We start from the raw sequence: 71379 nt of genomic DNA, 5'->3' as shown, positions 1-71379 counted from the left end.
TATCTAGGATTCTATGATTAAGCACATATCCAAACTGACCGTAGGCTACCCTCGCTGTTAAAACTGTTAAAATATGCTGTTTTGCTGCCCTTTCCACTACAGGGCACATTGTTAGTGATCTGGTGAGGACCGCTTTGAGTAATACAACTGATCTAAGATTTACCTTTAATCTTTGAGCAGTCAATACATTTCTGTAACCATATGTTCAGCCACTGGAAACATGGCCAGGAGGATGATTTGCCACCTTCCTGGGCTGATCTTGTCTCAGCTATTTACCGATCTACATTTCCACTGCAGAAAGGACTCCTTAGGCCAGGGATCAGCAACCTTTGGCCCATGGCCTGCCAGGGTAAGCCCGTTGGTGGGGGGGCTGTTTACCTGTCACGTCCGCAGGTTCGGCCGATCGCGGCTCCCACTGGCCACAGTTCACTGCTCCAGGCCATGGCCAGCACATCCCATGCCGCTTCCCGCAGCCCCCATTGGTCTGGAGCAGCAAACCATGGCCAGTGGGAGCCACGACCGGCTGAACCTGTGGACACGGCAAGTAAACACACCGGCCCGCCAGGGGGCTTACCCTGGCAGGCAGTGAGCCAAAAGTTGCCGATCCCTGCCTTAGGTCTTCACACAGTTTAAAACAAACTTTTAAACAGAGTTTGATAGATTACTAGAGTGACTGAAAGAAAAACAAATCCTGGATCTGTAAGAGGAGAGATACAGGAGAGGGAGCAACAAGGGCACATAGTGTTTTTAATTGAGAGGGTCTGGCAGATGTCTAGACAGCTCAAGACCACTTCTCCAATCACAATCCCCTTTTTCTATACACTGTGTAGGTCTACTACTCCTCTCTTAATTCGATGAAGTGAGCTGTAGCTCACGAAAGTTTGTGCTCAAATAAATTTGTTAGTCTCTAAGGTGCCACAAGTCCTCCTGTTCTTTTTTCTCTTAATCTAGTTCCGTTTATGTGACACCTACATAATTGAAGATACTATGCTTTTTTTTGTTTTGTTACACCATATGAATTAGACAATATTCAGCTTTCATTTTAACATTATCTAACCCTTAACATTATCTAGGTTTGGGGCTATTGTATTGGGTGTTCCTCTCTTGAGATTCTGTTGGGAGCAAGATGTGGAGTAAATGTAAAGAAAGTAGAACACTCCTTCAAAACAAGTTTCTCACCTTGCAGCCTCCTCTTCCTCTTTCTTTTTTTCCCTTTTTCTTTCTTGCTCTAGCTCTTGCAGCTTTTGTCTTTCCAGCCTTCTCTTTTTGATGGCTCCTTTGCTGAAATGTTTGGTTGTATCAAAAGTCACCTGTTCCAGAAGAAACAGAATTAGAAGGCAGGATTGTTCATGAATGATGAAGAGACTAGGGCTGTCAAGCAATTAAAAAAATTATGATTAATCGCGCAATTAAAAATATTGTGATTAATCATGCGATTAATCGCACTGTTAAACAATAACAGAATACCATTTATTTAAATATTTTTGGGTGTTTTCTGCCTTTTCAAATATACTGATTTCAGTTATAACACAGAATACAAAGTGTACAGTGCTCACTTTATATTTGATTACAAGTATTTGCACTGTAAAAATACAAAAAAAATAGTATTTTTCAGTTCACCTAATACAAGTACTGTAGTGCAATCTCTTTATCATGAACTTGAACTTACAAATGTAGAATTATGTATTAAAAAAAAACTGCATTCAAAAGTAAAACAAAGTAAAATTTTAGAGCCTGCAAGTCCACTCAGTCCTACTTCTTGTTCAGTCAATCGCTCAGACAAACAAGTTTGTTTACATTTGCAGGAGATAATGCTGCCCGCTTCTTGTTTACGTCATCACCTGAAAGTGACACCAGGCATTCTCATGGCACTGTTGTAGCCGGTGTCACAAGATATTTACATTTCAGATTCGCTAAAGATTCATATGTCTCTTCATGCTTCAACCACCATTCCAGGGGACATGCGTCCATGCTGATGGGTTCTTCTCAGTGGTGCAAGTAAAATCCATGTCTTACCAGTACGGGGGGGGGGGGGGGGGGGGCCGGCGCACCAGCTAAGGGGAGCATGTTACCTCCCTCTGTGACTCCTCCCAGCCCAGGGCCCCCATGCTCTCCCCGTCCCCTCCCCACATCCATCCCATGGTACCTGGAGTGAAGGCTGGGGTGGGGGCTCTGTCCTCCTCCTGCTGCTGCGCCAGAGACAGGGCTGGGGGGGGAGGGGCAGTGTGACACTGGGGGTCAGCAGTAGAGCCACTGGAGGAGCTGCTGGCGTTATGCTCCTTTCCCCGCTGCTGCCCCTCCCAGCGGGGAAAGGAGCAGAGCCCCCAGCTCTCTCCTGCTGCTGTGTTTTTTGGGGTATGCTGTACTGGCTATAAATAGCTTGCCAGTATGGCGTACAGGAGCGTACCAGCCTACTTGCACTGCTGGTTCTGCTCAATAACAATCCAAAGCTCAGTGGTTTGAGCATTGGCCTGCTAAACCCAGGGTTGTGAGTTCAATCCTTGAGGGGGCCATTTAGGGATCGGGGCAAAAATCGGGGATTGGTCCTGCTTTGAGCAGGGGGTTGGACTAGATGACCTCCTGAGGTCCCTTCCAACCCTGATATTCTATGATACTGAAAAAAGCAATGCAACCAACGCATGTTCATTTTCATCATCTGAGTCAGATGCCACCAACAGAAGGTTGATTTTCTTTTTTGGTGGTTCGGGTTCTGTAGTTTCCGCATCGGAGTGTTGCTCTTTTAAGACTTCTGAAAGCATGCTCCACTCCTCATCCCTCTCAGATTTTGGAAGGCACTGAAGATTCTTAAACCTTGCATCAAGTGCTGTAGCTATCTTTAGAAATCTCACATTGGTACCTTCTTTACATTTTATCAAATCTGCAGTGAGAGCGTTCTTAAAATGAACAACATGTGCTGGGTCATCATCCGAGACTGCTGTAACATGAAATATATGGCAGAATGCGGGTAAAACAGCAGGGGGACTTACATTTCTCCCCCAAGGAGTTCAGTCACAAATTTAATTGACACATTTTTTTTGAACGAGCGTCATCAGCATGGAAGCATGTCTTCTGGAACGGAGGCCAACGCATGGAGGGGCATACGAATCTTTAGCATATCTGGCATGTAAATACCTTGCAAGGCCGGCTACTGAAATGCCATGCAAATGCCTGTCCTCATTTTCTGGTGACACTGTAAATAAGAAGAGGGCAGCACTATCTTCTGTAAATGAAAACAAACTTGCTTGTTTTAGCGATTGGCTGAACAAGAAGTAGGACTGAATGGACTTGTTGGCGCTAAAGTTTTACATTGTTTTGTTTTAGAGTGGTTATGTAACAAAAAAAAGTCAACACTTGTAAGTTGCACTTTCACGACAAAGAGATTGCACTGCACTACTTGTATGAGGTGAACTGAAAAATACTATTTCTTTTTATCATTTTTACAGTGCAAATATTTGTAATCAAAAATAATATACACTTTAATTTCAATTACAACATAGAATACAATATGAAAATGTAGAAAACATCAAAATATTTAATAAATTTCAATTGGTATTCTATTGTTTAACAGTGCGATTAAAACGGCGATTAATCGTGATTAATTTTTTTGAGTTAATCACATGAGTTAACTGCGATTAATCAACAGCCCTAAAAAAGACCACAAACCTGTCAATCTACTGGGTCACCTTATTTACACAAATAAAACACAAACAGCCTATACAACTTAGAAAGTCTCTAATCTATTTCTGCACAATTATATTTGAAACATGAGTGTTTCTTTCTGCCACTTTCTAGCTGAGGAGACTGGAATATGACCTGCAGAATTCACACGAATAGCTATGTCCTGTTCTCAAATGTTACCATAAGCATTACTCACAAATGTCGCCTTACCTTGTGCCATTAGAGGCTCAAAAACTGTGACAATACACCTTTGACAGCCTGTAAATGTTCAATTTTGGGGATTGGAGGCTGGGCATTTTCAGTGGAGAATTCCTGGCTGTTGCATTCCCTCTGTCTGACAGGCTGACTTATTTTAAGTGCACTGTGTTAGCCACATCTTCTTGGTCAAGCATTTGCCTGACTTTAAACCATCAGTGGATTACGGTGGGCTGGTTGGTACAGAAGGGGAGACTGTCTGTTGAGAACTGTTTAACTCAATGTGATGCTGTGGTGACATTAAAAGAAAACATCCACGCAAACAGCATTTTATCCAAGCTGGGAAACCAAGTCATTTGGAGCATGATTTCTAAACCACTGTGTAATGACTGCTACATATTCAAGAATCAGAGATAATTTAAATGCTTGTGCTGAGCAAAATTCTTGGAACCAGGCTTATCTCAATGACTAAATCTGACTTTTAGATGAACGCTGCTAAGCAGCTATGAGCTTTTGTGAGCATGCAGCTCTCCAATTTCCTTTCACAGCGTGACACAGGGTATGCCACAAACAAATCCATCCTCCAACATTATTCACTATATCCACCTTAATCAAAGCACAGTGCCAAGAGAAGCAAGGATACATCCTGCTAGTACAGGTTCAAAGTGACTGTGAACATTTTTTGTAAAAAGGCAGAAAGGAAGGCTATTGCTGACTCTGCTTGGGGTTTACCAATGCAGAAACCAATGTCTTCAGAACAACTCCTCCAAGTCTTGACTGCATTCCTTTCAGCTCCAGTGCTCATCTAATTGATTCATAAACTTGGTAACTTTTCACTTTTATTTTACCAGTGGAGAAAAAGGTTTCAGGAAATCAACAAGCAAATACTTTTTCCAGGTCACAGTCATACTAAAGGGTGAAAATCTTCACTAAAATCTGGATTGAGAGGTCAACAATACTCAACCAAGCAGCAAATCCATACAAACCAAAATCTTTATGCAAACAAACCAGAGTGAATGCTGCTTCTGAAGAGACATCCTTGTGGCTGGCTCATCTGTGAACCTTAACTCAGTGAGAATGGACCAGCAAAAAAGTCAGAGCTTTATTTGCTAGGTGGGGGACTATGAGCATGAATAGCTGTGAGAGCCATCCATCTATTCCCTCTCCCAAACAGCAGCGCTCCAGGTCTAAATTCCCACCTCAAGTATCCATCATTTAAATGTTTACACTGGCTAGCAAAAAGTTCCCAATTTGTCTTTTCTTTTTTTTTTAGATTTCAAATAGCAGTAATGACCTTCATGGCAGTCTCAGCAGATAAGTCTTGGTTGGGCCAGGGAATTTTACACTTTTCTGCTGTACCGTTTCTGATATTTGACTACTATGGAAGTCTTTATGGTACTGTATTTGGGCAAATATAGCATTGGCAGTATCAAAAGATATAGCCAGTGATGCTTACCTTCATGTTACATGCCAGAGCTTTTCCATCATCCCCTTTAAACATCAGCTTCATTCCCCTAAGTGACTCCATAGCTTTCACAAAAGCCGTATACTCTTGGTACTGGATAAAAGCTTCAAATGTCTGTAGACCTCCAAAAAGGAAGTTATTTAAATTTCCTCCCACCATTTCTTCTCTATAAGGGTCAAGCATAGGGATATCTATGTTCTTGATCTTTCCAAAGCTTTCGAACACCACTCTTAAAACATCTTCACTTGGCTTTTCATTATTTGAGCCCTTTAGTGCAAACCATTTGCATGGCAAACCTTCAAAATAGATGCAATCAGGAATATCAGCGGTTTGCTCAGTAAGGTCTTCATTCGTAATCTCTCTTTTATTCAGGTAAGATGCCCACTCTTGTGGAGTTGGAAAGTCAGTGTGTGCCTCGGTGGCCATCACTTGCAAGTCATCTTTGAAACCATTCAGTTTTATTACCTTTCCATGCAGTTTTTCCTTAAGTGTGAGGATCAACCTTTTAGTTTCTGCCTCTCCCTCAAATCGAATGAAATCCTTAGTGCTCTTTGAAACCCTAACAGTAGTAAATTGGTCTGGACAAATCATGTTCTTCAGCTTGTCCATCACTTCCCACTTAGAGAAAGATCGAGTAGATTCTGTGTGTTCTGGAAACACCACATTGATAGTCAGTTTTGCTACTGGTTTAAGATACAGATGCTGAGAAGCACAGAGCTCCATAGCTTCAGAGTTATCATACACTACAGTGATTGTCATTGTGTCCAATACCCTTTAGAAAAATAATTAAAACCATGTTAAGCTAGAAGACATGGAGTAAAAAGGGTAAAAATATCCTCTACTGCAAAATTTAAGTGACTATCTTTGGATATAATTTCATTTAACATTCAGAGGAAATTATTAAGAAAAATTATACTGTAAATTTACACTAGTCTATAATTTAAATTATAACGCAAATAAATTGTGTGAATAAACATACCTAGTAAGATGTATGATCAAAAGATTCTAACTCCAGCTTTTCTATCATCAAACTAATATAAAAACAAGAGTCAACATTCTACTGCAACATGCCTGTCAGAGCCTCAAGAGAGATCAGTAAGTCAAGGCAAAACCCCTGGAATACATTCTCCCACATCAGTGTACAAACAGCACAGGAAGGAGTTAAAAATAGTAACCAAACAAAAATGAACTTAAATACATTCCTAACAGCAATATTCTTTTCCAATTAAAATAAAAATGCAGTCATTACTTGAACTAGGTTAGATAAATTGCTAAATAATAATTTGCTCTATGTATTATGACCAGGAATAAATTAATCAAATCTAAGAGCAATCTGGCACAATTGCTGGATAGCCTGTTCTTAAATGGCCTTGTTTCTGATGGACAAGTTTTACCAGATTTGACTGAAATATGTCAGCAAGCACCTCGGCTAGGATTTTGCAATCTTTATTAGGGAAGTCAGGTGATCGTTCATCCATCATTCAGGGTCCTTTTTAAGCATCAGAATCAGTGAGATAAGATGAGTTCTTACACTCTGTGCTAATAAATTATCCTTCACTGCTGATTCATAAAGGTATAATAAACTGGTTATTAACTGTTCTTGTAACCTTCTGGAATTCCACCAAGATGCCATCAAGGCCGGGGTTCTGACAAGTTTGTACAGACTAGTTTGTCTTCAGTTCTTTCCTTATCTAACTGAATCTTCTCTTCTCACAAAGGGGAAAAAATAGGTTAATTTACTGCTGGTTGAACCAACCGCTAAATCAGACTAAAACTTTTTTTTAATCTATAATTTATCTTAAAAATAAAACTGGAAATGCTAATTATATCTTTACAACTATATATAAACATCCTGAAGCAGGAAGTGAAGAAAAGATATTGTTTCCCCAATGACATATTTCACAATGCTTTGTACTAACATACAAACCTTATACTGGCTAAGGAATAATACCACTGAAATGTGTGGCTGGTGAAGGACTGAGAAGAAACGTCTAAAACCTCTACCATTAAAGTAATACAATCTATTCACACAAGGGAAATCGGTCTCATATTGTCTAAATGCTTGCAATTTAGCTTGTATTAATATATAAAATCATCCATGTGGATGAATCCAGAAATCAATATGAACAGCACAAAATATGTTGTCCTAATTGAATTCATGAGAGTGTTCTGGAGACCGGACATTTATATGCAGATGGATTTTTATAGAATATTCCAAACTTCAAAGGAAATGTAATATTGCTAGAATCTATCTATGCCAAGAAAGAAATGCTGTTAGTCAAGCTCTAGATCTTAACCCAACCAAATTTACCAGATAAACCACACAATCTTAGCCAGTTGGGAAGATTAGGCTTGAAGCAATGCAAAAGCACCGTTTAACAACAAAACACTGCCTGGAGTGAAGAGATTGGTGTAGAAATCATTAATAAAGGTGGGCTCAAGACTGGGGCCACTATTGATAAAAAATTAACCCTGGATCTCAGAATGAGGTTAATACAAACAGGAAAGGCTGGATTGGACTCTGAGGAACGATGTTTTAAGACATGTCCATAAATTTAGCAAATATGAAGAAATCACACATGTTATGACAGTGGTATTCAGCGAATGATTTTTGGATATTCACCAGATTCAATGAGAAAATTAAATTAAGCCTAGATACAGACCTATTCAGGGATCCAATAGCAATGAAGGATCTTTAAATGGGATATCCAACTTTCACTTTTAAAATTCCTTCTAACAGAAGAACTGCATGGAGTTATTCTCCAGAAATGGAACTCTACTGCAGCTGGAAATATCAAACTGTTACAGCAATCTAAAATTTGCCAATTTGGAATGGTTGTCAACATGCAAATTGAAAGTTTCCAGTACTTGGTTAGCATTATTTTTAAAACTATAAAAACAAGATAAACTCAGGATCCCTTAGAAGGAGGATTCCATAGCATCATAATGAACAACACATATATAATTTGTCACCCAACCTTGAAAAACAGCTCCAGAGTAGTGGGAGAGCAGCTGCAGAGCGAGTGACTAAAGCAATGGACTGCGTGACTGCTGGACAGGATGTGGAGAAATAATTCCCTAGATGAGCTACGAGAAGGTGCCGCCAAGCGATGAATAGCAAGACCCTGTAAAAATTGTCCAGGGCCTCCATTTTTCTACACAGTAGGAAGTGTTCCTTCCCCAAGGCTCCCAAAACTGTCTTCCTGCTCTGTACTGGAATTTAACAAACTCTGACTTACTTATATTTTGTATGATTTCTTCTAAAATACCAAGCTTATGTGCAGTCTTTACACACAACACAGATACGTCAATCTTCTCAGGTTTTCATCAAGTATTTAAGTGGCTAGAAGCTTTCAGGGAAATCTTAGCCAACTGTCTCACTTCTGAGATTCCACAACCCACATTGCAAGGAAGGGGAAAAGAAAACAGGAAAGTAGGCAAAACCACCACCTGTGTCTCTATCCCTTACAACAAATGCCAGCACCTGATCATATAATCAGGTCCATAGGTCTTGCTGCAGTTGGAAAAAAAATTCTCAGCTATTATCTTATCAGAGATACAGCTCAAACCAAGAGAAAGATATACACAAAGAGGGGCTCAAGAAACTCAAGAGACTGTACAGTTTAAACAATATTCAAAAACCCCAAAGAGAATTGTAGCAGAGCACTTCCATGCAGCCATTATTCCTGGAATGCTTCTTTGCCTCCAGAGTGTGTATACTTTGAAGATGATGTAGACTTCAGTGCAAGAAACGGCCTAGTGAATCAGAGTACCAACAAAGAAGCAGGTCTTGCGTGCTCTCTTAGAGAAGTTAGCATGAGGGCCCGATCTTGCAGGTAAAAAGATCAGTATTCTCATGGAGCAGTATCTAGAACAGAGGCTGGAGCGCTGCACTGCTGTTATTGAGGAATTGTGCTAGATCAGAACCGAGCAAAGCTTTGTCAGGCAAAGCTGACTGTATTGGAATTCATCTCTGAAATTAAAAATGTGTATAGTTTTGGTACATTATACAGGTAAGGCTGAATCCCATTCTTGTTAGAGAGCCAAGGTATTTATTGCGTAAACCAAAACTACTGCAAAAAGCAAACACTGTTGATGTGTTCACAGCTATATTGGTCCAGTGTTCTTTGAGATAAACTACTATTTTCTAAAAAAAACTATTTTCTGTCGTTTTGCTACATCTTGCCTTGGCACAGAATGTAATTTTCCACAAGACTAAGGTGTGGGGTGCAGCAGGCCATATAATCCAGAACAGTCCAGTGCATAACCATGTGCCATTTTCCCACAAATTGCAACATTCTGGTCAATAAAACCTCAGAAAAGTAAGGCCATGTCTACACTAGAATCTTCTGACAGCATAGCAATGTCAATTAGAAGCGTTCCATGACATTTCTATACCAGCATAAAAGTGCTTTTGCAAGTACACCTTATTTCGTTCACTGAATTGCTATAAGCCAGTGATTCCCAAACTTGTTCCGCCGCTTGTGCAGGGAAAGCCCCTGGCGGGCCGGGCCGGTTTGTTTACCTGCCGCGTCCGCAGGTTCGGCTGTTCACGGCTCCCAGTGGCCGCGGTTTGCTGCTCCAGGCCAATGGGAGCTGCTGGAAGCGGCGTGGGCCGAGGGACTTACTGGCCGCCGCTTCCAGCAGCTCCCATTGGCCTGGAGCAGCAAACCGCGGCCACTGGGCGCTGCGAACAGCCGAACCTGCGGACGCGGCAGGTAAACAAACCGGCCCGGCCCGCCAGGGGCTTTCCCTGCACAAGCGGCAGAACAAGATTGGGAACCACTGCTGTAAGCCATACTATCAAAAGAACTTTTTTGATGGTATTAGCTTCATTTTCACTAGAAGGGTATACTGATATAGCTATACAAGCAAAACTTTTTAAGTTTAGAATAGGCCTAATTGGCCTATTTTACTGGGAGTTGAGTCCTCAGTACCTCTGTAAATCAGGTCTAATAGTATTTCTTTTAGGTAGTATAGAAAAACTATATAGTTTTTGGATAATCATCCAAATATAACAATGGACAAACAAACCTGGCTCTTCCATCAGGGTCCTAACCCGCACCAATACCAACTATAAAACACTACTGCAGGAAGATAGTGTGGCCCAGAGGCTAGAACACTAGACTGAGCCTCAGATGACCTGGGTTCTACTCCTAATTTTGCTGCAGGGTGGCCCTGGGTAAGGTGCTTCATCCATGGGTGGGGAATGGGGATAATGATACTTACTCAGCTTTGTGAGGTGCTTTGATGAAAAGTGCTAAGCAAGACCTGGTGGTATTATGTATGCCCTTTCTGACACTACACAAAATGAGGTTTTTATATATCTGGCTCCCACCTCTGAGCGGTATAACGACTGAGCTATGGGATATTCTGATGCTTGTTTGGCTTAAACAGTCATTGGGCAGAGTGAAAATGAACTTGCAGTCTGGTGGTTAGGGCATCCATCTGGGAGGTGGGAGACGCAAGATACATTTCCCCTGGCCTAGCCATGCTTTCATTATTTAACCACACTGGAATAGCTTCAACAGGAGAGCCCCCACATCAGAAAATCTCACAGCCCAGTGGATCAAGCATTCTTCTGAGAGGTGGGAGACCCTGTTCAAGTTCTTTCTCCCTCTCTGGTAATTAGGAGGGAATTGATCCTCAGTCTCCCATATCCTCAGTGAGTGCTCTAACTACTAGGCTCAAAGTTATAAGGTGGGTAGCAGTAGCACCACCTCCACTGAAGAGACACTGATTGGGATCTGGTTTAGTAGGAGGCCTCTGAGTACACCTACTGGACCAGGCCCTGCATGTGATTTAAGCATTTGGTCACCTATCTTCCCCTGGTTTGTGAATCACTGTGGGGTTTAGGCAGAAGACAGGAGTCTGGCTGCTTAGAGGGAGGCAGCAGAGCGGATGCCCAGAGGCAGAAACTTGGTGCCTTGGAAACTTTTACCTTGACAATTTCAGTGCTGAGTGAGTTTAGGCGCCTACAGGGTTTGGCAGAAATTTTGTGGGTCACAATGGAGCCAAAGCAGGGACTTAGGTGCCTATACCTGATACTTAAACACCTAAGTATCTTCATGGATCTTAAAGGACAAGAGGAAGAAGGCAGCTCTTGAGAGAGGGGAGAAGCTGCCTCACCCACAGGCTGCCCTTGCAACAAAGAGAGGAAGGATGCACAGCCTAGACATGTAAGCTATTACATATTTCACTGTAGCAGCACAAACTGTACCTAGAGAGCTTAATTCTTGCCTTGTACAGGGCTAGATGTGTTACATGTGCTGTCTCCTTGGTTTTAGTTTGATTTATCTCTGTATTCTGAGAGATTGAGATGTTTGAATTTCAGATTGTTGTGAGGCAAGGTCACTGTGATATGTCCATTCAGGAAAGAGCCTTCTGCCCCCTTGTGAGAGATGACTGGGGAAAAAGCAATACCTATTCTGGAGCACTCCATTGAGAAAGCTGCTAAAAAGTGTAATCCTTGAAGAGGAATGGGGAAAGCCAGTCGACCACAAGTAGTGGCAAAAATAGGGTCTCAAAGATTATGACCCCAACTTTCAATGTGTTTTTTTAGTATATACCTAAAGTGTTCCAGGTTGTTGCTGGTGCATATGGACTCCCAGGTGATGGGGTTGTTTTTAATAGTAAGTCATGTTTTTAGATATGGTTTAGATACTATGGAGATGGGTACTAAAAGAAAACTACATTTAGTAAGTGGCAGTCATGGCACACGTCAAAATAATTCCCTCCTCCAACAGCATAAGGAGTTCATCTAGGGCATTGGAGTTGCCAGGAGCATTCATTTGATGAATCGTTTTAGAAAAGAGGTCTCGATGGTGACAGAGTTTCAAGGGACAGGGACTGTCCATACAAGTTGCTCTAAGAAAAGTTAGATAATTGTAAATTGTACCTATGGTTAAAATTATTTCTATCCACGTGACTGATGAGTATTCCACTAAAGGCACTCAATGCTGGACATTTTGGGGTAGGGAAAAAATTAGGGCTCTCAATTAATCGTAGTTAACTCACAAGATTAACTCAAAAAATTAATCTTGATTAATCGCAGTTCTAATTGCACTGTTAAACGATAGAATACCAATTGACATTTATTAAATATTTTGATGTTTTTCTACATTTTCATATATGTTATATTCCGTGTTGTAATTGAAATCAGCGTATATTATTTATTACAAATATTTGCCCTGTAAAAATGATAAGAAATAGTATTTTTCAATTCACCTCATACAAGTACTGTAGTGCAATTTGTCTTTGTCATGAAAGTGCAACTTACAAATGTAGATTTTTTGTTGTTACATAACTGCACTCAAAAACAAAACAATATAAAACTTCAGAGCCTACAAGTCCACTCAGTCCTACTTCTTGTTCAGCCAATCGCTAAGACAAACAAGTTTGTTTACATTTACAGGAGATAATGCTGCCCTCTTCTTATTTACAATGTCACCAGAAAGTGAGAACAGGCAATTTACATGGCATTTTAAGAACACTTTCACTGCAGATTTGACAGAACGCAAACAAGGTACCAGTGTGAGATTTCTAAAGATAGCTACAGCACTGGACCCAAAGTTTAAGAATCTGAAGTGCTTTCCAAAATCTGAGAGGGACGAAGTGTGGAGCATGCTTTCAAAAGCCTTAAAAGAACAACACTCCGGTGCAGAAACTACAGAACCTGAACCACCAAAAAAGAAAATCAACCTTCTGCTGGTGGCATTTGACTCAGATAATGAAAATGAACATGTGTCAGTCCGCACTACTTTGCATCGTTATTGAACATAACCCTTCATCAGACTGAGTGGACCTGCAGGCTCTAAAGTTTTACATTGTTTTATTTTTGAATGCAGTTTTTTTGTGCATAATTCTACATTTGTAAGTTCAACTTTTATGATAAAGAGACTGCAGTACAGTAGTTGTATTTGGTGGACTGAAAAATACTATTTCTTTTGTTTTTTTACAGTGCAAATACTTGTAATCAAATATAAAGTGAGCACTGTACACTTTGTATTCTGTGTTGTAATTGAAATCAATATATTTGAAAATGTAGAAAACATCCACAAATATTTTTAAATGATATTCTATTATTGTTTAACTGTGTGATTAATCATGCAATTAATTTTTTAATCACAATTAATATTTTTATCCATTAACTGGAATTGTCACAGGATAATGACAATGCCTTGATCCAACAGGACACCTGTTCAAATCCAGCTCGGGTTACCAGGGAATAGAAGTCAGACTCCTGACCATTGGTAATATGTGAAATGAATTCAATTGTCACAGTTAGCAGCTATAAGACAAGTGTCCACAACAAATACCATAAACAGCACCCTATAGGCAGGCTCAGCAGAGAGTCAGAATGGGTCATGGATACTTAAGTCCCTTCTTCTCCCATAGGTGGTCCCTCCTGGTCAGGGTTGAGGCAGATTGGTGAAACAGCCAGCGCTATCATGCCAGGACATTTCACAAGCACTAAAATTCACTTAAAAAAAAAAAAAAAAAGATGCTAGGGCAAACAAGAATAAAAAGTTACCCATAAGAATAGCATCCGATGAAGTGAGCTGTAGCTCACGAAAGCTTATGCTCAAATACATTGGTTAGTCTCTAAGGTGCCACAAGTCCTCCTTTTCTTTTTGAGGATATAGGGAGTACCTCTGCTTTCACCACTACAGCTACCCTCGTCTTTCAGTTTCAGAGATCATCACCAGAGCAGACACTGAGCTAGTGGTCAAAGGGCAGGGAAGGGAGATTATTTGCTAGAGTCAAACTACCACTGGAAGTCCTGTAGCAAAGGGGATCATTTTCCAGCCATTTATGGGTCTATTATTACTCCACCTGAAGTCATGGGCAGGATTCTCACTGAGTCAGTGGGAGCAGGATCCAGCCCTGTATTCCTTGGAGTTTTTACCTGAAATCTTGTCTAAACAAGGGTCATTGCTGGCCCATTTCCCACCACTGCTAGCTTTGTTTTGGATGAACTGGTGCTAGCAGCCCTGGAAGGGTTTAGTCGCGATGGGTGGCTTGCCATGCTGCGGATCTCACCGAGCATGCCCGCACGGCATGGAGTAGAAAACGGTGTCTGCAGCCAGGGGCCTGTCCACGGGCGGGCTCCCCACCCACTTCCCCTCACCTGGGTGGGAAACGTGTCCCGCTCCAGACAGCCCAAAGCGCCCCTTTGACTCAGCAGCGCCTGTCCTTAACCCTCCCCGAGTTACCCCCCTTTTCTCCCTTGCCGGCTGAGGGGTGCGCCCCCCAACCACCCCCTCGTCTGCTGACAGCACCTGGCCCTGGCCCCCGGCAGCTCCCCGCTCCCCAGCCCAGCGCTTGCCACAGTTGGCGGCCCCGCCCCACCGGGCCCAACCGCGCCGCGCTGGGGTCGGGCGGGAAGCGGCGGCCCGGTGCCCCCGCGCGGCGGTCGCTCTTACCCCTCAGGCCGCCGCTCCGCCAGCCCCCGTCGGCCACATGCACTTCCGGGTTCGCCTCCCCTTTCTTCCCCCCCCCCCCCCGGGGCGGAGCCAGCCACCGAGCCGGGGCGCGGCCCGCTCCGGCCCCCGCATCCCGCCGCTACCCGGGAGGAGCCGCGGGCTGCCGCCAGGGAACTAAGGGGCCAGGGTGGTCAGAAGCAGCGGGAGCCATGGAGACCCCCCGGGCTCGGGCTCGGGCTCTGCACAGCCCCGGTAGCGAGGTTAAGCCACGGGGCCGTGCCCCGGGCGGAACTCTCCGGCCTGTGTTCCACCCGGGGTCAGACGAGAGCAGCTCATGGCCTGTCTGGCCTCCGAATGTGGGTCTGGGCCCAAGGCCCGGGTGGGACCTTGGGCAAGGAAGGGAAGGCCCGATTCATCTCTCCAGTGATGTCAGTGGCTCTGGCCCTTTATTGCCCAGGGGTCAAATTCTGGCCTGGTTTGTGTGTCCCAGAGGGATGCAAGTTAGGGTAAAAGTTGGAGCTGTGTGCCTTGATTTCCTTCTCTCTAAAAGATCATTCATGTTTCCTACCTCGCCCAGGCAGTGGGAGGCTAATTTCCTTTGCGTTTTTTCAAATGTGTTGAGCTCTTCAACCAGAAGGTGCTGTAGAAGTGGAAAGGAGCAGTATAATTGTTCTTATCCTTGTTAAATTGTTCAGAGGCTTACCCTACTGTAAAAATAGAAGGAAATAATTGATTTTTCAGGTCCAATCACATCCACCCATTAGTTGGTTGCTTTTCTCCTGCAATGTATATTGCAGCTAAACCCTACCCACCACCTCCTGTGTTCCTGTCCCATTCCTGCTCAGGTGATCTTACTTCATTTGTTCTTCACTCTATGAATATCAAGTATGTTTCTTATAAAGGACAAAATATATATATATGTTCTTTTCTTCTTCTCTGCTAATCACCCTGTTAGGATAACTAGGCATTGTGAATGCTCAGTTACAGGGTTTCAATGTGAAATCAATAACCTTTTTCCTTGTGACAAAGACATTTAACCACATCCCATCCTAAGAATACAGTGGTTTAGTCTAAACAATGTATATGCGAGAATTAATATATGCTTTCTTCAGAGCACTCATTTTTAGGCACTAGTGAATGCAAATTACAGATATACTCAGGTAAAACACGGTACCTGTACATACTCGTACAGAAAGTACTATACAGTGAAACCTGCACCTCCAATAGATGCCTCCTTCTCTTAAATGAACAGTTTAAAGTATTCCCCAGATTTTCCAGTACAGTTTTGTTTATCCTTTAAAAGTCTATGAGGCAAGTAAGTTTAGTAGAGCCTTTGAATGGATGCTGAAGACTGTTTTCACTATATTTCTTCTGCTCTTCAAAACCCAATCACTAAAATATATGATACAGATAGTTAATAGTTGCAAACATTCTTGTTTTCCTCCCATACCTAATGGGAGATGATATTTCTCTTCTCTGTAGTCACAGGTTTCACTATTACATGCAAGATTTTTTAGGGATATGAATTATGCAGTGAAAAGTGAAAATAAAAGAATTATTTCCATTTTGATGTTAAAACAGGTTAAATTTCAAGGCCAGAATTTCCAAGCTTCATGTTCAGAATTTTTCCTTCATATTTTATAGTATTCCAAAAACACTGGAAGACTGGGAACTTGATAATACGTTGCAGATGTATGGTTTTTTTCCATTTAAATTAATTGGTTCAGAACCTGCTGCTTCCCTGAACACAGTGCAACAATCCAAGAAGTTCTGATGTTTTGACCAATGGAGAAAGAAAATGGTTTTTGCCACTTTGCAAAAATATTTCTTACAAACCCAGAGACTACAGTGTGAGTAAGAGATAAGAAAATGATGCTAATATTAGCCTTTCAGACTCTGTGGGTTTCATGTAGGGTGTAACAATTTTACTTTTCCTCTCACTTCTACAGCAATGATTCTGTAATAATTAATCAGCCAATAGTAAATAGAGGTTTAAATCCCCATTATTTTGCATTTAACACAACTGAACTCTTTGCCACTAATACTTTTCTGGACTCCAGATCAAAGGGGTCCACTATTATAGGAGCATACTGTGGCTGAGCATATATTTTTCTAGAGTGGTGCTTGACATAAAAGTTCAGACTTGTTTAGCACAAAGAAATCCATGCCAAAAAAAAAGTCTTATTAAAGATCACCTCTACCAGAGCTTGACAGGGCTGACTACGTTCATGCAGAGCCCCCGTCAAACACCAGAACAGGCTGTTATACATGTAATTTCATGAAAACTACATCAATTTTAAGCCACATGTTCCACTAAGTAGGCTACTGGGAACTGCAGTCTCCTTGCAGTTACAGGATGCAATTCCTCCCAAGGCCATCATATTGCAGGAGCAGGATGGCAAAGTTATTCTGGTGATGGTGAATGAACTATCATAATTGTAAGACACAGCTACTCTGGCAAAGGTAGACATGAACCTACTGGAATGGCAGAGGGAGTTACTCTGGCAGCAGTCTCATGAGAACAAGGGGCCAATCAATTAAATTTAAAAGTGGCAACTTCAACACTGATAAAAGAAAATACTTTTTCACACAATGCGTAATAAGAGTGCAAAATTCACGGCCACAGGAAATTGTTGAGGTCGAGAACTTAGTAGGATTCAGAAAGGGATTGGACATATAACTCGATATTCTTGTTATCCCCGTATAATCATTATTGCCAATAATTTTGAAAGGGATATTTAACTTCCGGGTTTAATCTATGGGTAGTCAATAGGTGGCCCATGGGCCAAAACTTGACCGCCCTATACTTTTGAATGGACCCCAACATCTTTTTATTTACTTATTATTATTTTATTATTTTCTCTGGAGTCTGGACCTTGATCAAGAAATTTGGACCTTGATCAAAAATAATTGACTACCTCTGATTTAAGCCAATATCTGACTACTAGAGATCAGGATGAGACCTAATATGGGGGTCGGATCATATTATATCTGCCTATTTCAGGGTTCTTACACTTTCCTCTTAAGTGTATAATATTGGGCACTGTTAGAGACAGGACACTAGACTAAAAGGACCTCAGAGCTGATCCAGTTTGACAATTTCTATGCTCCTAAAAATTGACCACTGTAAAAGATGAGATTCTACATGAGAAAATCACACCAGTTTAAGGTGTGATTTTAAATCAGTTTAGTTAAACTAGTGCAGAAGCCCATGTAGACACACCTACTTCAGTTTAGGTACAGTTGTCTTTTAGTTTAGCTTAAATCAATTAGGAACAGGTTAAAACCCAATAAACCACAGTTAAATGAAAATAAGAGTGTCTACATAGGGATTTGCACCAGTTTAACTAAATTGGTTTAAAATTAATGTAAGTTAAAGAGGTGCAACTTGTGCATGTACACAAGGCCTAAGCTTTCTGTAGAAGGTTAGGGGAAAGGCAGCAGAGAAAGATGAAGAAGCAGAGGGACCAGATTTTCAAAAGCATTTAGGTGCCTAAAGATGTAGATAGGCGACTAGTATAATTTTCTAAAGCAGCTGAGCACATAAGTCCTATTGATTTCAGTGAGTTCAGCCCCTGGGCGCTTTTGAAAATCGCTTAAGGTTCCTATCTGCATCTTTAGATGCCTAAATGCCTTTAAAAATCTGGGCTGAAGTCAGAGGTGAAAGTAAGCCGGTACGGGCCAGTACAAAGTACCGGCAAATCGTGCCAGACCAGACCGGCTTCCCCGGTGGTGATTTAAAGGGCCCGGGGCTTGAGCTGGTGCGGGGAGCCCTGGACCCTTTAAATCTTGATTTTAAAGCCCCGCCTCTTCCGGTTGAGGCCACGTCCCCCCTCAGGACTCCAGCATACCAGTAAATCCTTTAAATTACTTTTGCCCCTGGCTGAAATCTATAGTAGGAGCTTGGAGGAAGGACAAGGCTGTGGGTGAGAAAGGCTTCAATTTTGAGAGGCTGTGGTTCTGGGACACGGATCTACGTGCTCTGAAGTTGTAATGCACTGTATATATGCTAAGAATTACTATCATATTAAGTTAAAAATGATCATTCTGAATTGTGGGATTATCCTCCTATCCCACACTACACAAAGCACCCAAGCTCCACCCTCCTGGTTTTTGATGTCAGAATGCCTTTCTTCTGTATTTAATGACAATTTTGTTTAATTTTGAAAGCACCGTGAAACTTGTACTACCTGGCCACTCAGCAAAAATCAATAGCCTAGTTAATGATGGCCTATAAATAATGGCATTGGAAACCCTGAGGTGATCCTTACTGTAAGTTTTACTCTAGCACTTTACATTCTACTGACTTCTGGACTGGCTTAAACTTCCTTATTAAAGAGATGTTGATTTTGCTTTTTAGTGATTATGAGTGGGAAGCAGGACACCTATAACAAATAGTTTTATTTCCAGAAGCAATTGAATGTTGAAATAAATACTGCCACCCTCTGGTTAGATGCACTGACAGATTTTCAGGCAAACTATTAGTGCAATTAAAAATACACAGTGTAGGAATCAGATACTGAATTTTAGTGATTAAAATATCCACTTGGGGGGGCTTTCGATGCAGACTGTACCACAAAGGGTTCGAGTTGAATCTACAACAAGATCACCTCAGAATTATTTTGGTATACAGGTAGGTGAGTTTTGCTATGGGAAAATCTTTCTCTCTCGATCCAGCTCTGTATTAAAAATAGAAAGGAAGTGTCTGTAGAAAGATTAGCCTTTACAAATCTAATCTAACACAGAGAAAATGATTATTTGCACTTAAACTCCAGAATGCTACAATCATTCTTCTTCTTCTCGATAACAACATAATTCCTGAGCTAAACTGAGAATTCGTATCGGTAATGTAAATTCTAGCATTAGTTGTTATTAGAGACACTTGTCTAAGAAGATTCCTGTTTTTTTAAAAGTCTGTTTTGCAAATGACAGTGCCAGCAGGCTCTGTTAATAGTGCTTACTGAGGAAAGGTGGTTTGGTAAATAAGGCACAGAAGAAGGCATTGGGAGACTGGGGTTCTGTTTCTTGCCAGTGATAGATTCCTTGTGTGAGCACAGGAAAGTCATAAAACTCTTCTATATCTTAGTAGGAATAATAATAGTGAGCCAAGATGCCAAGGGAGTGGGAATATTCAGGAGCCATCTGAGCACCCTGAGCTGGCTGCCTCCCACTTCACAGCCTCTGATTCAGGAGTAGGAAGCATGACGCACACCACCTATCCTCAGCTAATGAATGGCTCCTAGGGGATCACAGCCCACTGAAAAGTTTAGGGCTGCTGTAAGTTTAGAGCTGTTCTATCCTTCACCTGGACAGGGATTTGGGCTTCCTGTCGGCCCTGCTTCTACCCACTTACAGGCATCTTGTGAAACTTCACATGTAGGTCTTCTGTGGAAGGCAGCATGTAAATAGAAAGTATTTTTGTTTTTAACAATTGCGCCTGATTTCACTGTCATCTAATTAAATCACAACATCACAGACTCCAGATTTAGGGCCTGATTCTGTCTTTAGCTACTATAACCCAGGAGTAAATCCACTGATTTTAATTCAGGTTTCAGAGTAGCAGCCGTGTTAATCTGTATCCGCAAAAAGAAAAGGAGGACTTGTGGCACCTTAGAGACTAACAAATTTATTTGAGCATAAGCTTTCATGAGCTACAGCTCACTTCATCGGATGCATTCAGTGGAAAATACAGTGGGGAGATTTATATACCCAGAGAACATGAAACAATGGGTGTTACCATACACAGTATAAGGAGAGTGATCACTTAAGGTGAGCTATTACCAGCAGGAGGGTGGGGGGGTGGGGGGGACCTTTTGTAGTGATAATCAAGGTGGGCCATTTCCAGCAGTTGACAAGAAGTCTGAGGGAGGGGAATAAACATGGGGAAATAGTTTTACTTTGTGTAATGACCTATCCACTCCCAGTCTCTATTTAAGCCTAAATTAATTGTATCCAGTTTGCAAATTAATTCCAATTCAGCAATCTCTCATTGGAGTCTGTTTCTGAAGTTTTGTTGTTGAAGAATTCATAGATCCACTTTTAGATCTGTAATCGAGTGACCAAAGAGATGCATATGTACATTGGTCAAACTGGACAGTCTCTAAGTAAAAAAATAAATGGACACAAATCAGACGTCAAGAATTATAACATTCAAAAACCAGTCGGAGAACACTTCAATCTCTTTGGTCACTCGATTACAGACCTAAAAGTGGCAATTATTCAACAAAAAAACTTCAAAAACAGACTCCAAGGAGAGACTGCTGAATTAGAATTAATTTGCAAAATGGATACAGTTAATTTAGGCTTGAATAGAGACTGGGAGTGGATGGGTCATTAAAGTAAACAAAGTAAAACTATTTCCCCATGTTTATTCCCACCCTCACCCCCCACTGTTCCTCAGACCTTCTTGTCAACTGGTGGAAATGGCCCACTTTGATTATCACTACAAAAGGTCATGTCCCCCCCGTCCCCCCCCCCTGCTGCTGGTAATAGCTCACCTTAAGTGATCACTCTCCTTACAGTAAAAAGAAAAGGAGTACTTGTGACACCTTCTGAAACCTCTTGTTACAGTGTGTATGGTAACACCCATTGTTTCATGTTCTCTGTGTATATAAATCTCCCCACTGTATTTTCCACTGCATGCATCCGATGAAGTGAGCTGTAGCTCACAAAAGCTTATGCTCAAATAAATTTGTTTCTCTCTAAGGTGCCACAAGTCCTCCTTTTCTTTTTGCGAACAATTACAGTACTATGCTAGCCTCTGAGAGACAGAATGTCAAAATGGATATGAACTGAACATGAAATGGATCAGTGTCGCTTTATTGTTCAAACTGAAATGCAGAATGATTAAAATTAAATTTAATTTTTAAAATTCGCTCAGGTTGAATAACCTCAGATATTGTTGGTGATATCCACGTATGGTCATTTTAAAAATATTACTTTTATTTCTACAGTCCCTTTATATGCATATAAGAGAAAAAAGACCAGACACATTCTCTTTAACCATATCTTCCCTACAGGGGTAGACTGAGCTGATTTGCAGTAGCTCCTTTTCTTTCTTGGTGAGAGATTCCACTGGGTTGTATGAATAATTGCTCACCCACTGTTGTCACACCTGGGGCCACGCAAAGCTCTGATCAGCATTTCTCTATATCAGTGTGTATGTCCTCATTCTAATGATACTCCACTCTACATTTTCCTCACATCAGATCCAGATTTCATAATTCCTCTAATTACCCAGAGAATGAGTTTTATTGAGTTTTAGCTATATGCTTTCAGACAATCTAGACAAGACCGAATTAATGCTAGTTGGGTTAGGATTACATTTGTATGGATGGATGGGGCTGCATCTGCCCTCTCCATATTCCCCTTTCCAACTACCTTCCTCTCTGATGTGGTCTTTGACACAGTTATTCATACCTTTGGCTGAATGATTGCAGATCACATGTAACAGGTTGGCAGGTGCTAGCAAGCTGCATAAAAAGGCAGAGGTTTTCTGCCAACTCTCCCTTGCAGCCAGAAGGCCTCAAGACAAAAGGAAAAGGAGTACTTGTGGCACCTTAGAGACTAACCAATTTATTTGAGCATGAGCTTTCGTGAGCTACAGCTCACTTCATCAGATGTTTACCGTGGAAACATCTGATGAAGTGAGCTGTAGCTCACGAAAGCTCATGCTCAAATAAATTGGTTAGTCTCTAAGGTGCCACAAGTACTCCTTTTCTTTTTGCGAATACAGACTAACACGGCTGTTCCTCTGAATCAAGACAAAAGGGTTTCAGTTCTCTCCCTGGCAGAAGGAACTTCGGATGGGGGACAGAATGGTTGGGGGTTTTTTTTGGTTGGTTCATTGGGGTTTTTTTTGTTTTTTCATAGAAAATACCTAGGTTTTCAGGAAAGCCCCCTATTTTCAGGAAAAATCTTACGCTGAAGTTTATGTTTCTTGGTGGACAAGTTAACAAGGCAAAACCCAGGAAAGGACATATTTGAACCAGATCCAACATGTGACTATATTACAGAAATGCCTCTTGGAAGTTCAGATTCTTACAGAATGTTGCTGTCTGATTCTTACGCATTTGCAAGGAATTTACATCTGTGCTCAGAACTCTGCATGGCGTAGCCATTGCCTTCTGAGTAACATCCAGGGTTCTGGTTATGATATATAAAAAACATTATTGGAACCCAATTATTCAAGAAATAGCTTCTACTCCTGTATTCTTTTTCTGTCAATTTCCAGATAATAGTCTCTAGGCCCAGCACCTAAGTTTCTTTCTGAGGAGACCCTCACATGTCGTCTAAGGAGACCCTCACATGTCGAGCTTGCATTTTCCCACAGTTGACCCAGAGTCAGTGATTGGCAGGCTTCAGCATGCTCTGTAAGGTGCCTTTTCTTATGCAGGCTAATTGAACCTTTTAAAAGGTCTTTGAAGAGAGATCATTTGGGCTAACAGTGTAGCCACTGTGCATTTGCCTACTGTATGTAGAAGGTATTGTTTAATTGTAGAGCTATGTTTGAATAAGGTAAGATGTCCAGATGCCATGGAGATGAGTGCTAAACACAGCTATGTAAGTGAATAAACCAATTTAATAACAACTTGGAGACATTGTGAGGCTTAATTAACAAATCTTTGTAAAGTGTTATATAAATGCAAATACATTAACATTACATAACATTAAATATAAGCAATAGCAGACTATGGGCAGAGTGAGTGGATAGGCAGATCCAGCCCAGTGTTCCAACCCCACTTCCCAAAGTACATGGGTAAATCTGGGGCCGTGTTGTCTGGAGCAATCCAGACCTCAGTTAGCCTGAATCTGTCCCTAAATACAATTGTCCACAGCTTTTACAAATGATTGTTATACAGTGGCAGATTTTCTAGATTCAGAATAATCTGATTTATATAACAAACTCCTGTGTCCCTGACACATCAGATAAAGGAAAAGGACGTTTTGTTTTAAAAAGGACTAATCCAGGGATTAAATAGTGATGGAAACCCAGTTTCATCTGTGCTTCCTATCACAGTCATAGCAATGGCCATGCCTGCTTCTATACTCCCTGCTATCCCATGCAAAATAAACGCAATGACAAGAAATAAGCCTAAAGAGACAGCATGAAGCAACAGCAGGAAATCACTATGCTAAGGCATAGGAGACATCCAAAGTAGTGATCTATTGATCAGATAGAGGCAAACCTCTTAAAGCTGCAGGTTTCAGAGTAACAGCCGTGTTAGTCTGTATTCACAAAAAGAAAAGGAGTACTTGTGGCACCTTAGAGACTAACCAATTTATTTGAGCATAAGCTTTCATGAGCTACAGCTCACTTCATCGGATGCTGCAAGATAAGACAAACCCCAGAGCCAAAACCAGAGCAGGAGAGGGGACATCTCAACTAGGCTGAGAAGAAATTGTATATATATAGCAAAGGTCACAGAAGTGGATGCCCCCTGGCTGTGCCCTACAGAGAACGCGGAGCGGAAGGAGGGATGTTTCTGCTAAAAGTAAAGGCAACGGGGCAGAGCTAAGAATAACTTCGCTACAACTACCCTCTTCCTTCATCAGTCCGGGTACCACTGCATCCTCCCCCTCCATCCGGCCTGGCCAGCATCGCCTCCTCCCCTGGCTGCAAACGAGATCCGTATCCGAGGGAGGCGGTATCTGACAGGCTGGATACATCACAAAATACAGGCCCCGCACAGAGTCCCATGAACAATGGAGACAATAAAAGGCTGGATTTGAGCAGATGGTTGGGTGAGTTCAGACGCCAGCTAACTCTCCCCTAGACTTTAAGGCCTGCCCTCAAACTCGGCGTCTCCATGGGCTTGTCTCTTCCTGTCTTCTGCGTTACCCGGGCCCGCCAGGGGCCTTCCGGCCGCAGCTCCAGCCCCATGGGGAAGGTGGTTCCTGCCCACGGCGGGCTGGGACTCCCTGCGCGGGGCGGGCAGGAGCCTTGGCGCCCCTCGGTACCAATCAAGGGCAAGTGGAAGCCCCGCCCGGCAGCGGGGCGCCGCCCTCCAAGCCCGGCTGCAGCCCGGCGGCGCCGCCTCCCGGGGCGCGCACAGAGCCCTGGCCGCCGCGGGCCGCGCCGGCTCCCAGTCCCTGCAGGAGGCGGAGGGAGCCCGCAGCTGCCCGGCCCGGGCGCCATGCAGCCGGGGAGGCGGTAGGGGCAGCCCGGGGGCATGGCCACCTGGAAGCGGGACGGCCGGGTGACCGGCTGCCAGCGGCTGGGCTGCGCCGGGCTGGCCGGGGCGCTGAGCCTCAGCCTGACCGCCCCGCTGGAGCTGCTCACCGTGCTGGCCCAGGTGGGCACCTCCCCGCCCTGGCGGGGGCTCTGGCAGGCGGGCCGCAGCGTCTGCCAGGCCGAGGGCATCGGGGCCCTGTGGAAGGGGAACCTCACCGCCTGCCTGCGCCTCTTCCCCTACAGCGCCCTGCAGCTCGCCTCCTACCGCAGGTAAGCGCCGGGCGCTGCCAGGCTCGGCCCGCCTGCTCCTGCAAAGGCGGCTCGGGGCAATTGGGATGGGCAGTGTCAGGCTGCCCTAGCGGGGTGGGGGGTTACGGGTGCTGCCAGGATCTGCTGCCCTCCTGCAAAGGGGTTTCCCAGCTCCCAGGGTACAGGCAGCAGAAGTTGCCCTATTACGTCCCATTCCGGAGTCTGAGGACTGGAGCCTCATGCCATGTTTATTACTCGGCTGACCGAGCTGAGATCCAGATTTAAATCATCTGGAAATGCACCCATCCAGACTGGCCTGCCCTTTAGGATGAGTTTGATCATGACTATTTGTCAAAAGACACCTCATCTCTCCCAAGTCAGCAAGTAGAATGTTTCCAGTTTGACTTTAATGTGAAACCTGTTTCCTTGCATTTTCCTACAATTTAGCATGTGCTGACCTGCCAGATCTCCTTGGGAAAGGAGATTTTCTGGTTTTAGGTTAACATCAGAGACTCATCATATTAAATCTCCCACTTCTGCTTGAAAATATGTCATCTCTCTTGTCTAAGTGTACTCAGTAACACCTAAATTTCCTGTAATTGAAAGAGATTAGGAAAAAAGACGTTACTCCACTTTATTTTATTTTTATTTTTTTTTTCAGTTTACTTGGTTGGACAGTGCTTGGTGTGTTGTCAGTTTCCCTGTTCCCTCTATACTCCCTCTCTAGGCCTTAATGAGGTAGTCAGTTTCCCCTGTTGGTGATTTATACATTTTTTAAAAAGGGGAAATTGTGACTGTAAAACTCAACCGAACCATAGGGCTGCTGTTTTTAACTTTTGTTTTTAATTGGCCAGAGTTCAAATTGACTGTGTCCCTTTAAGGAAGTTCAAAGTTCCTCTTTCTCCTGATAATTCTGTTCTTTCAATTATTATGTTTCAATTATTGCAGTAGCTTTAAGTGGTCTCATACAAACATGTACAAAGTCATATATCTTTCAAATTTATCACAGTTTGACAATCCTGTAAATGTTCCATTCAGTATGTGATTTACTGCGATTTTTTTTTAATTAAGGTGAGAGTAGGTTGCAGTTAGCATCTGTTCCTTAAGTACTGTTAGTTGTATTTATTTTTAGTTTTTCACAAATCTATTTTAAATGAGCCTATGTACAAATATGAATAAGAACATTAATTTTAATTTTACCAAACTCATAACTGAGAGCCTTCATTTTTTATCGCTGTAATGCTATCCTAATGGTGATCTCTAGTCTTTATGCACAGGTTCTTTAAAACTACTGTACCACATTACATGTTAAAACTCCCTTTTTTTAAAAGAAACAGCCACTAGAGGAAATAATGCTGCAGAGAGAGAGAGAGGGAGGAGTGTTTTGTCAATAGGAAGTAGTTCTGTCAACATTACTTAGCAGAAATGCATGATTTATTTGGATTTCCTTTTCTGTCAGGCAGTTTGCAGTCAGTTGTTTGTTGCAAAGCCTCCAGTGGACTCTGAAGCAGTGGGCCGGTTTGCCTGAAGGTTGTTGGGTTGTTTTTTTTTTTTTTGTTTTTGCCAGTTGGTTTATTGAGGTCAGCTGGGTGCAGGATGTGTGCTGGATACTTCAGTATGGTTGGGAGGATGGGGTTATTCCAGTTCATTGGCTTCCCAGACTGAATGGGAGGGGAAGGAAAAGGAGTGGGCTCACCTTCCTGCTGTCCAATCAGGCGCGCCACAGGAGCCTCACGCTGATGCCATCCACTGTTTGTAATGGGCTTGTCCTTTACCTGGCAGTGAGTGAATCATCATTGCTCTCAGTGTGCAGTTCATGATGAAGTTGGGTTAGTGGAGCACCAAGATTTGGACTCAAGCAGCTTTATGTGGGCCTCCTGCTTTGTAACAATTCTGTGAAGCTTAGATGGACTGACTGTTACTTTAAACTTGAAACAATGTACCCACTATTTGCTGGGTCAGCAAGCTGCTCAGAGGAGAGGGTGGACAGTTTTCTTTCTCTTCTCATTTGCCCGGCAGATCCCTGTCAGTTACTACAAGTGGAGAGGAGCTGCTAGGCAAAAACAAGTACAAATACTCATGCACTCCCACTCTTTAACGCATTGAGCTGCTTGTGGTTTATCTGTGAGATTCCTAGGAGGGGAATACCATACACAGACACGAAACAGCAGACAGAGATCAACACTAATAATATTTAGTTAATGATAATGCAAACCTCCAAAAAGGACATGTTCTGGCTAGAAAGTTATTGACTGTTTCGAGCCAGGGACTGGTGGCTTGATGGGTAAGGATGGAATTAATTACACGCACACCCCTACCTCCCTGCCCTTCTGAGCTGCTCCCTGGGCTCTGACTCCCCTCTGACTTCTCCTTTGCTCACTTCCTGCTGCTTGCATGATATCCATCATGCTCATTTCTAATTTGACTTGACTGTGTGCACTGGAGTAAGTCCTTAGTCTGTCCTCTGAATCACAAATGCCAGAATCACAGACTACTCTTGAAGACTCGAGGACACTATCAGTGAGTTGGGAAAAATACAAAACATGCCAATGTTGATGTTTTAATAGCAAACTCAAACCTAGACTTAATTCTTGGCGCAACGTAGTGCCTGAGCATGAGTCTTCTACCCGAGCAAGAGAAGCCCTTCTAACCCCGAGACAATGAAACAAGGAATGTTTTGCTGCTCTCAGGATTGTAATGAAGATTTCTGCATATTTTTTCTATAACTTCTACTGGAGTATCCAGTATATTGGAAACACTGGTAGAGAGCAGTAGTCACATCACAGATCTCCTGTTGATAACTGAAACAGTGAGTCGACTCCTTTAGCATATTAAGTCTGTGCAGTAGTGTTTTGAGTTATGGTAACTTTCGTCTTAGGGGTCGGGGTGGGCAAACCTTTTGGCCCGAGGGCCACAGCGGTGTTGCGAAACTGTATGGAGGGCCAGGTAGGGAAGGCTGTGCCTCTCCAACCAGCCTGGCCCCCGCTCCCTATCCACCCCCTCCCACTTCCTGCCCCCTGACTGCCCCCCTCAGAACCCCTGACCCATCCAACGCTCCTCGTCCCCTAACCGCCCCTTCCCGGGACCTCCCCCCCATCCAACCGTCCCTGCTCCCTGTCCCCTGACTGCTCTGACCCTTATCCACACCCCCGCTCCTAACTACCCCCCCCCGGGACCACAGCACCCCTGGGATTCCCACACCTATCTAACGCCCCCTGTTCCCCATCCCCTGACTGGCCCCCCCCCAGAATCTCTGCCCCATCCAACCACCCCCTGACCCCCGACTGACCCCCAGGACCCCCTGCCCTTTATCTACATCCCCCCCACCCCCTTACCATGCTGTTCAGAGCAGCAGGAGCTCACAGCCCTGCCGGAGCCGCCTGCACTGCCCAGCAGGAGCGGCAGGCCAGAGCGCTGGCGGCGTGGCACACAAAGGCTGCGGGGGAGGGGCCAGGGGCTAGCCTCCCCGGCTGGGAACTCAGGGGCCAGGCAGGATGGTCCCGCGGGTCGGAGTTTGCCCACCTCTGGTCTTGGTAGATGTAAATGCAGAGTCCTAGGATTTAAGGCCAGAAGGGATCACCAGATTATCTAGTCTGACCTCCAGGATATCACAGGCCACTAAACACCACCCAGCACCCGCACACTAAACCCAGCCACCAAAACGAAACCACAGTATTACAGCCCACAGGAGACTAGAGTATTATGTGCCACAGGCAGAGAATAGGGAGGAGTGAGGTGCTGCTTCTCATTAGGGCTCTCATTTACTCATCTGTGTTTAAACCAAAATTCTTTTGAAAAGCAAACCGGTGGTCCTTTGAACTACTACAGTGTGGCATCCCTTAACAGTTTTCATAGTTTTTCTTGAGCTGGTGCTTCATATCCAAGAAAATGGAGAGAGTATTGGTTAGTGGTTCTATCCAGGGACTGGGAGTCAGTCACTGAATTGCTTTGTGACCAAAGGGCAAGTCATTCTGACCTCTGTGCCCATGTTTACCCCCTGTTTACAATTACTATTACCTGCTTCATGGAGGTTTTGAGGCTTGCTCAGGATTTGTAATGTGCTTGGAGATCCTGGGATGAAATGCATCCTTGAAATTCTACGTATTCTCAAATAAGCTGATGGGCAGAAGAACAATTACAACAAGAGCTATCTTTATTTTTATGCCTGATTTTTATTGAGTAATAATTAATAGTTCCTCTTTTATCTGTCTCTTCTAGGTTCGTCATGCTCTTTATGGATGACTTGGGCCACATTTCCCAGTGGAGTGCCATCATGGCCGGAAGCCTGGCTGGCACGGTTGCAACCGTAGTGACTTACCCTACCGATGTGGTAAAAACACGACTCATAGTGCAGAACCGGTTGGAGCCATCTTATAAAGGGATTCTTCATGCTTTTTACACAATTTATCATCAAGAAGGATTCCTTGCACTTTATCGCGGTGTTTCGCTGACTGTATTAGGTAAGCTAATAATGGGAAAGAGTGGGGTGTTTTAGCTTTACTGTACGTTATGTATTGAAACATCAATATGATGCCCCTGCAAGTTTTCCCAGTTCATTTTAAATGTGCAAGCAGTAAAATGACTCTCTGTAGAGGACATCTAGATGTACAAAGCACTGTCGGTCACAACTTGTTTCACAATTTTGTTATTTCTGCGGTAGCAGAGTTGTCTCTAAATGATGAGCAAGTGCTGCCAGTTTTATCTTTAATGGGTGTGGCTAAAAGAATTTGAGAAAATACACTTGCCTAGCTTTTCTGGATTACCTGGTTGCATTTAGAGGCAGCCTATTTCTCCTTCACTTAACTTAAGAAAAATTATGTATACCCAGAGTGCACTGTGGCTGTAATACAGTCCTCCTGAAAGGTGAATCAAAGCAGTGGCGTTCCTCTTTACTTGATGCAGGTGTGGCATTTTTATTTATTTTGTAAAATGTTTATTGACTCTCTACTCTGTAGCTTGCAGAATACCACATTTTAACATACCGTAAATCTTTGCATAAATTGATTCGGACAAAAAAAATGAGCACTAACAGCTTACAAGCAAAACTTAAAATTGGTGACAGCAGAAAACAGAAATCGTATGCCAGGCAAGAGAGAAGAACATGACTCATCAACTTGGGCTGTAGGGCAGCCCAGTTGTGTGAGGAATGGAACAAAAGATTGACCTTTCGTGAGACCAAAACAGTAAGGCACCAACACGATATACAAGCCCTTTTGTAAACGTAAATGCCTAATGACCTATTTGGACCCTGAAACCTGAGATTTAAATAAGCAAGACATCCCCTTGATAAACGAATATCTAACAAGTAAAGGTTTTTAGATATTTAAGTCTGATCCAAGTGAGCAAAGCAGAGTTTAAACTGGCTTACAGTCCCTGGCATTTAGACAAGGCTAGGAGGAAGCATTATACTTTGTGCTCACGTGAATCTTTTCTGTCTGGTTTGCTTTATAGGTGCTATCCCATTTTCTGCTGGCTCATTCTTTGTTTACATCAATCTGAATAAAATATGGCAAGAGCCCAGCTTTCGCTTCTCTCCTCTTCAGAACTTCATAAATGGCTGCCTAGCAGCTGGGGTAGCCCAGACACTCTCCTTCCCCTTTGAGACCGTAAAGAGGAAAATGCAGGTACGGAGCATCGTTATTGTTACCATTTTGGTGGTAGTCATATTGTCAGTGTTAGTTTCAAGAGTTTGGGGCCAGGCATTAGCCAGTTGATTGTGATTCCTTTTTACCAAGAGTGAATCCTTAGAGAGGTTGAATTATTCCTGGCAGTAATGGCTGAGACTTTTTTGGCTTAGGTTTTGTTAAGACTAGTTTAAGTGGTATCATGCGATCAACAATATTTCTTGATGTTACCTTATTTTCATTAAAATTTCATCACCATCATCAGAGTACCAAAGAGTTGTCATCATTTGGTGGCTGCTTGACCTAAGTCAAATGAGCTGATATCCTGCTCTTGGTGTGCAGGTATCCACATCATAAATGCTGCCATCATAATTGGCAGACTTGTTGACAATCTCAGCTTGGAAGTCAAACAAAAGGGATGGAGACTACTTGGGGAGGCCCCTTTGAGTCAGGGTTCAGGCCTATTGAAGTGGAAGTGTTCACTGCTTCTCTATTCAACAAGTAAACATGGGACTTCATTTCTAAGGCTCTCTAAGGGTACTTGTACATTGCAAAAAAGACCCATGGTGCTGAGGCTCGGAGCCCATGTCAGCTGAATCGGGCTCATGCTATGGGGCTAAAAATAGCACTGTAGACATTCCTGGTCGGGCTGGAGCCCATCTTGAGACCCTATTTTTAGCCCCATAAGCCAAGTCAGTTAACCTGCACTCTGAGACTTGCTGTGGTGCAGTTTTTTTGTAGTGTAGATGCACTCTGTGTCTGATGCCCTACCTGAGCACAAACTTTGGGACTAGGACGATGAGTAGTGGGAATATCCCTTCCTTTTAGTTCTCTCCTCAGATCTACTAAACTCATGCTTCTGCCCGATAGTGTAATAAGGAAAACTAGTTCCCCCTCAGTTCAAACTGGGATTTAAATTCCCTTATTATTTTTAGGACAGTTGTAACACAGTTCCCCAAAATAGTGTGAAATCTGATTTTCCCCCTCCGCCCGCCTACCATTCTGTCCTGAATCCAGAGCTTTGCCTCCCCCCCCTTATACTCATATGAAACGGTTCACTTGTTTCACCACTTGAGTTGCTTGTATTGTTCCCTGTGTTGGAGTTCCTACACAAATTCCACGTAAGTTCATAGCTAGCACAGTCTATAGAGAATTAGGCAGGGACCAGGTCATAGTCTCATGCTTTTCTCGTTAGCCTTAACTACCTACATTTCAGTGCACCACTAATTTGTGCACTAAGTTTTCATAGCTAGTGAGAAGGAAAATTCACAGGCTTCCAGTCTTATGTTAAAAAGATCCATTTATAGTTTGCTCCTCTGGAGCAGTACAGTTGGGGAAGCAAAAACATCATTTCTTTTCAGCCACTAGGGTGTGCTGTTTCACCTTTTCTTTTTTTTATATAGATAAGTGCCAGCTGCTCTCTGTTGGGTACTTCTGTATAGAATGAAGTGAGCTGGAGCTCACGAAAGCTCATGCTCAAATAAATTGGTTAGTCTCTAAGGTGCCACAAGTCCTCCTTTTCTTTTTGTGAATACAGACTAACACGGCTGCTACTCTGAAACCTGTATAGAATAAGAAACTCTGGGTTTATTGCCCTATCTCTGTAAAGAACTGTCCTACACTTCCAGCAAATAAATGTCTTTAAAAAAAAAAAGACCAGAAAGAAGAAATTGAACAAAAATATAAATATTTTCTCTGTTCTACAGTGATTTGTTTTCACCTTTTCTGCAATTTATATACTTGTCAAGTGCCTTACAGTCTTAACATGATTTTTTGAGGTTAAAGACCCCCCCAACTCCCCATAATGCTTTACTAACAAGCTGTGGGGAAGGCAGGAGGATACATATAAATTCAATCAATCCTGATTTGTTATTTTTAAGTAGGAGTGGTTGAACTTGCTCAAACTGCCAAGTAAAAAGCCATTGAAAATCATAGCCTGGCTGACCCTGGGGGCTGGCTAAAGCTGGGTTGAATCGATCTACAAAGTTGTTTCTAAAAGTTAGCATAAGCATGTTGCTCAGTCTTGTGGGGGATCAGTTCCACACTGATCTCGCCTGCTGAGGGCCTGAATCTCCTCTCGCTGAAGCAAATGGAAAGGCTCCCATTGCCTTCAATAGGACGTAGACTGGACCCTGAAAGTGCTCTGAAGGAGGAATGCTCTGTCCCCAGTACAGAGGGGAGTCAGTGCATGAGGGAGTGCAGAGTAGCCATGATGATGTCAGCACCAGAAGGGCAGTGACAACGTGGGACCTGGGAAGGAGTGGGGAAATGGAACATCCCAGAGGTACGGTGGGGAAAACAATAGGAGGAAAAAAAGAAAGAAGCTAATACCTTTTGTAACCATGAATCTGTCCCAACTGTCTCTTCTGATCTGTTTCCATCTGGTGAGCCTAATCACTGGGAAATAAAAACATGTGATGTACTGAAATGTTTAGCTACCCCAGTAGGCTAGCATGAGCGCTCTGCAGTGGCACATGGGGAAACTCTGGTTCATTTCACAGACCTGGACTCTTGCTTGCTGGATGAGGAGGAGCTGAGAGCTCTGGGGCAGACTTGTGGCCACAAGGAGTCCCTCTGATGGACTTCAGAAATAAAACTAGCAGGCTGCCAAAGGAGCATCACCAATCTTCCTGCCCAAGGAGATCCAGTGGCTCAATATTGGTGTTGGGCAGGGGAAATTGGGGAGTCTCAAGGCTCTGTCAGATCCCCCTGTGAGAGAGGGAACTGGACAACCATCAGGAAGAAAACCTAGACCCCACTAATATAGCAGTGGTCTGGAACTGCAGCATTGATCCAAGGAGGTGAGAGTAGGACTGGGTTCTAGGAACACTTGAGTTCTAATCCCAGCTCTGTAACTGACTTGTTAGACAGCCTTGGGCAAATCACTTGAACTCCATCTATTTCCATGTCTGAATAACACTTAATTCCTCAGTTAGGAGTTGTATGGACAGTTCTTTGAAGATACATACCACTATTTAAGGACTAAGTACTACTAACATTTATCATAGTCACCTTCATCCAACCTTTCCAGTGTTACATATCTACAACCAGATCCTGCCCCACTGAGGTCAGCAGGAGTTTTGTCACTGACTTCAATGGAACAGGCTCAGACTCTCCATTGTTTTATATTTTGGTGGTGATTTAGTCTGTCAAACTTGTTCCTGTAACCACGGCTCTCCCCTTCCCCTCTTCACCCACAGGGTTATAGTTAACATGGTTAGCTTTTTTAAAAAAAAAAAAGTTGCTATATTTGACGCAAAATATAGTCGAATGCTTTTTGATTTTTTTAATTAAAAACAAATTCTAATCAGTCATTTTGAATGTGTGAGCCCTCTCTCTCTATCGTGATTATCCTAATTTTATCCCTTTGTCTTCCTTTTTTCATTTTGCTCCTGTTTGGCATGTTAGAGAATTGAGAGGTACAGTATGCATGTTTTGGCATGGAACCTATGGCTTATATTGTGAATCTAGAGGATGGGGTTAGTCAGAGGGAAATTTCTCAGTAACACTTTCTGTGTTACCAACTTTTAGAAGAAATAAGTAAATTATTGCTTAGGTGAAAGAGAACCTAAGACTAGATCCTTCCCTCCAGTATGAGATGGCCTTTATCTTAGCCCATCATAGTGCACAAGGTATTCAAAGGCAGGATACAAACCTAATGATTGAAAAAGGAAATAGCTGGATAACTTTTATTCAAAGTTTAGAAGAAAAACTTAGGGGGTGTTGAGTTGACATTTTTACAATGTACTGTGAAATCTTTGTTTGAATCCAAGTACGTTCTGAAAGCCTCACTAAAATTTTCACATTAAAATTTAATGAAATTTTGCATAGCTGATTTGTGTTCCATTGGTATTATAGGGGTCACTTTACGTTAAAAATTGTATATGTTAAATAAATTTGTATGTTACATATAACACCATAGATATTAAACCTCCACATTATTTCTTACTTTTTCACTCACTTTTTGCATTTTGTTCAGTTTGAACAATGAAAATAGTCTAATCAGTTTCATTTTTATTTTTAGTCAATTTCTAATTAATGTCTTTATTAGGCTGTCATGCACTAGCAGGATGCAGTGTTTGTTTGCAAATATTAAAAGGAAATGTAGGGGAGGAGAAGGGGTGTTCAGGTTTATTTAATTGCTTTCTTAGGACTCTCTTAATATTTCTAAGGTAATTCAATCCAAATAAAAACTGCCAGTTATAAATACTCTCATCTTCCATCAGTAGCATGAAAAATATTGAGGAGTTGTTTAAACCAACATCCAGTTTCCCAGATGAATATGTAATACTGTATCAATGGACCTTGCACCTTTATTAAAGTGAATTCAAGATTCTCTCTCTCTCTCTCTCTCTCTCTGCTGTTACCTTGAGCCAGTCTGTAGTAGGGGAAACCTTTCTTTATGGGGGATCCCAGGGACAAGGGAGGCACTGGTAGCATGGTTCCACTTTCTCCACCCTATTCCCATGGTTTGGGTGATTTCCATCAGATCTTTGTACACTGCACTGGCCCTCTTCCTCTGCAGGTGTTTCCACAGGAGAGGATGCTCTGAGCCTTGGATATCACTATAGCTGTTATGTGCCATATATGGGATTATAATTAGAAGAGTACTGAACCCGTGCTATACACAATGGGACTAAAGTTGTATCAAAAGGGTTTTGTTGGGGTTTTTTTGTTTGTTTTTTGCACCATAACAAAAGTGACTTGGGTAGAGAAGAATCTCACTTTATTCCCCTCCCTCCCAAGGTTTCAAATCAGGCCACCCCATCTTTCTGGATATCCAGAGACTCCTACATCAGGTCTTCCCTTCCTCCAGCCCATGGGAGTTGAGCACGCTGAGTCGGTAGTATTTCTGGCCTCTATGGACCCAGAGACCTAAACATGGATCACACATGTGGCCAACAAAGTCAATGGGCTGGTCCAACAAAGATATTTTTAAGCTAGACTCCGTCTTGAAGTAAAGCTCAGGGACTGAGCTCCAGTAGGTAGGTTTACAGAAACAAGCAAGTTTGGGGTCCAGGCTGAAATTCCAGGCTGGCACACCGCTTTGCACAGGTGACCTGTAGCATTAAGCTTGGTTCTAAGACTCTTACAATATGAAGACACAAGTGTGTCAGCCTTCACAGCCTTAATTCTGAATTGTTTGTGTTAGTATGATAGATTCTTAGGGCAGAACTTTCACAAATGGCCCTGAAACTGGCAGACCTTTCAGTCTGCGTACATTTTTATAACCACAGAACCTTATTTGCATGCACAAACTGCAGCTGTACTTGCCAATTGGTTAGCTGGCCTCATTCAACCTTAATGTGGCACTGGTGTTTTCATTGTCCCTGAAACTATCCATCCTTGGCCTGAAACTCCCTGACAGTCCGTTGCTAAAGGAGCAACAGAGTCCAGGGCGAGGGTTGCACTAGAAGCTTTTGCCAATATAGCAATGTTGGTTTGGGGTGCATTTTTTATTTATTTTGGGGGTGGGGGCATGACATTTCTATACCAGCAAAAGTCCTAGTGTAGAAGGAGCTACAGTAGCAAAAGCACTTTTAGCCAACATAAGCTGCATCTACACTAGCAGGGTTCGCCAATATAGCTAGACCAGCAAACCTTCTGTAGTGTAGACTAAGCCGAACAGAGTTCAGCTCCTTACAGCTATTGCAGGATTCAGTGTCTATATATATTTGGCATTGATTGCACACCATTCCATGTGTTATGAAGAAACCTCTCACAGGAATGTATCTGCTGGAGTGCATCATGAGAAGATGCTTCCATACCATTTTAACACCAGGTTATGCATTCAGTGGACTGTAACTGTCCTTTTTGGAGCAATCAAAAACAAATGGATATGATGTTCTTCACTTCCTGTCCTAAACAGTTGTGCAGGATTGCTCTGGGCTGTTGTCACACCTCACCCTGGAAGTGGCTGCTTTTCAGTGGGGAATTGCATTAATATTGGGTGTAGTTTATATATCCATTCATAGGTGCTGGAACTAGGGGTGATGGGGGTGTGACAGCACCCCCTGGTTTGAAGTGGTTTCCATCATATACAGGGTTTACAGTTTGGCTCAATGGCCCTCAATGCCCCGACTATAAAAATTGTTCCAGCACCCCGTATCAGTTTGTAATGTGTTTTGGGATCCTTTGGGATAAAAGGTGCTATGCAAATGTAATTTATTTTATTAATAAAAAGTGATTAACTACTACGAATTTGCAGTAGTAGATTCTGAAACCTTTAGTAAGGGACATACTGCATTATAGGATTGCCTGACCATTCATTAAATCCAGTTTGGAGCCCCTGGAGCACACAGTCAATCTGAAGTCAATAAAGAGCTTGTATATAATTGTTTTTTGGTTAAAATAGCTCCATAGTTAGGGCCTTGTGTGGTAAATGTCAGCCTAACACAACTGTTAGAGGTGGGTTATAAGCAAAGCCTGGACAAGGAAATGGGATCCAATAGTCTTTTATTATAAAAAGAATTCTCCACGTGAGCCATTGAAATGAGGGTTTGTCAGATCGTTACATTCCAACACTGCCTAAGTGTGAGTAACTGTTGTACAGAGAGAGCTTAGGCAGTGGGATGTTTCCCGGTGCTTTAAGGCCAGTCTCTGAGTGTACTTGTATTATAGCATCCCTGCGATTTACAAGATTTGGTTTTCCTGCCAGCTGGGAATATGAAAGTTATTCGAGTCATGAGCCAATTTATTTAAAAAAACAAAAAAACACCCGGGTCATGTGGTTCACATGACATCTAAAAAGCATACATGCTTTAGGACCTTTTGTACAAAAGCTGTTTGTTTAACTCCTTACATGCTGGTGCCTTGGAACCTTTTAAAGATGAAGCTATTTGAATGAGTAGAGTGGTATATTACACAGTGTAGATAATAAGGAGCAATACTGTTTTTTAAAAATCATAGATACTTTGTATAATGGGCATCCATTGTTTAAATACTCTGGGTTTTATTGTTGAAGGGACCATGTCTCTATTTGTCCTGTTAATTCAACCCCAACACTATTTGTCTAATCCACCCGCATCTGCATAGTTTAATCTGTTTACATATTTTTAATTGACATCAAAGTGTGGTTTCTGCTTCTGCATAGATGAAGAGAGAGATTCAAAAGTGCCCTGAGATCTTCCATCATCCCCTGTCACTTCCAGACAGGCAGAAAGGATCTGTGCTTAAAAGGCCAAACTCACCCTGAGTGTAGATCAGATGATTTCAGTGCGTCGGGAACATATTTGTCCTCTTATTTCATGAGAAAGACAATACCTCCATGCAGCATTTCTCTTCTTCCCTAGACTTGTATGTTTGCAAAGCAATGGGACTAATCAACTAATTTGCATTTTCTAACTTGTGATTCCTATCACCATCCCAAACTCCCTCTCTCCTCACGGTACTGTAGTGTTAGCATTAGGCATGAGCCCAAGTCCTGGAGTGGGACCTGAACTCATGACTAGCCTGACTAGGAGGGGAGTGTTGCCAGATGGATCGCATCAGAGTCCATTTATTTTCTATGGGCTTTTTCTTTACAATCACTTCCAGCTACTGGCCATGTCAACGTTTTATTTATTTGGCAATTAACGTACTTAATACAGCTCAGTCACTGAGGTTATTAAAGAGCAAGATACGGGAGCTTTAGGAACTACAGTCCCTGGAGTAGCACTGGCCAGTTGGGGCGCAATTCTTGCCTCAGTGAAATGTGAGACTTTCCTTCTGCCAAAGCTCGAGTTGGCTTTTCTCTGGCCCAACCACTTAGAGGCCCCAAAGCAGGGGAGAGACGCCTGGAGACAGACTATCCATATGGTTGTTGTCATAAAACTGTGGTGTTAAAATTTTGTAGTAGAGTAGGTTTTGTTGTTGATGTGAGGGGGTTTTTCCTTACGTGAAAAGGCAGTACAAATAATTAGCAGTAGGACTGGTCATAGCTGACCCTTCCTCAGCCCTGTGATGCCTCCCCTGGAACTGAACAGATTTAATAGTCCTGATCTGGTTGGCAATAACTACTACTACTTCGCTCTTCTGTCTCCTCTTTTCTCCAAGGAGGTAGGAAGCTAGGAGTAATAAATAAGGATCTCAAACTGCTTAGCGAATTAAGCTAAATAAACATCTCTCTGTGGAAGGTGAGGCATCGATAGGCCTCACCCACCAGTGAAACGCAGCCACCTCTGAGGTGTTCTGAGGCAGTTGGTTGTTGTCATTCAGCAGCACTGCTCAATGTTTTTTGGGGAAAGGAAGTGAAACTTGTTGTATCTGATTGAAACTGCAGGAGGCAGACTGAATGGAATGTATTTCCCTGTGCTGGAATTTAACCAAGAGAGAAGGTTAAGAGAGGGACTGTTTGGAAACCGAAGTAATGAAATCAGTGTTGTCCCCGTGTGTGTGGACACTGTTAAATCAATTAAGAGAGCCTTGTATCAATCATGGGTTTATCTATATACAGAGTTTCACTGCTATAACTTAATGTGTAATTTTAAACTGATAACTGTGCAAAAGGCTGTGTGGACACTCCCGGCTATTGGTTTAAACTTTCCCTTTCAGTTTAGCTCCAATCTGTTGCTAATCACCATAAACTAAACGGCAATAGGCCCCTGCCCCTCTTAAACCAAAATAATGCCCCAGTCCTGTCAAGACCTATGCAAATACTTAATTTTGCATGCAGAGAGTAGCCCAACTGAAATCAATGAAACAAGTCCCCATACGTGAAGTTAACCATGCATATTTGCAGGACTTGGGCCCAAGACTGTCTGCACAGGGGTTTGCACCAGTTTAAATAAACCAGTGCAAATTTGCATGCAGACAATGCTTTAGCTTGTGTCAATTTCTTACCACTTTGAGCTAAATCAATATAAGGCACTCCAAAACCAAAATGAGGATTGCGCTGACTCTCCGTCCTCATTTCAAGGGTATCTTCATCATCATGAGCAAAGAAGCAAAAGCAAACTTTTTTTTTTTTTTTGTGAAAGCTTAGGCTCAGCAGCAAGGGATGTATTCCACGGCAAAGGCAGAAGCCACAGAATACAAAAGCCCTGATCCTAACCTATTTAATGCTGTGCCAGAGGCCAAATTCTGCTTGCTTTGCTCACTGGAGCTGCCCCATTGATTTCAGCAAGAGAGGCAGGGTTGGACCTCAGATCAGGGGGGTTTTCTCTCCTCTTACCGAGAAGAGGACAAAGTATTCCTAGAGTGCAGGCAGCTGTTCTCATTTATTGCTCTGGAGACAATTGGCTGCTGGTACCTCACAGCGGATTACCTTTCCACATGTCTGAATGGCCTGTGTGGGCCTTACTGTATGTTCTGATCCACGGTTAATCTGGCCGCAATGTTGTAGGTTGTAATTTGGTCCGTGCTGTGTAAAATTGCTCACACGTTCTTAAAACTGGTTCTTTATTTGCATTTTGAAATTGTTTGCCATCTATGGGTAGCAAAATATTCTTTGAGGCCCAAATCCTTTCATCCTCATTCAATGAAAATTTCCATTGACTTTGGTGGGAGTATTTCCTGAGTGGGGACTGCAGGATTTGGCCGTCCATTTCCTTTCAGCTATGATTACACTTTGCTGCTGCAAGTGTCCCTATTAACCCAGCCTTAAAAGACTTCACCGTTCTTATTTTAGATTCTGGATTAAGTGAAATGAACTGTTGAGCTTTATCATAAATTGCTTTCCTTCACTGCTGAGTTGTTTTTTAGCTGTGATCTTTTGAATGTGTATAGAATTTGTATCAATAAAAGAGATTTACTATATTTAGTGATCAAAATCCTAAATCCCCATTACAGTACTACAAGAATCTATTGTTAACTCCTCTTTCACCCTCCCTGGGTCATTTGTACCACACACCTAGAAGGTAAAAGTACCTCCAAGACAATTTCATACTAAGATAAATTTTATCCCATAGGAAAGGAAGAAGAGTCTGAACTTAGGACCAGATTTTCAAGATGGCCTCCATTTTATTGCCTGTAGTTTGTGGGTACAAAAAATCATAGCTGCAGTGTAGGTCACTTAAATATCTAATAACACCAGCAGATCAGATACTTGGAAATCTACGTGTCCTAAATTGCTGGTGCAAAATCGTATGCCGTTATGTGTGCCTGCAAAACTCTGTGTGTGTGTGTTATGCTACCCATAAAAACTATACTCAGTAGGTGTGTTCTTTTTAATAAGCAATTAACCACTCCTCCCCATTATATAAACCAGGTTAGGTTTCTGCAGAGCTTGGATAATGAAACTAGTCTGAGCTGTTCTGTTAGTTTCACTTTTAGCTGTCCTGCTCTAGTGCAGTTGTAGGGATTAGTGTTGTAGGGATGTGTGAATCCTCCAGCATCAACTGATAACCAAACCAAAGTTTTAATTTAGGTTCATAGACTTTAAGGCAGGGGTAGGCCAGATCGGCCCTTCAAACGTTTTAGTCTGGCCCTCGAGCTTCCGACAGGGAGCAGGGTCGGGGGCTTGCCATGGCTCCGCGCGGCTCCTGGAGACAGCGACGTCTCACCTCCAGCTCCTACACGTAGGGGCAGCCAGGGGGCTCCACACACTGTCCCTGCCCTCCCCCTCCAGAGCCCTCACCCCCTCCTGCACCCCAGTCCCCAATTTCATGAGCATTCATGGTCTGCCATACAATTTCCATACCCAGATGTGGCCCTCGGGCCAAAAAGTTTGCCCACCCCTGCTTTAAGGCCAGAAGGACTATCATAGTCATCTAGTCTGACCTCCTTCACATCGCAGTTCACAGAACCTCATCCACCCACTCCTATAATAGACCCATAACCTCTGGCTGAGTTACTGAAACCCTCAAACCTTAATTTAAAGACTTCAAGTTACAGAGAATCCACCATTTACACTAGTTCAAACCAGCAAGTGACCCATGCCCCATGCTGGAGAGGAACCCCCAAGGTCTCTGCCAACCTGATCTGGGAGAAAATTCCTTCTCAACCCCAGATATGCCAATCAGTTAGACTCTAAGCATCTGGGTGAGACCTACCAGCCAGACATCTGGGAAAGAATTCTGTATAGTAACTGAGCCCTCCCCATATAGTGTCCCTTCTCCATTGGAGATATTTGCTAATAGCAGTTGTGGATGGGTCATATGCCATTGTTGCCAATATCACCATACCATCACCTCCATAAACTTATCATGCTCAGGTTTGAACCAGGTTAGGTTTTTTTGCCCCCACTGCTCCCTTTGGAAGGCTGTTCCAGAATTTCACCCCTCTGATGGTTAGAAACTTTTGTCTAATTTCAAACCTAACCTTATTGTTGGCCAGTTTATATCCATTTGTTCTTGTGCCACCATTGGCCTTTAACTTAAATAACTTTTTCTCCCTGTTGTTTATCCCTCTGATGGAGGGAGGGAGAGGAGTGATCATATTTCCCCTCATCCTTCATTGCATTAGGCTAAACAAGCCAAGCTCCTTAAGTCTCCTCTTGTAAGGTAAGAGTTTCTCCATTCCTGTTATTATCCTCATAGCCCTTCTCTGCACCTGTTCCAGTTTGAATTAATCTTTTCTTAAACATGGGAGACAGAATTGCACACAATATTCCAGATGAGGTCTCGCCAGTGCCTTGTATAATTGTAGTAACACTTCCCTATCTCTCCTGGAAATACCTTGCCTAATGCATCCTAGGATTGAATTAGCCTTTTTTATGGCCGCATCACACTGATGGCTCAGAGTCATCCTGTGATCAACTAATACACCCAAGTCTGTCTTCTCCTCCTGTTACTTCTAACTGATATGTCCCCAGCTTATAGCAAAAATTCGTTAGTCCCTAAATGCATGACCTTGCACTTTGAACTATTAAATTTCATCCCATTTCTATTACTCCAGTTTTCAATGTCCTCCAAATCTTCTTGTATGATATTCCAGTCCTTCTGTATGTCGGCAATACCTCCCAGCTTTCTGTCATTTGCAGATTTTATTAGCATACCCCCACTTTTTATGGCGAGGATACTAATGAAAAACTTAAATAAGATTGGTCCTAAGACGGGTCACTGAGGAACTCTTTACCTTTACCTCTGTCCTTAATTACTTTCTCTTTCAAAATATGTTTTAAGACCTTGCATACAGTGAGGTCAAACTAATGGGCCAGTAGTTGCCCAGATCACTTTCTTTTCCTTTCTTAAAAACAGGTAATATATTTGCAATTCTCCAGTCATAGACTACAACCCCTGAGTTCACAGATTCCTTAAAAATAGTGTTAAATTAAATGTTTACATGTTTTTTAATAATATTTTCTAGCTTTGTAAAGCTTTCTTTCCTTTTTCAAAACCTAAAATTTTAACTTGAACTACTGGATAAAATAATTTTGATTTAAATTGTGCCATTGTTTTCAGGCTGACACTTCCTTTGAGAGTCTTTTGGTTCTCAAGTACTGTGTCTAAGGGCTTGTTTTTATGGCTCCAGTAAGCCAGAAAGGTGGGGGGGTATGGACCTCACGTCACAGATAAAAATCTTGATAATGGCTTTTACAATGGTGAATGTTACTATAAATAATCTCTCAATAAATCACTTTAGAGATTAGAGTCTGTAGGCAAATTAGAAATCAGGTTCTTTGAGACCTACCATTCTTTTTTAACATTCTCCAGAGTAAAGTTTTACTGCTGACAAAATCTTACTTAAATCTGCCGTACAGCGTACCCTACATTTGTATTGTACACAAAAGTGCCACCCTTTATGTGCCTTTGCAGTGTACAAAATGGCTAAAGTGATTAAGCTAAACTAATGCACTTAATTCTTGCAAGTCCTCCCCTGCACATTGGAAAGGAAAGGATGCATATGCTTAGCAGCATTGTCATCTTCCTCAGGTATTTTTGCTACTTGTCCCTTTTTCACTACTTAATTGTCCACAGTTTCCTGGGCTTTTGGATCTGTTTCAAAATATCCCTGTCACTTTGGAAAGCAGAAGCATGTGTCAAATCCATCCTGGGTTTTTAGTGACCGGGGTGGGATTTTCAAAAGTGTGTGAATTGCTTGTGCTCCTAAATCTCTTGGGTGCTTTCAAAAATCCCACCCACTTACCATGCATTGATTGCACTTTGACCTAAGGAATCTTGACCCAGATCCACAAAAGGGTTTAGGCATTGCAATGCTGAGTGTCACAGTGCCTAATTTTTTAGGTGCCCAGAAAATCATAGGATCACCACCGTGATTCCCCAAAGCCAAGTTAGGTGCCCACGCTCCTGTGCAATGAATGGGGAGAGACTGGAGCCTTAGAATGGGACCCACAAAATCCAGTGCACTAGGCAGGGAGCCACCTAAACTAGCCAAGGAAGATATCAAGGACGAGGAGAGGGAGGTGCTAAACCCTGTCCCTCTCATGGAGACAGATGCCTCCCTGCATCCCAGATTTAGGCACCTATCTTGGTTAGCAAGCCACAAATGGGAATCAGCTGCCTGCCCCTAAGGCATTTCCTGTGGGAATGAGTTAGGCACCTGCCTCGCTCCACACAAAACATCTGGAGGAGGAGCTGCTGCTGCTGCCCCCACCCACTTTATAACTTTTAGCCTAATGGTTAGAACACTCGCGTGAGTTCTAGGAAACCAGAGTTTAATCCCCCCCCCCCCCCACCACCATCTGGTGGGAAGAGGGGGGCATATTAAGGATAAAAATATGATGTTAGTCTTCAGTATGTTTCCATTTTTTACCAGCTAGACCAGGGCTGCCAAACTATTGAAATTCTAGAGCAGACGCATCTAGCAAACATCAACAGGTGTCAGTTTGACAGAGAAATTTGTTATAGGCTTATCACCTTGAGGAAGCTGTGGGTTTTTCAGCCAAACTAAGAAGGAATATTACACCACTTGCTGTTATAGATCACTGGGGAAATGTAAGATAATTATATCAATATTCACCAGTAAATGAACAGTTAAACTCCCGCTAATATAAGATCACTGTCAGTAATATAAAATTACTGATCTTCAGTGATCAGACCTACATGTGCAATCACATGCCTGAATCTCTTGTCTGGAAGAGTCTGTCTTGCCATATATATGAACAAATCCCTGATTTGCACGTGCAAAGTGGACTTACATCTGTGTCCATACAGATGGATGAGGATCAGATTATTGAAGATCAGGCCATCCTAACTGTTCTAACACAGTGAGAAATTAATGGTGAAAGGATTTTGCTACTCAGATTGACCCATTGCACTTTTGTTCCATGTGAACCAAGTGCACCCTGGTCTGGTAGATTATGACATAATATCATGTATTCATGTGACTTTGCATTTTGGTAGTTTAAATCTTACTGTGTTTGGGGGTGGCTTGGATATGTTATTCAAGTTACACCATGTACAGTGCAACACAGAATTAGTAGTAGACTTCTCCTATACTTTAGATTTAAAATATCTTCCCACCCCAACTGGTTACCTTTCAATAAGACCCCAGGCAGAATTGTTAAGTCTTTGAAATATAATTGACTAAAGCATGGTAAATAGACGAAGGCCACCTGTTTCAGCATTTAAGTGTTGAACACCTATAGAAATGAAGGAATTAAACAAATCAACTCAATTAAAAATAATTAACACCTGTTGTGGTTTTCGTTTGAACAGGCTCAGAGTCTTTGCCTACCCCATTATGGAGGGGTTGATGTCCGTTTTACTGGCATGGTTGACTGTTTTAGGCAAACTGTGAAGACCAAGAGCGTGCTCGGACTCTGGTGTGGACTCACAGCCAATCTGCTCAAGGTGCAGATTTCCTCCATTCTGATCAGTCTGTATTTAAATGCAATCTGAGACACATGACCAACTAATTGGTAGTTGGAACTGTAACACACATGATGTCCCTCTTCTCCTCTCCTTCTGAACAGTGTATTGATTAGACACTTTGTGACAGCAGTGGTAGAGGTTTGCCCTTCCTCGGGTTACAATGTAGCTGTTTGAGCTTTATTGGTTTGGTGTTAATGGCCATCTGCAAGTTGCTGGCTTTCATATGACACCATCCTCATCAAAAGCGTTCGAGGAAGTGGCAGAGCCTTTTGGTGGAAGTTTATTCAAACACACCTGGGAAATAACAGAGAAACAGCAGGGAAAATGGCTAAACATAAAGAGCCAGAATTTCAGCTACTGTAAGTCAGGATAGCTTCATTGACTCTGCTTGGGACAAAAGAAAGGACGCATTTCTGCCACATACAAAATGCATCCCAAATGTTCTGTTAAAACAAATCTTAACTGTTTTAAACATTATGTTGTTTAAGTTCAGCACAAGCCCACTTCCTCACAATAATTTGCTAAATCGGGTTGTGCCTATAATAAACCAAGTCTTAACTCAGTCTGGTACCTGTAGAATGGCACAACTCATTTAGGGTCAGATTCTCAATTGGTGTAAATCCGCATTGCTGATGAGGTCAAATCAACAATGAAGTCCTATAAATCCTAGCTTTGTAACTGAGTAGAGAATATTGATAGTGACTCTAAATTAATAACTGGTTTCAATCTTCTTTTTTTTCCCCACAGATTGTCCCATACTATGGTGTTATGTTTAGCACCTTTGAGTTCTGCAAGCGGGTCTGTCTCTACAGAAATGGTTATATTGAATCTCCCTTAAGCTACAAGCTAATTCCTGGAGTGGACCAGAGTTTACAACCACAAGAGTTGCAAGAATTAAAGTTCCTCCGAAGAGGAAATTTTGAGCCACCGAAGCCAACTCTTGAAAATTGACATTGGAAAGTCCATTGAACAAATGTATGTTGCAGTCATTCTCGGCCAAGTCCACAATCTGAAGAAAGCGTAGCAAAAAGGAAGACACATTGCACTCGAGGTAGCAGCACCTCCGTTTACTGTATGGCCTTCCCTGGGATTGAAACGCCCATGTCAAACATGACTAAACCTTGTAACTCATGTAGTGAATTGATACAATCAATTCAAGCTTATCTGAAGGATACAAACATTTTGAAACTACAACAATATTGGAACTTGAAATCTACTCAGTTTGGGGGTTTTCAGTGCTGAATAGCTTTTTAATGCTAAAACCACTTGCAGAAAATAAGTGATGAGCCATGATCAGGAATTATAATTCATTCAAAAATATTAGGGAAGTTTAAGTACATTTGTAACACTTGAGAGCACTGAACACATAGTTTCAGAATAGATATATGGTTAAAAGTAGAATAAAATATATAGTGTGTACAGTACACATTTCTACTGAAATCTGTCTGTTACTGACTCAATATAGACTTGGCATTCTGGATACGCAGTATTTGTCCCCACATAATTCACATTGTTGTCCTCCTAATTCTGGTTTTCAGCTTTTGTAAAACTTATTTAAGAACTGAATAATTTTCTGAGTCCCCAGTTGCAAAGAAAAATGAAAACATGCTGCAGAGGTACTCTTGCAAAGAAAGAACAGTAATATGTGAAACAGCACTGAAATGATCATCGAACAGTCCGAAATGCAAACTGAGATGTCTCTCCCCACCCTGACCTATTTCTGCAAGTACCTGAATTATTTCAGCTTTGGGGGGAAAACAAGACTGTTGATATGCTGTGGTCATTTTTGTTATGACTAACTCTATCTCCTACTGTGTGAAAAATGCACATACCAAACGCATTAGATATTTCAGTGTTAACCCCCTTATATGTTTGTCAATATTTTTAAAGGTGTATTTTATATTAAATTAATTTTCAGAGATGACAGTTTTATGGTCAGAGCTTAGAACACTACGATGCAATACTTAACCTCAACATCTCCTTACAGACACAAATAGGGGTGGTCCTCTTTAACTGCTGTGACCTATAAGTCGATGTATTTTCATGCTTTTCTGAGGAGGGGACCTCACAGATATAAAACGCTAAGGAATGCTATAGCATGAGGACTAGTTTATTCACAGCTTAGATAAGTGTCCTTCAGGGGCCAGCCCTCAGATCACTAAGAAATGGGTGCTGGGATCCTGATTCTTCCAGAAAAAGTATAAAATTTCTCTATGTGGCATTGTGCCACCCAATCGCATCTGGCACAGCATCCCTGATTCCAGGTGCCCTCATTGCAGCAGTGTATATCACTCAGGCTCTGTGAGGCAAAGGGTAGTCAGTGGCACTGAGCTATCCTCCCTGACAGAGAAATAAACCTTTGCTCACGCGGGGAAATGTAAAGAAGCAGTGGGTAGAAGACGGTGTTTAAATTCAATCTTAGATGTAAGGAATAAAGCCCTTGAGAGCCAGTATGAAAGCGCCCTTATAGAACACTTTTACAACAATGTTTAAAGTCTTACAGCAGCCCTGTGACAGCTGAGTATTAATGACCCCATTTAACAAATGGCTCTCCCTGTCTTCTTTGCCCGAGATCAGCCCTGCTCTAAGCTGGTGCTTTCAGCTGTAGTTGCTTCCAATTATACCAGAGCTGAATTTGATCCAGAAAGGTTCAGGGCTTTACCAAAGACCGTACACCAAGACACTGGAAGAGCTGGGTCTGGAATTTGGCCTTTCTTGCTTCCCAATACTCTGATGAATCCAGCACACTGTATTCCCTCATCTTAGAATGGTAATATTTTTAATATTGATACTTTTATGCATGTGGTTTCTAATAAAGAGATGTCGATCAGAAGAAGCAGAGTAGACCATCAGACTGTGTTAAGAGCTGAGCCTAGAAAGGCTGCCCAAAGTTAACTAAGATAGATTAGTTTCAGAGTAGCAGCCGTGCTAGTCTGTATTCGCAAAAAGAAAAGGATGAAGTGAGCTGTAGCTCACAAAAGCTTATGCTCAAATAGATTTGTTAGTCTCTAAGGTGCCACAAGTACTCTTTTTCTTTTTGAAAGATAGATTAGTCTATCTCATATTTTTTTATGAAAAGCTGGTTGACATGCTTGGCAGACTTGACTGGGCCATAGGACTGTTCCATCCTAACTGGTTTTGGTGGGTTCTGCTACCTTAGCACTTTCTACCAATTTGATTTTCCTAGAATAATCTTGATCTGATTCCTCTGACCTGAAGGGAAATACTTTCATAAACAATTATATTAACTTCAGAAAAACTCAAAGCTGTACACTGTGCGACAGCTACAGATTATTACTCATTTGTAGGTGACAGGAGGAGCAACCAGATGCTTAATATCCTTACATAGGTCACCAATAGGCTTGTCCTTTATATTAATGTTCCATTTATAAACAAAATGTAGAATTGTTTTAATAATGATGATTGATAGTCTAGCAAGTCCATCAGTTATTTATAAATATCTTTAACACCTTCTCCTGGTGTGCTTATAACCATCTATATTGTAACATCGTTATATTTGTTAATCATTTATAAAGTGTGACCACAAACCCTAAGCCATACAACACCCCTAAAGACTATGCCGGGAGTATTTCACGCAGTACTGAAATGAAGCACTGCTTGTATAAAATGCAAGACCTGTATAAGAGTTTCCAATAGCATATAAGAAGTGAAGAATATCGTGAAAGTGGAGAGGAAACAGCTAGGCAGAATGTAACTGAGGTGAAATTTGGATTGATGTCCAGGCTTAGCGCCCTTCACTAACAAAGATATTAGGGAACATTTAAAACTGAGATTTCGATCCTTGTATTAACGTCCAGGCTGATGACCACTCACTTCCCCCATGCTGACTGCTCCCTCCACTAACTGCATATTACAGTCACACCCCCACAGACACAGTTATCTTTGTTCTTTATCCCATCAGTTGTTCAGTTGAATGATAGTCCTAAGGTTGATACTTATTTTATTTTATAGTCACTGACAGGCTTTTGGCCTTGGACCCCTTGTCTGAATAGTTAAACTGGCACTCTAACCTGAGCCTCTGTGACTGGGTGAAATCAGTTTTCCGAAACTTTCTCTGTCAAGAAATGGTTTTATGAAAGGCATGAAAGCTCACCTCATATATTCCCCTAATGAGTATGAGTGGAGTGAAGCCTTAAAAGTTTCTCCTGATCAGCTCTGAATGGAAGAACTGATTTTATTATTTGCTAGTCTTATTCATTCATATCTTTGTATTCTTTCCTGTTTATGAGGTGGGTTTGTTTGGTTTTTTTACTATTTTTTAGGCATTCTTAACCCTGGAGATTAAATTCATGTAGCACATTTGATGGCTTGAGTTGATGTAACACAAAATAGACTGGACAAAGACACTGAAAAAAAATATGCAGGGAACAGTCCTTCACTGGAAGGCACATGGACTAGATTAAGGTTTAAAGTGGGCTGTTATACCTCTGCCCTCCCCCCAAAGTTGGAGAACTCTGAGGTGGGATTGAATCAGGTAGCCTGCTGCAGAGGAAGGTCTATAAAAGTAGTTAAACAAACTGAGAGAAAATTTTTTTGTTGGGCAATGACCGACCTGGCAGGGGCCATGCCAGGCTTTTTTGTGAGCCACCTTTGAGCTCTGCTCTCCAGTATCCCATAGATCTGGTCCAGCCCCAGTGACCATGACTCTGGGAAGCATCCCTCACAGTATGTGCACCTCGGGGCCCACCCACCTTCTCCGCCCCCCAGGCGCCTGTGATCAGTGACTCAGGCCTGAGGTTTTGTGGGGGTGCTCCCCGTCCCAACCCTGTTTCCACGGCGACGGTGCCACAGGCTGATGCAGGCGGTCGCTCTCCCCTCCGTATTTCCCCGGGGGTTGCCTAGCAGCAGCCTCTCGCTCGGCGTCACGGCCGGAAACCCAGAGCAGCCCCTTGCCGGCCCCAAACCCTGCCCCAGGGCACAGAGCCCGGCCTTGCCCTGCCAGTCCCCCCACGCCCCGTGACGCCGGAGAACCCTCCGACCCACAGGCCGTCCCCACCGTGCCACGTGGGGGGAGGCGACACCCAGGGCCCCCCCCCCGCCCCCCATTCCCAGCCGGCCCCTCCCCGGCCCAGCCCCCCAGCTCCAAGCCAATCAGCGGGGTGGGAAGCTGCCCGTGCGTAGCTCCGTGCGCCTCCCGCCCCGCTCGCTGGAGCCCGGGCGGGGGTTGTATATAAACCGGCCATTGCCGCAGCTCGGCCTCAGAGCCCGCGGGCCCCCCAGCAGCCGCCTCTCGCTCCCCGGCTCTAATTTATTCACCTTCCCGCCCCCGCCATGGCCGACGCCGCCCTGTCCTTCGCCAAGGATTTCCTGGCCGGGGGGGTGGCCGCTGCCATCTCCAAGACCGCCGTCGCCCCCATCGAGAGAGTGAAGCTGCTGCTGCAGGTGGGTTTGGCGGCGGCGGGGGGCGGCGGTGCAGAGCGCGGGGCAGGCCTGGCATGCGCCGGGGGCCCGCCCGCCGGCGGGGAGGGATGGATGGACGGATGCATGCATGGAGGGAGGGATGAATGGGCTCCGGCCGGGGTTGGGGCGGGCGGGCCCCGAGTGCTCGGGGAAATCCCGGGGACCGGCCCCGGCTTTGTCTGGAGCTGGGACGTGGCCGCGTGGCGCATCCGCGAGCCGGGGAGATGCCGGGGCCCTGAGCCGCCTCCCAAGGTCGCGGCAAGGAGAGGGCAGGCCCGGGCATCCCGGCTTGGGAGAGGGAGCTGGGCCGCCGCAGCCAGCGCGGTCTGGGCCCGGGGCGAGGCTCCGCTGCCCCCCGCCCGGCCCAAGGAGCCGGTCTCCTTGGCCCTGTGCCGGCGGCTGGGCGCTCCCCGGGCGCGGAGAAGCCGGGCAGAGCCGGAAACCACCCGCCTGCTTCGACCGGCTGCCGGAGCCAGCTAGTTCCGCTTAGGCAAAGCGGTGCCGGGCCCGGCTCCGGGCCGGGGGGGAGTGGAGCAGCCTCCGCCCCGGCTCCTTTCCCTCCGGGCTGGAGGCTGCGTCGCCCTCGTGCTCTGGGCCCAGCGGCGCCCCGGGGCCCAGCCGTGGGGTCTCGGCCCCCCGAGTGAGCCTCCATCGACTCTCCGCTTCCGAGCATCGTGCGGTAAAACCAGCGCGCAGAGCCAAGCTGGCACAACACGCAGCCTGAGGAAAGCAAAGAAGCCCGGTGACCTTCCAGGCCAAACGACCCCACTCTCCTCTCTCTCTTCCCCCCCCCCCCCCAAAAAAAAACCCTCCAAAAAGATAAAGGCAGGCTACTAACTAAGCGTTGCTCTCCAAAGTAGACCGCACATGCAACTCTGATCTGGGGTGGATCACGGTAAATTGCTGCCTTTTGGGCACTATGGAAAAAATCCAGGGTAGCAAAGCATATTTGGCTTTTGAAAAGAAATTCACGTGCAGTTTTGCGCTAAAGATGTTCTTTCTGGCTGCCCCCAGTAGGTAATCCGCCTTATTGTCAAACTGTCATCAGAATGATGTGACAAGTGTACGGAGGAGGGTTGCTCTAGAAAATCCTAGCAAGTCTAAATGGAGACAGGAAGATCTTTATTACTACCCCACCCTAAGAGAACAGCACTTCCTGTTTCTGGGTCAAATGAATGGCAGGTGATCACCTTGGAATTCAGCACTTTACCCTCTCTCTGTATTCCAGGAGTCTATTGCACTGACATCTGCTTAGAGGACAGTGAAACTTCTCACTGAAGCAGCCTAAGACTTTCATGACACTGATATAATTAGGCCTGGCAAACTTAATTTTTATTTTTTTATAATTTTTTTTAACTTGCATGCTTTTCACAGTTGCAGGGAAATTATGGGAGGTCAGACAATTTAATGAGTGTAGTCACTGAGATTCAAAAAGCTAAAGCCTTATAACCATGAACACAAAATGGTAAAATATCCTTGAGTATAATATCCTTAACTCAAACCGTGAGGTCTCAAGTAGCATTTTTCTTATGTTGCCTTATCTGTAAATTGTGATTATGAATTGTGTGTGCAGTGAAATCAAAATTTACCGGTACAAATATAATCCTTCCACGCCTAGTTATAATGAGCAAAGTTCAACAATAACTCACTCTAGCTTGTCTTGTCACCAAATTTAAGAGATCTACACTTAATCTTATCCTCATTCTTGTTTACTAGTAATTCATGTTTTCACTACCAAATCTGTCATTTCATTTATAATTCCTCTAGCTTCATAGGACCAAGCTTATTTTATTTCATAACAAGCTTTCAACATTTCTGGCCTAAATGGATTTTCTTCAAACGTACTTAATCTCTGTAGAGGAAGACTGTCTATCCAGACCCCGGAATCAGATGCTAATTATCAAATGCAAATTAAAACAAACATTTCTACCAAGTGACAACCATGAAACTTCATCAGTCCAGATCTTCAGCCTTGTAATTTTATCAGCACAATGATATTAATCCATCTTCTTCTACTGTTTTACAGGTGCAGCATGCAAGCAAGCAGATTGCAGCAGACCAGCAATACAAGGGCATCATTGACTGTGTTGTCCGTATCCCCAAAGAGCAGGGTGTCCTGTCCTTCTGGCGCGGCAACCTGGCTAATGTGATCAGATACTTCCCTACTCAGGCCCTCAACTTTGCTTTCAAAGACAAATACAAGCAGATCTTCCTGGGTGGCGTGGATCAAAGAACCCAGTTCTGGCGTTACTTTGCTGGTAACCTGGCATCTGGTGGTGCTGCTGGTGCTACATCTCTGTGTTTTGTCTACCCTCTTGACTTTGCCCGTACCCGTCTGGCAGCTGATGTGGGTAAAGCTGGAGCCGACAGAGAATTCAAGGGTCTTGGTGACTGCCTGGTCAAGATCTTCAAGTCTGATGGTCTTAAGGGCCTGTACCAAGGCTTCAATGTATCCGTTCAGGGTATCATTATCTACAGAGCTGCCTATTTTGGCATCTATGACACTGCAAAGGGTAGGTCCTTTGAACTAACTTCTTAAAATGCAGAAGAAGCTAAACAACATTAAGGCTGTTAGAAGAAACTCTAGACTCTAATGCAGAAAAATGATTTACTTTGGTATTATAATATACAGTGATTTGGTGGTGTTAATCTGATCTCCTCCCTCCCATAGGAATGCTTCCTGACCCAAAGAACACCCACATCGTTATCAGCTGGATGATTGCTCAGACAGTTACTGCTGTTGCTGGTTTGACCTCCTATCCATTTGATACTGTCCGCCGTCGTATGATGATGCAGTCAGGGCGTAAAGCAAGTATGTATCTAATTCCCATGTAGAACATAATGTGGGTGGGCATTCCCAAAAAAACCTCTCTGTCCAGAGATGCAAGATGGGTGCAGAGAACTCTATCTCTGTTTCAAGGCCCGTGGGATCAGAAGGGTTTCGGCAGGCAAGACTTCATGGTTCAGAAGTGGAATCTTGTAAATGGATGTTGGTTTCCTTTGATGCCCTGACTAGCCAGATTGTCTATTGCTTTAGCAGTTATACCACTCTGAGTAAAAGTCCTCTCAATGCTCTGGTGAGACATATGATATCCATTTATAGGCAGAACAGTCCATCTTTCCCAGCATGTGCAGTAAGTCACTGGCTGGACCAGGATTAGAGCTTGAGTTCCTTGCTCCATGAGAGCATGCAGCCCTTTGTCTAGAATACATCCCGACACTCTGTTGCATATAAACAATCTGTGGAAGAACTCCCAGCAGATGGTGGTGCTTCTGGTTTAAGCCATGACAATGGTAGAGCAGCATATCTCCTGGGATGACTTGCAGTGAAGACTTGCCTTTATGCAGCTGCTAAACCCAAGCCCTTGAGATGTTAGTGCAGTTGCTATAGACAGTAAAACTCAAATTCTTGCCTATTACATCTCAATATAGACATGAGATGCCATTATTGGTGCAAGTGTAGTAAAAGATAAACAATTAAATGCCTAATAACACTAGAGCACAAGCTCAGAAATGTAATTCATTCAAAGCAGACAGCCTTGCTGAGCCACTACTGACCTGGGCAAGATCCTAGTCCATGTGACTCCTCTCATTAACAAGCTCTGTACTTTCCACAGCTGACATCATGTACTCTGGTACAATTGACTGCTGGCGAAAGATTGCCCGTGATGAAGGGTCCAAGGCGTTCTTCAAGGGTGCATGGTCCAATGTACTCAGAGGAATGGGTGGCGCTTTTGTCTTAGTATTGTACGATGAAATCAAGAAGTACACTTAAGTTACTTCCTCATGTGAACTGGCATGTTGTATTATGTAACTTACTCTGACCATTCATGGACTGTCAAAACTGTATCAATTACAACTGGTATCTGTACTGTTTAGCAAAGGGCAGTTGTCATGCTCACCTGACCTCTGTCTTTATCAAGTCATTCCCCTGATGATGGGACTCAAATGTTTTTATTTCAGGCACTCCTGTTTAAATAACAAGTCTGAGGAAATAATAATAAAAAAAAAAACATCCAGAACCGACTCTACTAGTGTTGTACTTGCTTTACCTCTTTTCGGTAAACTCTGCCTCACTCCACCAGCAGCTGCAGTGGGGAAAATGCTGGAAGAAGTAGAGAAACTCCTAGTAGCACTCGAGGGAAGGGGGGGGTGGTCTAAGGAGATGGCATAGTCCAGGTAAACCTAAGTTTCTAATGCTTGTGCTAATAGGAAAGTGTTTGAATAACTGGCTAATCCACAAACAGGGTGTATTTCTTGTCATGTACCCTCTTGATGGGGAGAAGAAAGGGATACTACCTAACTGACTGACTGTTTTTCCTTTAAAGCCCCAATCTCAAACAATTCCCAGTATGTACAGGCCTTGTCTGCACTGGTATCGTAATGCAAATCTCCATGGAGCTCGGTGCCTGTATAGATAAGGTAGCTGTTAAGTGATAAGAGGCCAGCAGTGCCCCCCTGCCTACGGGTGCTAGCGAAAGCTTGAGATTAAAACTAGCCACGCTCTAGGCAGATAAGGAGCCAGAAATGGTTTAACCCATGTCTGATGTAGCCAGAATTCCCAGTGAAAGGTATGCAAGGGAGCGATGGATTAACTCACTTGGAAAACGAGTCTCTCAGCGTAAGAATTTCAAGGAAGTGGCTGAAATTACTGACTCCATATTTAAGAGCAAAACCAGTCAGGTATGGGTATGTCCTGTCCTCCCTGCAGAGTTAGCTTGAGTGATTCACGCTTGATTGTGAGCACCCAGGATGGTCTTGTCCAGCTGTGAGCAGCTACTCGGCAAGGCCTTACCCAAGCATGTCCCCTGAAGTGTATCCAGGCTCAGGTGAGGCACTAGGACTTGTGGGGGGGACTATCCTCTGCTTAGTGCTGCAGTAAATGGAGCCACTCTTATTCCCTGTGAAGTGGGGGAGAACGTAAGCAACCAGGCGGAGTTATGGGAAGGCAACAGGGAGCAATGCCCACAGAAGGGGGTTGGGCGGGGGGAATCACTAGCCCAAGTGTGAGCAATGTGCTTGGGTAGAAAACACTACCCCATATGGGGTAGTGGTTTTTGTGCATGGAGGGGAGCTGGATCAGAGCCTGGGTTAACTGCAATGAAGACCAGCCCTATTAAACATGAGCTTGCTTTCTTTGGGTTACATAGCCTACCTAAAAATCAACAGCCACTGGACCTTGCTTGGTACTACATAACCTCTACCTTATCCCTTCAACCCCCGAAGGAAATGCAGCTAGGGTATTGCCCCACTTAGATGTGCAGATGTAGCTTACATTAATATAGGGCAATGGGATACTTGGTGCATCTATCCTGTTCAAATGCATCCCTCCCATCCCTAAATCTGACTTCAAGGAGGGAAGGTCACTCCAGGCCCTTTCCTAAACCACCCTTCTTAGCCTCAGTCTCTAACTCAAACAGTTAGAGCCATTTTTCCAATCAGATCAAAATGGAGTGGTGTGACTCAAACAAACAGCCCTACAGCTGCCTTACACAGTGCTAAGAGTCATTTTTACTGTTGAAAATTAATTCTGAATTAGAGGGCACAACCTCATTAATTACAGCAGTAATTTAAGGGCAGGCACTATTTGGCTATGCATGATTGGCACTCTGAATTCCTACTTGGAATATTGTCTCCTACCAGCCTGCTATTGCTTGCCAGGGCTTCCAGCCTCAGGTAATGCTTCTGTGAGTGGCAGTGTGAAGGTGCAGAACATTTTGCTTCTAATCCAACAAGATCAGTTGGATGTCCAAGAATGTGATAGGTTTCAGAGTAGCAGCCGTGTTAGTCTATATCCGCAAAAAGAAAAGGAGGACTTGTGGCACCTTAGAGACTAACAAATTTATTTGAGCATAAGCTTTCGTGAGCTACTGAATGCATCCGATGAAGTGAGCTGTAGCTCACGAAAGCTTATGCTCAAATAAATGTTAGTCTCTAAGGTGCCACAAGTACTCCTTTTCTTTTTTCAAGAATGTGATGGAGCATGAACTTTAGGTAATTGACTATACAATGCCACCAGGGAACTAAATGGAGCAGGCATCTCTGCATTCCCCAGATTACCTACCCAAGAGCCTTTGCTATGTGACTTGTTTGTTTTTTTTTTCCACACATGGCCTTTCTATTCTTTCACTATGACCCTCTCCCTCCCAACCTGTATATAACAGATGAAGGTCATTTACAAACCAGTCCACACACAGGAGCAGAGTAACTCAGCAACTTGTGCTTATTGTGGCCTGGTATTTAAAAGTCAAGCAGCTGCTAGGGGTATGAGTTACTCTGAGAGAGAGCACTTCCCTTTCCCTCAACATACGTTAATGCTTCATCCCAATCAGGCAGCTCTAGGTCAGCTATTTGGGTGGAGAACCCTTGTGTGCCACACACACATGGATTCAGTAATTAGGGGCTGGTTGCTAGATGTTACTGAATTGCAAGGGGTTTCCTGAAATGCTGCTGTTTGGGGGCTTCCTGTTGGCACGTGGCTTACGTGGTCCATGCCACTGGAACTTCTCTCCTCCCACTAGCCCCCTGTAGCGTGAAGTGGAAACGTGAGGCTGTGAAATCACGGCTGCGTAGACTTAGGATGAGGGTGAGTACTGAATCTACTTTTGCAAGTGCTGGTGCTGTGGGAGACCTGCTGGTGGGCCTGGTTTGAGTACAGCAGGATGGTGCTTAGACTCTGACTTGTACTAGGCTCCACCATACAGGCTAGGCTCAAGAGGAGCTGAGTCCTAAGAAATGCAGTCTGTAAAAATCAGAATGTTGGTACATTTGCCATGGAGTCTTCATCTAGTGGCAGTGAATGGGCCATTATCTGGTAGGGTTGAACCAGTGTAATGGAGAAGAGAATTTGATCCTTTTATTTTTTTGCTCTCACATTCCACTTTCACAAACCATTCCAGTGTGGAGCAATCCATTCCACGCAATGGGTTCTGTCGGGGAGGGGGGAGAGATTTAATCAAGCTAAGAAAACTCAAGAACACCAGTTAAAAGCATTTGGTACATGATAGACATCATTGTGAGTACTTCATGGCATTTCTGTAACATGCCTTTTTCCAAGTGTTGGCGCCCAGTGGAACATGGCCCATATTAATAATAAGAAAAGGAGGACTTGTGGCACCTTAGAGACTAACAAATTTATTTGAGCATAAGCTTTCGTGAGCTACAGCTCACTTCATCGGATACATTCAGTGGATGCATCCGATGAAGTGAGCTGTAGCTCACGAAAGCTCATGCTCAAATAAATTTGTTAGTCTCTAAGGTGCCACAAGTCCTCCTTTTCTTTTTGCGAATACTGACTAACACGGCTGCTATTCTGAAACCTGTCATTAACAATGTAAATGTTCTCTTTACTCACCAATAGAAAGCACAGGCAGTCGTATGGCAAGTTTCCTTACATCATTCTCCCCATATACTTCAACCTGAGCGGGGAGGGAGAATCCTTTCTGAGAGGGAATTCAGTCTCCAGTCATTGACCTCTTTGCTGAAATGAATTAGGTGTTAGTAATACTTAGCTCTTGGCAAGCACTTTCAGCAAGAGATCTCAAGCATGCTACGGAGGAGGTCAGTGTCATTATTGGGAAAACAGACCCCTGGGGAAGGGAAAAGACTTGCCCAAGGTGACCCAGCAACCTAGTGGAGGAGTCAGGATTTGAACCAGGTTTCCTGGGTCCCAGGCTGATGCCCTAAAGCACGCTACCTAAAGGGTGTCTGTTATGATGGTGGTTTTTACATAAAACCTCCTCCGGCATATTGACGATCTCATGTCTGTGGGGGCTCTGTCTGGTCCAGGCTCAGCTGCTGATTGACATTAATGATTCCCTGAGCACATTGCCACTCAAACAGTTACTGTACAAATAAGATCTTAGGCAGAGCTAGGGTGACCAGATGTCCTGATTTTATAGGGACAGTCCTGTTTTTTGTATGTTTTTCTTATATAGTCTCCTATTACCCCCACACCCCCTGTCCCGATTTTTTACACTTGCTGTCTGGTCACCCTAGGCAGAGCTAAGGCTCTCAACATCCTCCTCACTGGCACGGTGACAACCTCCTGGCAGCCCAGCCGCTGTAAATCCTCTGCTAAAGACCTGTTGACGCAGAAAGGCTACACACAGGCTCATATTCAGTATTTGCCCGTGGCTCTGGGAGGCTGATAGTGGTGCTAAATGCTTGGAATAGCTGTGAGCTAAAGGAGAGCCAGCCCTTCCTAAGACTTCAGTCAGCTCTCGTCTTCCTCCCGTAAGAGCCAAGCTAGCACAGGCATCATCACCTCCAGTGCTAGGTCAGCATGGCTGGACTTTACTTTCTCATTCAACCAAGTGTTGCCCGCCCCACACCTGTGTCATGTCAGGCATGCTAGTCTGAAGTCCATCTAGCAGAAGGGTGTAGGAATGCAAGGGGCAGTGCATTGCCAGCATGATCACAGGAGATGGGCCTTAGTCACAAAGTTCAGAGTCAGGGCCAAAGTCCCCCAGATGCCAGGGGATGGGCTGGATCTAGTGCTCTGGTTGGGGACCACAGCCAGTGCTAGGCATAAACAGACTAAGCAACTGCTTAGGGCCCTGAGCAGCTCAAGGGAAGGGGCGAGGAGATATTTGCTTTTTCAGTGTGTGTTGGAGGCAGGGCAAAAATATTCCTGTTTAGGGCCCCCAGTGGGCTAGCACTGCCTGCTTGGGACCTTTCTAAGCACTTTACAAATAGTAACCAAAAGAGAGAAATGATTCAAGACCAAAACTGCACCTGACCTCTGTGCAACTGGCCCCTCTTTCTATAAGAGCCCGAACCATGACTCTGGATCCAAACGTTCCCCGAAGAATGGGAATGGACTGATCCAAACTTTGCACTTGGCCTTGACTTTAGCACACTGGATTTGGGGAAGTTTGAAAACCAATTCCAGCTTTGCAGCTCCATTCAGCACAAAGTGGTATGCATACCATCTCTGTGCACTAGTTGGGGGGGTATTATTCCCCCTACTAATGAGGGGAACTGAGTTGCCCAAAGTCTCATTCCTAGCAACAGGCATGAATTAGACTGATGAGGCCAGGTGCCACAGTAACTACAGAGACTCTCTTTTCAGATTCCACAAGCAGGCCTCAGCTGTAATTAAATGAATGTCATGGTCACAGTCTGGATCCCTGTGGATACTCTGGAAATTAGAGTGATCGGCAGTGTCTGCTTAGGGGCTCAGGAATACAAGGCAGCTTGCGTAGTGCAATGTATCTAGTACATTCTGCCAGCTCCTCACTTTCCTGAGGGCTAGAACGCTCCATCTCCATGAAAGCCAGTTCTTGTCCCTTTGTAAAGACTGACCGAAGTGTAATTGTGAGTGCGCTTAGGCCACTAAGTAAAGACACTAATTGGCAAAGGGAATCCAGCCCCATGTAACTGAACTGACAATGCCGTAACATGGAATGAATTGTGTGGTAGCAGGCCCCTAATCTCAGTGCCGCAACCCCCTCTCTGCATTTGGGGTGAGCCGCCACATTTCATAAGAGCCCAGCCCACAGACTGAGGTCAGTCTCTACATTCCCCCCCTCAGAGTCACTGGCAGGTGCTGCTACATATGAGGAGACATCGTCTGAGAAGCAAATAGGACTGAACTTTCCAGTTCCGGGAGTTCACTGCCTTATTCTGAAAGCTGGAGAGTAGCCAACACGTGCGTGTGCATAGCAGGCTGCTCTTTAATAGTCCCTTACAAGGTCTTTACTTTTGCAGGTGGCAGGAAGGTTATTTAGCCTGGGATACAATCCCATTGGCAGCAAAGATAAGCAGCCTCCTATCACAGGCAGCTTTGTAGTAGGGATGAGGCCCAATCATAATGTTTCAATTGGTGATTGTCTTTGGAAGGCTGCAGACCATTTCTCCAGGTTGCTAATGCTGGAGTGATTAACTAGTATTCTAGCCGTGCCTAAATGTAACACCCAAGATCATTGCCCCATTGTGCTAGGGGCTGTACAAAAGCACGGTCCCTAAACTGAAGAGTTTCCTGCCTAAATAGACAAATCAGAAAAAGAGTGGGAGAAAGGAAGGATTATTATCCTTGTTTTACAGAAGGGGAACTGAGGCACAGAGCTTGTGTCTTGACCAAGGTCACACAGGGAGTCTGTGGCAGAGCTGGGAATTGAACCAACATCTCCTAAATCCCAATCCACAAGAGCATTCATCCTCTGGAAATAATCTACTGATCTGATTTCAGCTAAAATTGCTTGACCTTTACACTGCCCCTAGGATCCCAAAGTGTTTCACTTTTATACTAGCAATATGCTTGTATTGTGAAGTTCAAATCCAAACTTTTCCAAAATGCAGGGTGTTTGGGCCCTGGGTTTTGGTTTGGCCCATTATAGAGATTTGGGCCAGTTGCAAAGTGCCAATTCAACTCTGAACTTTCCCAATATTCAAGAGTGTTCAGTCCAGGTCTAAGTGATGGGTATACTATACAGTGTACATCTTCATCACTGAAACACAGCCTCTGGAGGAGATACTAGTAGGAAGCGCATTGCACAACAGTGCCATGGAAAGGGAAATTTCTTTAACAAAGACACAGGGTATGTTTGCACTGCAATAAAAGACCTGCGGCATGGCTGTGGCTGACCCAGGTCAGCTGACTGGGGCCTGCGGGGGGGGGGGGGGGGGGGGGGGGGGCCTCGGGCTGTGGGGCTATAAAATTGCAGTGCAGACCTTTGGGCTCAGGCTGGAGCCCGGGCTCTGTCTGAGACCCCCTGGGAAGGGGAGGTTATCACAGTGTAGATGTACCCTGGGAAAATCTTAACTCTTATAAGAGTCCAAAGATCTTTAAAGTCCGTGCTGACAGGACTTTGGATTTAAAACGCTTTTCGAAACGAGCCCTTCCACACAGCACACCTCCTGGCACTCCATGTTCCTACCCTGGGAGGATGAAGTGCTGATTCAGCCTTCTTGGACTTTGAACCAGGGAGCTTATCTATGCCACACCTGCAGCGTAGCCCACTGAGGGCCTGATCCAAAGCCCACTGAACCCAATGGAAAGACTCCCACTGACTTCCTTAGGCTTTGGATCAGGCCTCAAACCATCTGTCTCTCCTGAGTTAAAGCTGTTGCCAGCGAATGTGTTAGGAATCCTTCTTCGCATTCATACAGCTCTCCTCACTTTAGTATCTGACCCGGGCCCCCAGCTGCTGCCCTTATTTGTACAGTATTCACACAACTGATTTTATCAATTCAGCAAATTTGTATTTGAAACGGTCAGCATTTTGATACATCTTCAGTAAACTAGATTTCAAACCATCTTGATTAAAAAAGGGCTTTGAAGCAGAGGACTTAAGATTTCATGTCAGATTTTCACACCTTTTCTTTTTTCGTCTTTCTACTTTGCTCTTGCTGTTAGACTAGGGATCAGCAATGGCCAGGAACAAATGCAACTGAGCAAATGAATGGAAAAAAGTTACAAACCCCAAGCAGTCAAAAATGGTATTGATCTGGATGTTTAAAAATGTTCTTTCACCTTTGCTGCTCTATGTTATTGTGACTGTCAAAGCAAGACGAGGCGCGCCTGGCAAAGTAAAACCCAGTTGGACAGACTAAAAGAGCCAAGGACTCCCTAGAAGTGGTAAAAGAGCAGCCTAAACCCTCAGCTTTGGGGAAGTTTGGATGTAGGATCACGCTTTGCAGTTTGGACCCATCTCAGTAATTTAGTCACTCACATCCTGACTGGGAATTGCTGGGAGGTCAAACCAGTGACTTGTCTGAACCAAGCCCCCTGGTTCAGGGAAGAGAAGGGGGAGAAGTGAAAAGCAAACCTTTGTTTCATCACCCTGAAACCCACTCCATGATTGCTCATAAGTTTGTGTAGCTACGTAGACACGCCCCAGGCCCCCAGCAGTAGAGGAGTTGTTCTGGGTGTTTGGCACCATGTTACTTCCCAGCTGTAATTGTTTGCACTGATGCAGAGCACAGAAACAACAGGCAAGCACGATACTCATAAACTCACGCAGCTCACTCAGCAAATTGGGTATGTCAAAACCACCTGCATATTGCTGTTATGTTTACACTCTCATTCCACAACTGCCGGGCTTCGTTAGGCAACATTCTTGTTCATGTCAAACAGTTAAGGTCAGATTGTTTGACATGAACAAGAATGTTGCATAATGACGCTCACAGCGCTCAGAGCTTTCTCTTGTGAGTAATCTCACTGACATCATGAGGGCTTCACTATGCCTCCCTTACTGTGGCTGAGTACTACCTTACTCTGCAAGTCATCCCATTGAATGCCCTTGGATCATCCCTGCACAGGGAGAGGGGAGCCTATCTTGAAGTGACCTGGGGCTAGTTCAGTCACACTGCAGATCTAGTCACCCCTTCTCAAAGAAGATATATTAGAATTAGAAAAGGTACAAAGAAGGGCAACAAAAATTATTAGGGGTATGGAACAACTTCCATGTGAGAGAGATTAAAAAGATGGACTTTTCACCTTGGAGAAGAGATGACTAAGAGGGAATATAATAGAGGTCTATAAAATCTTGACTGCGATGCAGAAAGTGAATAAGGAAATGTCATTTACTCCTGCACATAACACACAAACTAGAGGTCACCCAATGAAATGAATAGGCAGCAGGTTTAAAACACACAAAAGGAAGTACTTTTTCACAGTCACCCCATGGAACTCATTGCCAGAGGATGTCGTGAAGGCCAAAACAGGATTCTAAAAAAGAACTAGATAAGTTCATGGAGGATAGGTCCATCAATGGCTATTAGCCAGAATGGTCAGGGACACAACCCCATGCTCTAAGTGTCCCTAGCCTCTGGTTGCCAGAAGCTGGGAGAGGACTACAGAGGATGGATCACTATTATTGACTGTTCTGTTCATTCCCTCTGAAGCACTGGCCCTTGGCGGAATACAGGATATTGGGCTGGATAGACCATTGGTCTGACCGTTCTTATGGCTCACCTGGGGGCTTTCCTAACCTGTGCTCCAACTGCCATGGCCCTTTTGGACCTTGCAGCAGCTGGGAAATAGTTGAGCATAAGAATACTCGAACCACAGTTCCTTCTGCCCCTTGCTTACTATGCCCTAGGGGCAGGGCAAGTTTTCTGTGCCAGGGGTATTCCTTGTCATTGCCACTGGTACTGCTCATGGAATAAGGTACGACCTGACATGAGTAAAGATGGCAAAGTTGAACCCTCAGCTAGCCCTGGAGTTCTGGGTTGAAAATAAAACCCCATTGAACTGGGTTGCAGTGAAACACGGTTTGAGTGAATGTGTTTCATACACCATCTCAAGGGAGACTGTCACTCAGATTTGGCTCAACATTTATTTTTGTAAACACCCTGTTTTCACAAGGCCTAAACCCAGTACAAATGTGGTGCTTGCATCCCAAACATGGCCCTCCCTTGAGAGCCTGAAAGTGCCACTTATGCTAAATAACTGAAACTGACTTAAATTGATTTCTGAGTCCAAGCTGGTCTGAGATTTGTTCACCTGGAATCCTTTCAAAGGAACCATGGGCCTGATCCAAAGCCTGCTGAAGTTGATGAAAAGTCTCCCTCTGAGTTTACTGGCCTCGGGATCAGGCCACATCTTTTCTAGGAAGGATAGAATGGCTCTGGGATGGAGCTTCAGTCTCTAAGGCCTTGTCTACATACACAAGTTGTACTGCTTTAACTAGAGCCCTATGGTAAAAGGGGTACAGTCCCACCGGTATGAATGCAGTTATACTGGTATAAAGGCATCTGATACCAGACTAGCTATAGCTGTAGGGAAGGACAGTGAAGTTCTGGGGATCCTGGCTGCTGGAGGCAGACCTTTGAAAGCGTTATGGTTTTCCTTTATTACATATTCACATTGTATCCATATAAAGGGCTGAACATGAGAAGCTGTTTTGAAACCATGTAGCTGAATATGCATTTCTCCTTTCATGCACTTGCCAAGGCCTGAGCTCATTCTGTGCTTCACCTGCTACAGGTAGAGGTCTCCTTAAGGGCTCTACACGGTGTTAAACGTCCTCAGCTCCCATGCTCAGCACCTCACAGTGGCAGACCTATTTCTGCACGAAACTTCTATTCATCAAGCAATGCAAACACTGCAGCTCCCTGCTCTGCTTTAGGTGGTGAGCTCAGCTTGTACTAGAGATACGCTAACCTAGAACATATTCGCCGGCAGGTAGCTAGAGACACAGAACAATGTTTGCTAGTTTGCGGCAAGTCCACACGCTCCTAGGAAAGACAGGAACTTGATAGACAAAAAAGGAAAATAAGTTTTAAAAATGTGTGACTGTGCCAGATATTCCACTGACAAAGAAAGAGAGTGATTGAGTCCCTCTGCGAAACAAAAGCCGTCAGAGCTAATTAACGTGGAGTGCTTTGTGCATGAACTGTCACAAGAGAATCAACAATCAAATCAAACAACCCACAATCAAACGTTGCCCTTTCAGACACACTTGTAGTGTGTACCAAAGTGCACCAGAGCTGAGATATATGATAGCAGGGTTCTGTGGTTCCTCTATTAAATCGAAGCCATTCTGTTTCAGCCTGCAAGGGAGTCAGAGAAATAAGGGAGATGTTTGCATCCAGCTTCAGCAAGGCTTGTTATTATTATTATAGTAGCACTGAGAAACCCTCACTGTGATCAAAGAGCCTTTGTGTTAGACGCTAGACAAGGAGAAACAGTCCTTGCCCAGAAAAGTTTACCGTCTAAACAGACCAGACAAATGGTGGGGAGAAGGAAGTATGATCATCCCTGTTTTACCAGTGGGGAACTGGGGTACAGAGAGATGAAGGCCCAGATCTTCATGGCTATTTAGATTCCTAATTTCCGTTGAAACCAATGGAAGTTAGGAGTGTAAATATCACTGAGGGTCTGGGCCAAAGGGAATGTCTAACGGCAGCTGTGAATGAGCCTCCCAGCCCACACAGACAGACTCATGCTAGCAGGGCTCGCACTAGTGCACTAAAAAGAGTGGTGTGGACACTGAGGCACTGGCAGAGGCTTGGGCTAGACCGCTGAGCTCAAGCCCAGCCTACCCCTTGTGTCCGAGCTCAGGTGGCTAGCCTGAGCCTCTGTCTGTACTGTAACATCCCTGCAGCTATTCTGAGCGTGCTAGCAGGAGCCCCACTACCGACAGTCTGTCGACCCAGGCAGGGAGCAATGTTGACGTACCTTAAGGGCCTTCACTGTGTTCACACAGGGAGTGTGTGGTACAGCCCAAGTCTGACCAGAGACCAGTCCCAGTCCAGTGCCTCAGCTGCAAGACTCTCCTCACTGTGGACAATGTAAGATAAATATGGACAGCTGTAAGCTGTCCAGTGCGTATCTAAGCACCCAGAGTAGGATCTGTCCTGTGAATAACCTACCCTTTGATTAATAGATAATTACATTCTTAAAGTTCTAAGTAAACACATAAGTACTTAAATCAGAGCTTCATTAACTCTCAACGAGCTATTCCACAAACCCAGTCATGCCCACCAAAACACAAACAAAAAACCCAGCAACCTCCCCCTTACTTCTCAGTAAAGGTGAATACCCAAGTGCTGCAATGAGGCCTCATGGTACAAAAAGGAAATGACACTTTCCCCGACTAGTTAATGAGCCACAGCGTGTGCGGCTGGATCACTGAATTCCTGATCACGTTTTCTCTAATTCAGAAATCCACAGTGCGTCTCCTGGACTTTAGTGTGAGTGCGTGAATGAGTGAGGGCTTACTGTATTTAGAAGAAGAGAGAATTTTTAAAAACCAACCGAAGTCTGTCCTAACCAGGATTATTAAACCAAATCCACCATGTTGGTTTTATTTAGGGTGCCTGAGTGACGTGGCTGGCCTCATTCCGTTTAGACCAATCCAGGCACGGAGACACCTGTACTTGCTGGAGCAATCTGCCTTGTAAAGCACCTAGTTTACAGGTTGCACAGCTGGTTTAGACCAGAAAATGCAGGTGTGTCACGTCCTTGAGCAGCCCTGAGTCCTGTGCCCTGTTCCTGCTGCCTGTACGTACTTGGCATATTTGCATAACATTGAGGATTCCTGTTGAAGTTTAAAGGGCTCATCAGGGCCTTGTGTTTGTAATTAGGTTCCCTTTGGGGGCAGAGGGGGTTGATTAGTATATTAACAGTGGTGCTTTTTCCCCCTTAGGTATCCAATCTAAAATACGACACTATTAAGTCTAAAAGGTAGTGGTTACAGCACCCACTGTGGTCAGACTCTTTTAGATGCATTTTCTATGCTGCTGGGCAAAGCTAGATCAGTCCACATCATGTTTCTCTGAAATTAACACACACACAAACACAGTGTGACCCACTCCTCTCTTTGTGTTGGAATCAGATCCCCTCTCTTATCAAACAGCTACAGTTGTTCCACATACTACTCACACATAGGCCCTGACCATGCAAACACTGAAGCATATGCGGAGCCTTACTTTTTCTTTGTTACAAATGTAAACAAGCGCTGCAAGCTAAGGGTTAGGTCAGTTAGTGCACAGTAAGCCGGGGTGCAAATCTACAGCCCAGTCGCCTGTTGTGCCCTAACTGGCCGTGGGGACTCTGCTACTGCGCTCTAACAGTTCTGTGGTTTGTTTTGATCGACGCCTGTTTCAAAGCAGAGTTGATCACAGGGCACTATGGAACTTTTAGTGCATGGTAGCAGCGTCCACACGGCCAGACAGTGCACGGCAGGCTACCTTGCTATAGATTTACACCCCAGTTTACCAGGGTGTTTGTACAGCCCTAACTGTTTGTATAGACCAGCCCTAAGACTCCAGGATTGTCCACCTTAGGAAATTGACTAGAATAGCAATTACAGAATGATCTATTCCAGAATAGCTCCCTGTGCAGCCATTCCATTTTGCAATAAAAGTCACTTTTATTCCAGAATAATTAGTGCACTTCCAAATTGGAGTAATTACTCTGGAATAGTGTTCACACTGGCTATTTCGGTCAATCTTCCTGTGTTGATAAGCTCTAAGACTGTGAAACTCATTGCCACAAGAAATTCATGGCCAAGAATTCTGCAAGATTCAGAAAGAGATTGGACATTTATAAGGATAACAAGAGTCACTGGAGTTATGGTTAATGATGATAGAAATGTTGACGGGGATATAAAACCTCATGCTTCAGACTTATGCCAATAGCAAACTATTAGAGATCAGGATGCGACCAAATGTGAAGGGCAGATTACCCCAATCTGCTATTGTGGTTTCTTACACTTTCTTCTGAAGCATCTGGTGCTGGTCACTGCCAGAGACCATATATTGGACTGGGTGCACCTAGATAGATCCAGCCAGGCAATTCCTGTATTCCTAAACTGGACACCAGGCTCAGCTTTATGATTTCCAGTGGTCGACGCAGTGCATGGATGAAAGTGTGGGTGTTTGGGGTTGGGGGTGGATTCTGGAGATGTCTATATTGTTAGAAAGGATTAATCCATAGGGATTTTGTTTAGGATCAGAGCTTTCCCACAAATGACTGTGTGAGTTGGAGCAGGATATGAACTTCCCAAAGATTTAGCAAACATTGCAAATTTGTGCTATAGACAATGAAGAGTCCTTCCTCTGCAGGAGGACACTGGCGTATGTTTAAACATCCCAGTGGGTGAGAACAGCCTGCCATGAAAAAGCTGGAGCTGTTTTGTACAGAAACACACTGTTCAAACCAAATATATTAAAACAATCTAAAGCCTTTCCTGATCTTATGTGATTGATAGAAAGCTTCTGACCCTTACATTCAAATGTTATTGTAACCAAACCATAGCGATCAGTTTTATCCCTATGCTGCACATCACAGCCAGGGTGGATAAAAATCTTAGTTGTTTTTTTTTTTTAATTAAAATGGATTTTTAAAATTTAATTTAAATACAGGTTTATTTTTTAAAATAAATTTATTTAGAATTAAAATTTTAAATTATGAAAAGCCTAAGGAAGGCCTACATTTACTATAATCAATTTAAAATAATTAAATTAATTAAAAATAATAATAAGCAGTACATGGTCACTGCCACATTTTAAAGAAACTCAAACCACTGAACTGGTCGAAGTCACTGGCTAAGCAACTGCAACCAGAGTTTGATGTCTAAACTAGATTTTGACAGCAGTAGCTGCTCAGCCAGGTGCAGAGAGAATATTTTCTTCTTTTCAGTTTATTCAACTAGTTCAGTGAAAAGGCTAGTTCATTCAGAGTTTTTAAAAAAAATTGGGTGTTAAAAAAGCAGGAAAGCTTGTTTTCCTCTTCCAGTCTATAAACAGAAATGGGGTGTCAGAGGATGAGATCTACTAGTTCTGAAATCATGACAGACACGGCGACCAGAAACAGTCACACATCACTAACTACAGATAATACTTCCTCTATTTAATAAATCAGTTTTAAATGCAAAACATGTTTTGATAAACTTGTTGATATTTTTCCTTATGTATCCAGCACATTCAAGGTAATTCTATGCAAATAAAACAAAATTTACAATGCTCTTTTTAAATTTAATTTTCATCCAGGTAGAATTTGACACATATCACTAGTAAATTAAAAATATAAAAATTACAAATCTGAATAAATGTAAGGTCAATTATATAATAACTTTAACATGTATAGATGTGGTGTATTCTCTTGATTAGCAAAAGAAGTACCAAATTAAATGTAGGAGGTATATTTAGTTTAAAGGCCATGTTTTAATAGTTACGAACTAATGAAAATCAACCTTTCTTTAGGAAAATAACTAAACTGTACAAAGGCAAAACCAGATTAAAATTGATTTAAAATCAAGGTTTCCTGCTTGCTGATTTAAATCATGATAAAAATGGTGATTTAAATGGCTTTGATTTAAATAAATTCACTGTGCATGGAACTTCACAACAAAACTAGGAAGGAACACTGACTCTTCTGTTCCTAACACACAAGGCCCTAAGGAGAGTTCTTATAATCTGTTAACAGAGCAGTGCCTATGACACATGACAAAGTGGTTCTGATTCCATCCAGTTGATGGCAGTGGAATACATGCATCACCAGTTATTACAATACATTATTTTGTTTAAGCCATGTGAATAGCCTATTATTACCTTGGAACAAACCTCAGAGCTTTGGTAGCCAATTGCATAGTACCTTTTGTCCAAGCAATTTTGATTTACAAGCACTAATGTGCTGTCTATGGTGCATTAACTCTTACTTCAGTTAATGAGGCCAAATAGTATATTACCCGAAGTGCACTCCAGCTTCCCAGCAGAGAAGAAAGTGATCTCTGCCCAAATGCCTTGGTCCAGATATAATATTGAGGAAGCTAGACAGTCTTTCTAAATAAATATTGCCTTCTGTTAGCAGTGATGCACAGAAATACAAGACAAAATAAGTAACATCACCAGTTTATCCTCAATCCAACCCTGTTTGATTTAGAGAAAGAAGTGATACTCTGTGTAACTACAAATGGGTACAATTAAAATAAATGATCAGGCAAGCACATGGTCTCCTGGACTGTAATAAACTGGAATTTGGCTGACACACACATTCCTTTTTTGCATTCTGAGAAAAATTTAGGACCTCAGACATTTGTCAGAAGACAGATTTTTGGTTGCATCTCAAGGAAAAGTATTAGGCTTCTTCATAGCAGCTAGAGATTCAAAAGATCTATTCAATTATGTAATGTATTCCTTTTCCAGGGTAGGATGTAACAATATCCAGACATTAAACAGAGGCTACACTTACATTCTTAATAGTGAATAATAGCTATTATCTATCATTTACAAAGTGAAAGTAGAGGGATGATGGGAAATTCCTAGTATAGCGACCTTACTATTTATTATTAAAGAGCTTTAAAATCATATACAATTAATTAAAATTAATATTTTGGGGAAAGTACTCTTTGAAATGTATACATTTTTAAAATAACTCTAAATTTTGTATCTCGGACTGATTTAACTTACCAGGAACAAGCTAATCGCTAAAGCCCACCTGGCCATTGCAGTGGGATTTTCAAGAGCACAACCTTGGCCTAACTGTGCTTCCATTGAAGTTAGGGTACAATTTGTGTTGGTTTCAGGGAGAGCTGAGCCCTTTTGAAAATCTCCTACGCTGAGCCCTTTTGAAAATCTCACACTACCTTTCAATGGGCATGTCGGCCTTTCTTTAAGAACTACAGATGGATAGGTAGGTCAAATAACAATCCAAACTCTCCAGCTTCAGGAGTTAAACCAAACTGGAACTGGTGTCAGGGGGAGGGGGCATAGAAGAAATTTGCACTATGGCAAATTAGTCATTAACTGACAATTTTGAGGTTTCTTGCACCTTTGTGTGGGGCATCTGCTACTGACCACTGTATTGGACTAAATGGACCACTGGTTTGATTTGATATGGCACTTCCCATGTTCCTATGGACAAGTTAAAACAGGGGTCCAGATGCTAGGGTGACCAGATGTTCTGATTTTATAGGGACAGTCCCGATTTTTGGGTCTTTTTCTTATATAGGCTCCTATTACCCCCCCCCCCCAACCCCCGTCCCAATTTTTCACACTTGCT

The 71379-nt window shown here is 43.4% G+C and overlaps 3 protein-coding genes across 12 annotated transcripts in view; 2 read left to right on the top strand and 1 right to left on the bottom strand.

Moving 5' to 3' along the window:
• The window catches only part of LOC140917793 (A-kinase anchor protein 17B-like), a 23629-nt gene extending 8791 nt beyond the window's left edge, over positions 1 to 14838 (bottom strand). For 3 of the 9 annotated variants that reach the window (XR_012160992.1, XM_073361352.1, XM_073361344.1), the window contains exons 1-4: positions 14764 to 14838; positions 13657 to 13820; positions 5330 to 6110; positions 1180 to 1310 (exon numbers count right to left, since the gene is read on the bottom strand). Coding sequence is in view for 8 of the 9 variants with exons in the window: in XM_073361352.1 (XP_073217453.1) it covers positions 1180 to 1310; positions 5330 to 6110; positions 13657 to 13706 (962 nt within the window). In the remaining variant the exon portion in view is untranslated. Of the gene's footprint in view, positions 1 to 1179; positions 1311 to 5329; positions 6111 to 6317; positions 9824 to 13656; positions 13821 to 14763 lie in introns of those variants that run through there. The other 6 variants (XM_073361346.1, XM_073361345.1, XM_073361347.1 and 3 more) reach the window with 6 other exon arrangements.
• A 9764-nt stretch (positions 14839 to 24602) lies between these two features.
• On the top strand, positions 24603 to 48173 carry SLC25A43 (solute carrier family 25 member 43). 2 transcript variants are annotated; one of them, XM_073361342.1, is made up of 5 exons: positions 24608 to 25207; positions 29405 to 29646; positions 30638 to 30810; positions 45348 to 45482; positions 46251 to 48173. In XM_073361342.1, exons 1-5 carry the CDS (start codon positions 24936 to 24938, stop codon positions 46452 to 46454), a joined length of 1026 nt encoding a protein of 341 aa, XP_073217443.1. In that variant the 5' UTR covers positions 24608 to 24935; the 3' UTR covers positions 46455 to 48173. The 2 variants fall into 2 exon arrangements, with proteins under 2 accessions (XP_073217444.1, XP_073217443.1); XM_073361343.1 differs by lacking the exon at positions 45348 to 45482 and having other exon boundaries at positions 24603 to 25207.
• Positions 48174 to 50696: 2523 nt separating this feature from the next.
• On the top strand, positions 50697 to 54950 carry SLC25A5 (solute carrier family 25 member 5). The gene is made up of 4 exons (XM_073361341.1): positions 50697 to 50906; positions 52951 to 53437; positions 53596 to 53736; positions 54542 to 54950. Exons 1-4 carry the CDS (start codon positions 50796 to 50798, stop codon positions 54697 to 54699), a joined length of 897 nt encoding a protein of 298 aa, XP_073217442.1. The 5' UTR covers positions 50697 to 50795; the 3' UTR covers positions 54700 to 54950.
• The last annotated feature ends 16429 nt before the right edge of the window (positions 54951 to 71379 follow it).

Source organism: Lepidochelys kempii, chromosome 9 (genome assembly GCF_965140265.1).
Source record: "Lepidochelys kempii isolate rLepKem1 chromosome 9, rLepKem1.hap2, whole genome shotgun sequence".
Lineage (NCBI taxonomy): Eukaryota > Metazoa > Chordata > Testudines > Cheloniidae > Lepidochelys > Lepidochelys kempii.
This window is presented reverse-complemented; position numbering and strand designations above follow the sequence as displayed.

Excerpts from the sequence above, each read along its gene's own strand:
- SLC25A43 (XM_073361342.1), top strand. The coding sequence starts at position 24,936 with ATGGCCACCTGGAAGCGGGACGGCCGGGTGACCGGCTGCCAGCGGCTG. Across the intron at positions 29,647-30,637 it reads TGTTTCGCTGACTGTATTAG|GTGCTATCCCATTTTCTGCT; the intron begins GTAAGCTAATAA and ends TTTGCTTTATAG. Across the intron at positions 45,483-46,250 it reads TCACAGCCAATCTGCTCAAG|ATTGTCCCATACTATGGTGT; the intron begins GTGCAGATTTCC and ends TTTTCCCCACAG.
- SLC25A5 (XM_073361341.1), top strand. The coding sequence starts at position 50,796 with ATGGCCGACGCCGCCCTGTCCTTCGCCAAGGATTTCCTGGCCGGGGGG. Across the intron at positions 50,907-52,950 it reads GAGTGAAGCTGCTGCTGCAG|GTGCAGCATGCAAGCAAGCA; the intron begins GTGGGTTTGGCG and ends ACTGTTTTACAG. Across the intron at positions 53,737-54,541 it reads GCAGTCAGGGCGTAAAGCAA|CTGACATCATGTACTCTGGT; the intron begins GTATGTATCTAA and ends TACTTTCCACAG.